Below are 72089 nucleotides of genomic sequence, written 5' to 3'. Positions count from 1 at the left end.
TTCCGGAATGGTCCAGAGGTAAATAATTATATATAGGAAGTGCTATTTCGGCTATCGGGACAAGTTTCGGGGTCACCAGTATTGTATCGAGACCACCGGAAGGGTCCCGGGGGTCCACCGGGTGGGGCCACCTGCCACGGGGGGCCACATGGGCTGTAGGGGTGTGCGCCTTGGCCTACATGGGCCAAGGGCACCATCCCCAAGAGGCCCATGCGCCAAGAGATAAGGAAAGGAAGAGTCCTAAAAGGGGAAGGCACCTCCTAGGTGCCTTGGGAAGGAGGGATTCCTCCCTTGGCCGCCGCCCCCCTAGGAGATTTCATCTCCTAGGGCCGCCCCCCTAGGCTCCCTATATAGTGGGGGAAGGAGGGCCTCTCAACCCACGCCTTTGGTGCCTCCCTCTCCCTCTCCAACACATCCTCCTCCTCCGTAGAGCTTGGCGAAGCCCTGCCGGAGTACTGCAGCTCCATCACCACCACGCCGTCGTGCTGCTGCTGGAGCCATCTTCCTCAACCTCTCCTTCCCCTTGCTGGATCAAGAAGGAGGAGATGTCATGCTGACCGTACGTGTGTTGAACGCGGAGGTGCCATCCGTTCGGCGCTAGGATCTCCGGTGATTTGGATCACATCGAGTATGCCTTCCTCATCCCCGTTCTTTGAACGCTTGCACGCGTGATCTACAAAGGTATGTAGATGCAATCCGATCACTCGTTGCTAGATGAACTCATAGATGGATCTTGGTGAAACCGTAGGAAAATTTTTGTTTTCTGCAACGTTCCCCAACAGTGGCATCACGAGCTAGGTCTATGCGTAGTTCTCTTGCACGAGTAGAACACAAATTTGTTGTGGGCGTTGATGTTGTCAACTTTCTTGCCGCTACTAGTCTTATCTTGCTTCAACGGTATTGTGGGATGAAGCGGCCCGGACCAACCTTACACGTACGCTTACGTGAGACCGGTTCCACCGACTAACATGCACAAGTTGCATAAGGTGGCTGGCGGGTGTCTGTCTCTCCCACTTTAGTTGGAGCAGATTCGATGAAAAGGGTCCTTATGAAGGGTAAATAGAAGTTGACAAATCACGTTGTGGCTTTCACGTAGGTAAGAAAACGTTCTTGCTAGAACCCTATATCAGCCACGTAAAACTTGCAACAACAATTAGAGGACGTCTAACTTGTTTTTGCAGCAAGTGCTTTGTGATATGATATGGCCAAAGTTGTGATGAATGATGAATGATATATATGTGATGTATGAGATGTTCATGCTATTGTAATAGGAATCACGACTTGCATGTCAATGAGTATGACAACCGGCAGGAGCCATAGGAGTTGTCTTTATTTTTTGTATGACCTGCGTGTCATTGAGAAACGCCATGTAAATTACTTTACTTTATTGCTAAACGCGTTAGCCATAGTAGTAGAAGTAATAGTTGGCGAGCAACTTCATGGAGACACGATGATGGAGATCATGATGATGGAGATCATGGTGTCATGCCGGTGACAAGATGATCATGGAGCCCCAAGATGGAGATCAAAGGAGCTATGTGATATTGGCCATATCATGTCACTATTATTATTTGATTGCATGTGATGTTTATCATGTTTTTGCATCTTGTTTACTTAGAACGACGGTAGTAAATAAGATGATCCCTCATAATAATTTCAAGAAAGTGTTCCCCCTAACTGTGCACCATTGCGACATTTCGTTGTTTCGAAGCACCACGTGATGATCGGGTGTGATAGATTCTAACGTTCACATACAATGGGTGTAAGACAGATTTACACATGCAAACACTTAGGTTGACTTGATGAGCCTAGCATGTACAGACATGGCCTCGTAACACAGAAGACCGAAAGGTCGAGCATGAGTCGTATAGAAGATACGATCAACATGAAGATGTTCACCGATGTTGACTAGTCCATCTCACGTGATGATCGGACACGGCCTAGTTAACTCGGATCATGTTATACTTAGATTACAGGAGGGATGTCTATCTAAGTGGGAGTTCATTGATTAGATGAACTTAATTATCATGAACTTAGTCTAAAATATTTATAATATGTCTTGTAGATCAAATGGCCAACGTAGTCCTCAACTTCAACGCGTTCCTAGAGAAAACCAAGCTGAAAGACGATGGCAGCAACTACACGGACTGGGTCTGGAACCTGAGGATCATCCTCATAGCTGCCTAGAAAGATTATGTCCTACAAGCACCGCTGGGTGACGCACCTGTTCTCCCTGCAGAATAAGACATTATGAACGCTTGGCAGGCACGTACCAATGACTACTCCCTCGTTTAGTGCGGCATGCTTTACAGCTTAGAGCCGGGGCTCCAAAAGCGTTTTGAGAGACACAGAGCATATGAGATGTTCGAAGAGCTGAAAATGGTTTTCCAAGCTCATGCCCGGGTCGAGAGATATGAAGTCTCCGACAAATTCTTCAGCTGTAAGATGGAGGAAAATAGTTCTGTCAGTGAGCACATACTCACAATGTCTAGGTTACATAACCGCTTGACTCAGCTGGGAGTTAATCTCCCGGATGATGCGGTCATTGACAGAATCCTTCAGTCGCTTCCACCGAGCTACAAGAGCTTTGTGATGAACTTCAATATGCAGGGGATGGAAAAGACCATTCCTGAAGTATTTGCAATGCTGAAATCAGCAGAGGTAGAAGTCAAAAAGGAACATCAAGTGTTGATGGTGAATAAAACCACTAAGTTCAAGAAAGGCAAGGGTAAGAAAACCTTCAAGAAGGACGGCAAGGGAGTTGCCGCGCCCGGCAAGCAAGCTGCCGGGAAGAAGCCAAATAATGGACCCAAGCCCGAGACTGAGTGCTTTTATTGCAAGGAAAGTGGTCACTGGAAGCGGAACTGCCCCAAATACTTAGCAGACAAGAAGGCCGGTAAAATGAAAGGTATATGTGATATACATGTAATTGATGTGTACCTTACCAGTACTTGTAGTAGCTCCTGGGTATTTGATACCGGTGCAGTTGCTCACATTTGTAACTCAAAGCAGGAGCTGCGGAATAAGCGGAGACTGGCGAAGGACGAGGTGACGATGCGCGTCGGGAATGGTTCCAAGGTCAATGTGATCACCGTCGGCACGCTACCTCTACATTTACCTACGCGATTAGTTTTGAACCTCAATAATTGTTATTTAGTGCCAAGTTTGAGCATGAACATTGTATCAGGATCTCGTTTAATTCGAGATGGCTACTCATTTAAATCCGAGAATAATGGTTGTTCTATTTATATGAGAGATATGTTTTATGGTCATGCTCCGATGGTGAATGGTTTATTTTTAATGAATCTCGAGCGTAATGCTACACATGTTCATAGTGTGAGTACCAAAAGATGTAAGATTGATAATGATAGTCCCACATACTTGTGGCACTGCCGCCTTGGTCACATAGGTGTCAAACGCATGAAGAAGCTCCATGCTGATGGACTTTTAGAGTCTCTTGATTACGAATCATTTGACACGTGCGAACCATGCCTCATGGGTAAAATGACCAAGACTCCGTTCTCAGGAACAATGGAGCGAGCAACCAACTTATTGGAAATCATACATACTGATGTGTGCAGTCCAATGAGTGTTGAGGCTCGCGATGGCTATCGTTATGTTCTCACCCTCACTGATGACTTGAGTAGATATGGGTATGTCTACTTAATGAAACACAAGTCTGAGACCTTTGAAAAGTTCAAGGAATTTCAGAGTGAGGTTGAGAATCAACGTGACAGGAAAATCAAGTTCCCGCGATCAGATCGTGGAGGAGAATACTGGAGTCATGAGTTTGGCACACACTTAAGAAAATGTGGAATAGTTTCACAGCTCACGCCGCCTGGAACACCTTAGTGTAATGGTGTGTCCGAACATCGTAATCGCACTCTATTAGATATGGTGCGATCTATGATGTCTCTTGCCGATTTACCGCTATCTTTTTGGGGGTATGCTTTAGAGACTGCCACATTCACTTTAAATAGGGCTCCGTTGAAATCCGTTGAGACGACACCGTATGAATTATGGTTTGGGAAGAAACCTAAGCTGTTGTTTCTGAAAGTTTGGGGATGCGATGCTTATGTCAAGAAACTTCAACTTGAAAAGCTCGAACCCAAGTCGGAAAAATGCGTCTTCATAGGATACCCTAAAGAAACTATTGGGTATACCTTCTACCTCAGATCCGAAGGCAAGACCTTTGTTGCCAAGAATGGATCCTTTCTAGAGGAGTTTCTCTCGAAAGAAGTAAGTGGGAGGAAAGTAGAACTTGATGAAGTATTACCTCTTGAACCGGAAAATGGCGCAACTCAAGAAAATGTTCCTGAGGTGCCTGCACCGACTAGAGAGGAAGTTAATGATGATGATCATGAAACTTCAGATCAAGTTGCTACTGAACTTCGTAGGTCCACAAGGACACGTTCCGCACCAGAGTGGTACGGCAACCCTGTCTTGGAAGTCATGTTGTTAGACAACGGTGAACCTTCGAACTATGAAGAAGCGATGGCGGGCCCGGATTCCGACAAATGGCTAGAAGCCATGAAATCCGAGATAGGATCCATGTATGAAAACAAAGTATGGACTTTGACTGACTTGCCTGTTGAGCGGCGAGCCATAGAAAATAAACGGATCTTTAAGAAGAAGACAGACGCGGATGGTAATGTGACCATCTATAAAGCTCGGCTTGTCGCTAAGGGTTATCGACAAGTTCAAGGGGTTGACTACGATGAGACTTTCTCACCGGTAGCGAAGCTAAAGTCCGTCCGAATCATGTTAGCAATTGCCGCATTCTATGATTATGAGATATGGCAAATGGACGTCAAAACGGCATTCCTTAATGGTTTCCTTAAGGAAGAATTGTATATGATGCAGCCAGAAGGTTTTGTCGATCCTAAGAATGCTAACAAGGTGTGCAAGCTCCAACGCTCGATTTATGGGCTGGTGCAAGCATCTCGGAGTTGGAACATTCGCTTTGATGAGATGATCAAAGCGTTTGGGTTTATGCAGACTTATGGAGAAGCCTGCGTTTACAAGAAAGTGAGTGGGAGCTCTGTAGCATTTCTCATATTATATGTAGATGACATACTTTTGATGGGAAATGATATAGAGCTTTTGGACAGCATTAAGGCCTACTTGAATAAGAGTTTTTCAATGAAGGACCTTGGAGAAGCTGCTTATATATTAGGCATCAAGATCTACAGAGATAGATCAAGACGCCTCATAGGTCTTTCACAAAGCACATACCTTGATAAGATATTGAAGAAGTTCAATATGGATCAGTCTAAGAAGGGGTTCTTGCCTGTGTTGCAAGGTGTGAAATTGAGCTCAGCTCAATGTCCGACCACGGCAGAAGATGTAGAAGAGATGAGTGTCATCCCATATGCCTCAGCCATAGGTTCTATTATGTATGCCATGCTGTGTACCAGACCTGATGTAAACCTTGCCGTAAGTTTGGTAGGAACGTACCAAAGTAATCCCAGGAAGGAACACTGGACAGCGGTCAAGAATATCCTGAAGTACCTGAAAAGGACTAAGGAAATGTTTCTCGTTTATGGAGGTGACGAAGAGCTCGTCGTAAAAGGTTACGTCGATGCTAGCTTCGACACAGATCTGGATGACTCTAAGTCACAAACCGGATACGTGTATATTTTGAATGGTGGGGCAGTAAGCTGGTGCAGTTGCAAGCAGAGCGTCGTGGCGGGATCTACATGTGAAGTGGAGTACATGGCAGCCTCGGAGGCAGCGCATGAAGCAATTTGGGTGAAGGAGTTCATCACCGACCTAGGAGTCATACCCAATGCGTCGGGGCCGATCAAGCTCTTCTGTGACAACACTGGAGCTATTGCTCTTGCCAAGGAGCCCAGGTTTCACAAGAAGACAAGGCACATCAAGCGTCGCTTCAACTCCATTCGTGAAAATGTTCAAGATGGAGACATAGATATTTGTAAAGTACATACGGACCTGAATGTAGCAGATCCGTTGACTAAACCTCTCCCTAGAGCAAAACATGATCAACACCAGAATTCCATGGGTGTTCGATTCATCACAATGTAACTAGATTATTGACTCTAGTGCAAGAGGGAGACTGTTGGAAATATGCCCTAGAGGCAATAATAAAAGCATTATTATTATATTTCCTTGTTCATGATAATTGTCTTTATTCATGCTATAATTGTGTTATCCGGAAATCGTAATACATGTGTGAATAATAGACACCAACATGTCCCTAGTGAGCCTCTAGTTGACTAGCTCGTTGATCAACAGATAGTCATGGTTTCCTGACTATGGACATTGGATGTCATTGATAATGAGATCACATCATTAGGAGAATGATGTGATGGACAAGACCCAATCCTAAACATAGCATAAGATCGTATAGTTCGTTTGCTAGAGTTTTTCCAATGTCAAGTATCTTTTCCTTAGACCATGAGATCGTGTAACTCCCGGATACCGTAGGAGTGCTTTGGGTGTACCAAACGTCACAACGTAACTGGGTGACTATAAAGGTATACTACGGGTATCTCTGAAAGTGTCTGTTGGGTTGACACGGATCAAGACTGGGATTTGTCACTCCGTATGACGGAGAGGTATCACTGGGCCCACTCGGTAATGCATACTCATTATGAGCTCAAAGTGACCAAGTGTCTGGTCACGGGATCATGCATTACGGTACGAGTAAAGTGACTTGCCGGTAACGATATTGAACGAGGTATTGGGATACCGACGATCGAATCTCGGGCAAGTAGCATACCGATTGACAAAGGGAATTGTATACGGGGTTGCTTGAATCCTCGACATCGTGGTTCATCCGATGAGATCATCGAGGAGCATGTGGGAGCCAACATGGGTATCCAGATCCCGCTGTTGGTTATTGACCGGAGAGCAATCTCGGTCATGTCTACATGTCTCCCGAACCCGTAGGGTCTACACACTTAAGGTTCGGTGACGCTAGGGTTGTAGGGATATGTATATGCAGTAACCCGAATGTTGTTCGGAGTCCCGGATGAGATCCCGGACGTCACGAGGAGTTCCGGAATGGTCCGGAGGTAAAGAATTATATATAGGAAGTGCTATTTCGGCTGTCGGGACAAGTTTCGGGGTCACCGGTATTGTACCGGGACCACCGGAAGGGTCCCGGGGGTCCACTGGGTGGGGCCACCTGCCCCGGGGGGCCACATGGGCTGTAGGGGTGTGCGCCTTGGCCTACATGGGCCAAGGGCACCAGCCCCAAGAGGCCCATGCGCCAAGAGATAAGGAAAGGAAGAGTCCTAAAAGGGGAAGGCACCTCCTAGGTGCCTTGGGGAGGAGGGATTCCTCCCTTGGCCGCCGCCCCCCTAGGAGATTGCATCTCCTAGGGCCGGCACCCCCCCTAGGCTCCCTATATATAGTGGGGGAAGGAGGGCCTCTCAACCCACGCCTTTGGTGCCTCCCTCTCCCTCTCCAACACATCCTCCTCCTCCATAGAGCTTGGCGAAGCCTTGCCGGAGTACTGCAGCTCCATCACCACCACGCCGTCGTGCTGCTGCTGGAGCCATCTTCCTCAACCTCTCCTTCCCCTTGCTGGATCAAGAAGGAGGAGACTTCATGCTGACCATACGTGTGTTGAACGCGGAGGTGCCGTCCGTTCGGCGCTAGGATCTCCGGTGATTTGGATCACGTCGAGTACGCCTTCCTCATCCCCGTTCTTTGAACGCTTGCGCGCGTGATCTACAAAGGTATGTAGATGCAATCCGATCACTCGTTGCTAGATGAACTCATAGATGGATCTTGGTGAAACCGTAGGAAAATTTTTGTTTTCTGCAACGTTCCCCAACACTTATACCCAAAATTGACAATCCAGAGAAGGTAACTCCGTTTCACCCAATAGGTCTTTGCACCGTTGTCTATAAGGTAATATCTAAAATGTTGGCAGCAAGACTGAAACTGTTATTGCCTAATATAATTAGTGAGATGCAGAGTGCCTTTGTCCCCGACCGGATTATCACTTATTAAACTGATGCGCTAGCCAAGTTTCTCAAAAGTTCAAACTAATGAAGAGAGGTGGGCAATATATTTCAACATTCCTCCTCACGTCTAGGCCATGGACGTACAAGAAGACCTTAGACGTGGGATTGAGATTACATTGCAACTATTTTTATATTAAATAGTGTGTTGACTAGGATTTGATCCCGAGACCTTGTGACTCTGATACCATATTGAATTCATGCTCCAGCCAGTTGCTCCCAAAGTCCGATCTATGGGAGAGGATCGGACATTATACTCCAACATCACTGATAATGTAATTGTTGCATATGAGTGTTTACACACAATGAAGAAAAGAAAGACAGGAAAAGTGGGCACATGCGCGATAAAACTGGATATGCATAAGGCGTATGATAGATTTCAATGAGTCTTTTTGAAAGCAATCCTAGGGAAGCTTGGTTTTGATCAGAGATGGATTAGCTGGTCATAGCATGCACCACTTCCGTTGAATACAAAGTGAGGTTTAATTCTAATGAAACTTTACCATTCTCCCTAACAAGAGGTCTTAGGTAGGGGGGTCCCCTGTATCCCTATCTATTTCTGCTATGTGCGGAAGGCCTATCTGTGCCCCATGAGGAGGCGGCTGGTAATTTAAAGGGTGTTCAGGTCTGTCGTGACTCTCCCAGAATTTCTCATTTATTGTTCGCTAATGATTCACTTATATTGATGAAAGCAGATCAGTTAAATGCCCAGACATTGAGAACGATCTTGGATGAGTATTGTTCGGCCTCCGAACAATTGGTAAGCAAGGCCAAATGTTCTATCTTTTTAGTCCCAATACTGATGTGGAGGTTAAAGCTGAGATATGTCAAATACTGCATATTATGACGGAATCACTGTCGGATAAATATTTGGGGCTTCCCTCTATGATTGGTGTTGACCGGTTTAATTGCTTCAAACACTTAATAGAGAGGATCCAGAAATTGGTGAATGGATGGAAAGAGATAACCCTCTCCTTTGGAGGTAAGGAGGCCTTACTGAAAGAGGTGGCCCAAGCCATTCCTACATACGCGATGAGTGTGTTTAAATTCCCAAAGAAAATTTGTAAGGGGATCACTGATGCAATGTCACAATATTGGTGGGGTGACGAGGATGACCAACACAGGATGCATTGGTTTGTATGGTGGAAAATGTGTGTGCCAAAGGAGCAAGGTGGTATGGGTTTCCGTGACGTTCACAGTTTTAATTTTGGCGATGTTGGCAAAACAGTGTTGTAGGTTGATTGAGAACAATGAGTCATTGTGTGCCAGAGTGTTGAGAGCTAGATATTACCCCAATGGGGATATTCTTAACCGTGAATTAAAAAGGGTCATCGTATGTATGGCAGAGTATATGGACAGGGATCCAAACCTTCAAGAAGGGCTGCATGTGGAGAGTAGGAGATGGTGCAAAACTAGTTATTTAGAGTGATTGTTGGATCCCAAGCAGTGCATCAAAGAAAGTGGTGACAGTAAGGGGTAATCAAGTATTGTTAAGAGTGAATGATCTTATAGACCCTGTTACGAGGGAGTGGAATAAACAACTAACTGGGACACCTTTTGGCATATTGATGCAGAGCGTATTCTGTAGATTCCGCAATCAGGTAATGGAGGATTTACATTGCATGTCATCTTACGAAAAGTGGAATTTTCTCAGTACGTTCGGCATACTATAAAGAATGGGAGGATACATACAATGATAGCACTAGTATGAGTCACCATGGTGCTTCTCGGTTGCACCCGGTATGGAGGAAAATTTGGAGTCTAAAACTGCCGGAAAATATTAAGATCTTTCTATGGAGATGTCTACATAATGTTATTCCCTATTTTTTCGTTCTTGCAAACCGTCACATTGGTAGTATTTCTCAATGCCCAATTTGCAAAGCGGGAGCAGAAGATATCAAGCATGCGTTGTTTAACTGCGTGAGAGCAAAGGCAGTTTGGGATGCACTTGGGATTGAGAGGATTGTACCGGATGCTTCACTTGTTGATCGCTCGGGTTCCGCTGTGCTGGAATTTCTTTTGTGTGTTCAATCGATGCAACACAATTATGAGGACTCGATAGAGCTTCTAAAGTTGATAGCTACACGAGCTGGTTTGTGTGGTGGCAGCGTAGACAACAAGTTAGAGGGGAGAAAGTGCAGACGCCATTGCCATCAATGTTGGCCATCCATGCATTGGCTCTTAACTTTACACGAGCGGCGATGAAACAAACTACTACACCTAGACAGAACACATGGCCCATTGTTTTGGCAGCGCAACAAGTTCTAAATGTTGATTCTTCTTTTATTGAGGATCTGCATTCGGGGTCATGTGGGGCGATAGTTAGAGACCACAGAGGTAATTTCATTGCTGCTTCTACTATGGCAACATTACTTGAAGGGTTAAAGTTACTTCAAAGCATGGGGTGCAATAATGTCTTGGTGAGGATGGATAATTCTGTTGTGGTCGATGCTATACGTCTGAATGATGGACATTTTATGGTGGCGGCTTCAGTTTTAGATAATTGTAGAGAGTTATTATGAGAGTTCGGGAAGGTTACTATTGAGCACTGTAATAGAGAATCAATTGTAGTTGCTCACGAGCTAGCGCAGTGGGGGCGTGCAAACACCCCTTCCTTATGGGTGGATGCTAGAAATATGCCCTAGAGGCAATAATAAAGTTGTTATTTATATTTCCTTATACCATGATAAATGTTTATTATTGTATTAACCGGAAACTTAGTACATGTGTGAATACATAGACAAACAAAGTGTCCCTAGTATGCCTCTACTTGACTAGCTCGTTAATCAAAGATGGTTAAGTTTCCTAGCCATAGACATGTGTTGTCATTTGATGAACGAGATCACATCATTATAGAATGATGTGATGGACAAGACCCATCCGTTATCTTAGCACTATGATCGTTTAGTTTATTGCTATTGCTTTCTTCATGACTTATACACGTTCCTATGACTATGAGACTATGCAACTCCCGAATACCGGAGGAACACTTAGTGTGCTATCAAACATCACAACGTAACTAGGTGATTATAAAGATGCTCTCCAATGGTGTTTGTTGAGTTGGCATAGATCAAGATTATGATTTGTCACTCCGATTGTCGGAGAGGTATCTCTGGGCCTGCTCGGTAATGCACATCACTATCAGCCTTGCAAGCAATGTGATTAATGAGTTAGTTGCGGGATGATGCGTTACGAAACGAGTAAAGAGACTTGCCGGTAACGAGATTGAACTAGGTATGATGATACCGACGATCGAATCTCGGGTAAGTAACATACCGATGACAAAGGGAACAACGTATGTTGTTATGCGGTTTAACCAATAAAGATCTTCATAGAATATGTAGGAGCCAATATGAGCATCCAGGTTCCGCTATTGGTTATTGACCGAAGATGTGTCTCGGTCATGTCTAAATAGTTCTTGAACCCATAGGGTCCGCACGCTTAACGTTCGATGACGATTTGTATTATGAGTTATGTGATTTGATGACCGAAGTTTGTTCAGAGTCCCGGATGAGATCACGGACATGACGAGGAGTCTCGAAATGGCCGAGACGTAAATATCGATATATTGGAAGGCAATATTCGGACATCGGAAAGGTTCTGAGTGGTTCGGGTATTTTTCGAAGTACCAGAGAGTTACGGGAATTCACCGAGGGAAGTATTGTGCCTTCATGGGCCTTAGTGGAAAGGGGAGAAGGGCCACAAGGGGAGGCCACGCGCCCCCTCATGGGCTGGTCCGAATTGGACTAGGGAGGGGGTGACACCCCCATGTAAACAGAAAAAGGATAGAAGGTGTACCCAAGCATAATATGATTGGATCATGTTTATTGCAATATGGTTATTCATTTAAGTCAAAGAATAATTGTTATTTTGTTTACATGAATAATACCTTCTGAGGTCATACACCCACGGTGAATGGTTTACCGAATCTCGATCATAGTGATACACACATTTATGATATTGATGCCAAAAGATGCAAAGTTGATAATGATAGTGCAAAATACTAGTGGCACTGCCATTTAGGTCATATTGGCGTAAAGCGCATGAAGAAAGACCATGCTGATGGGCTTTTGGAATCACTTGATTATGAATCACTTGATGCTTGTGAACCATGCCTCATGGGCAAGATGACTAAGACTCCGTTCTCTGGAACAATGGAGCGAGCAACAGACTTATTAGAAATAATACATACTGATGTATGCGATCCAATAAGTGTTGAGGCTCGCAGCGGGTATTGTTATTTTCTAACCTTCACAGATGATTTGAGCAGATATGAGTACATCTACTTAATGAAACACAAGTCTGAAATCTTTGAAAAGTTCAAAGAATTTCAGAGTGAAGTGGAGAATCATCGTAACAAGAAAATAAAGTTTATGTGATCTGACCACAGAGACGAAATATTTAAGTTATGAGTTTGGCCTTCAGTTGAAACAATGTCGAATAGTTTCGCAACTCACGCCACCTGGAACACCATGAAGGAAATATGCCCTAGAGGCAATAATAAAGTTATTATTTATTCCTTATATCATGATAAATGTTAATTATTCATGCTAGAATTGTATTAGCCGGAAACTTAGTACATGTGTGAATACATAGACAAACAGAGTGTCACTAGTATACCTCTACTTGACTAGCTCATTGAATCAAAGATGGTTAAGTTTCCTAGCCATAGACATGAGTTGTCTATCACATCATTAGAGAATGATGTGATTGACTTGACCCATTCCGTTAGCTTAGCACGATGATCGTTTAGTTTGTTGCTACTGCTTTCTTCATGACTTATACATGTTCCTTTGACTATGAGATCATGCAACTCCCGAATACCGGGGGAACACTTTGTGTGCTACCAAACATCACAACATAACTGGGTGATTATAAAGGTGCTCTACAGGTGTCTCCGATGGTACTTGTTGAGTTGGCATAGACCGAGATTAGGATTTGTCACTCCGATTATTGAAGAGGTATCTCTGGGCCCTCTCGGTAATGCACATCACTATAAGCCTTGCCAGCAATGTGACTAATGAGTTAGTTGCGGGATAATGCATTACAGAACGAGTAAAGAGACTTGCCAGTAACGAGATTGAACTAGGTATTGAGATACCGATGATCGAATCTCGGGAAAGTAACATACTGATGACAAAGGGAACAACGTATACTGTTATGCGGTTTGACCGATAAAGATCTTCGTAGAATATGTAGGAGCCAATACGAGCATCCAGGTTCCGCTATTGGTTATTGACCGGAGATGAGTCTCGGTCATGTCTACATAGTTATCGAACCCGTAGGGTCCGCACGCTTAACGTTTGGTGACGATCGGTATTATGAGTTTATGTGTTTTGATGTACGGAAGGTTGTTCGGAGTCCTGGATGAGATCAGGGACATGACGAGGAGTCTCAAAATGTTCGAGACGTAAAGATCGATATATTGGAAGGCTATATTCAGACATCGGAAAGGTTCTGAGTGGTTCGGGTATTTATCGGAGTACCAGAGAGTTACGGGAATTCGCCGGGGAGTATATGGGCCTTATTGGGCTTTAGGGGAAAGAGAGAGGGGCTGCCTAGGGTAGGCTGCATGCCACCAAGGCCTAGTCCGAATTGGACTAGGGGGAGGGGCGGCGCCCCCTCCTTCCTTCTCTCCTACTCCTACTACATGGAAGGGGGGGGGAATCCTACTCCCGGTGGGAGTAGGACTCCCCAGGGCGCGCCATAGTAGAGGGCCGGCCCTCCCCCTCCTCCACTCCTTTATATACGGGGGAGGGGGCACCCCATGGACACACAAGTTGATCATTGCTCTCTTAGCCGTGTGCGGTGCCCCCCTCCACCATAATCTACCCCAGTCATATCATAGCGGTGCTTAGGCGAAGCCCTGTTCCGGTAGCATCGTCATCACTGTCATCATGCCGTCATGTTGACGAAGCTCTCCCTCGGCACTCTACTGGATCATGAGTTCGTGGGACGTCACCGACCCGAACGTGTGCAGATCGCAGAGGTGTCGTACTTTCGGTACTAGGATCGTTCGATCGTGAAGACGTACGACTACATCAACTACGTTGTCATAACGCTTCCGCTTACGGTCTACGAGGGTACGTGGACAACACTCTTCCCCTCTCGGTGCTATGCATCACCATGATCTTGCGTGTGCGTAGGAATTTTTTGAAATTACTGCGTTCCCCAACAGTGGTATCAGAGCTAGGTTTATGTGTAGATGTTATATGCATGAGTAGAACACAAAGGAGTTGTGGGCGTGGGTATATACATATTGCTTGCCGTCACTAGTTAATTCTTGATTTAGCGGCATTGTTGGATGAAACGGCCCAGACCGACATTACGTGTACGCTTACGCGAGACTGGTTCTACCGACATGCTTCGCACATAGGTGGCCAGTGGGTATCTGTTTCTCCAACTTTAGTTGAATCATATTCAATGAACAGGGTTCTTTCTGAAGATCAAAAAGCAATCACTATACCGCGTTGTGGTTTTTTGAGGCGTAGGTAAGAACGGTTCTTGCTCAGCCCGTAGCAGCCACGTAAAACTTGCAACAACAAAGTAGAGGACGTCTAACTTGTTTTTGCATGGCATGTTGTGATGTGATATGGTCAAGACATGATGCTAAATTTTATTGTATGAGATGATCATGTTTTGTAATATAGTTATCGGCAACTGGCAGGAGCCATATGGTTATCGCTTTATTGTATGAAATGCAATCGCCATGTAATTACTTTACTTTATCACTAAGCGGTAGCGATAGTCGTAGAGGCAATAGTTGGCGAGACGACAATGATGCTTCAATGGAGATCAAGGTGTCAAGCCGGTGATGATGGTGATCATGATGGTGCTTTGGAGATGGAGATCAAAGGCACAAGATGATGATGGCCATATCATATCACTTATATTGATTGCATGTGATGTTTATCCTTTATGCATCTTATTTTGCTTAGTTCGACGGTAGTGTTATAAGATGATCTCTCACTAAATTTCAAGGTACAAGTGTTCTCCCTAAGTTTGCACCGTTGCGAAAGTTCGTCGTGCTGAGACACCACGTGATGATCGGGTGTGATAAGCTCTATGTTCACATACAATGGGTGCAAGCCAATTTTGCACACGCAGAATACTCGGGTTAAACTTGATGAGCCTAGCGTCTGCAGATATGGCCTCGGAACACTGGAGACCGAAAGGTCGAGCGTGAATCATATAGTAGATATGATCAACATAGTGATGTTCACCATTGAAAACTACTCCATCTCACGTGATGATCGGACATGGTTTAGTTGATATGGATCACGTGATCACTTAGATGACTAGAGGGATGTCTATCTAAGTGGGAGTTCTTAAGTAATATGATTAATTGAACTTTAATTTATCATGAACTTAGTCCTGATAGTATTTGCATATCTATGTTGTAGATCAATTGCTCGCGTATAGCTTCCCCGTTTTGTTTATGATATGTTCCTAGAGAAAACTATAATGAAAGGTGATAGTAGCAATGATGTGGATTGGATCCGTGATTTGAGGATTATCCTCATTGCTGCACAGAAGAATTATGTCCTTGATGCACCGCTAGATGATGGACCTATTGCAGGAGCAGATACAGACGTTATGAACGTTTGGCAAAGCTCGGTATGATGACTACTTGATAGTTTAGTGCACCATGCTTTACGGCTTAGAACCGGGACTTCAAAAACGTTTTGAACGCCACGAAACATATAAGATGTCCCAAGAGTTGAAACTAGTATTTCAGACTCATGCCCGTGTCAAGAGGTATGAGACCTCTGAGAGTACTTTGCCTACAAGATGGAGGAGAATACCTCAACCAATGAGCATGTGCTCAGATTGTCTGGGTACTACAATTGCTTGAATCAAGTGGGAGTTAATCTTCCAGATAAGATAGTATTTTACAAAGTTCTCTAGTCACTATCAGCAAGTTACTAGAACTTCGTGATGTACTATAATATGCAAGGGATGACGAAAGTAATTCTCGAGCTCTTCGCAATGCTGAAATCAGCGAAGGTAGAAATCAAGAAAGAGCATCAAGTGTTGATGGTTGACAAGACCACTAGTTTCAAGAAAAGGGCAAAGGGATAGAAAGGGAACTTCAATAAGAATGACAAGGAAGTTGTTACTCCCGTGAAGAAGCCCAAAGCTAGACCCAAGCCTGGAACTGAGTGCTTCTACTGCAAAGGAAATGATCACTGGAAGTGGAACTACCCTAGATACTTGGCGGATAAGAAGGATGGCAAAGTCAACAAAATTATATTTGATATACATGTTATTGATGTGTACTTTACTAGTGTTTATAGCAATCCCTCAGTATTTGATACTGATTCAGTTGCTAAGAGTAGTAACTTGAAACGAGAGTTGCATAATAAACAGAGACTAGATAAGGGCGATGTGATGATGTGTGTTGGAAGTGATTCCAAGGTTGATAAGATCACCATCACACACTCCCTTTACCTTCGGGATTAGTGTTGAACCTAAAATAAATGTTATTTGGTGTTTGCATTGAGCATGAATATGATTGGATCATGTTTATTGCAATATGGTTATTCATTTAAATCAAAGAATAATTGTTGTTCTATTTACATGAACAAAACCTTCTATGGTCGTACACTCAATATAAATGGTTTATTGAATCTCGATTGTAGTGATACACATATTCATAATATTGAAGCCAAAAGATGCAAAGTTAATAATGATAGTACAACTTATTTGTGGCACTGTCGTTTAGGTCATATTGGTGTAAAGTGCATGAAGAAACTCCATACTGATGGGCTTTTTGAATCACTTGATTATGAATCATTTGATGCTTGCGAACCATGCCTCGTGGGCAAGATGACTAAAATTCCGTTCTCTGGAACAATGGAGCAAGCAACTAACTTATTGGAAATAATACATACTGATGTATGCAATCCAATGAGTGTTGAGGCTCGCGGCGGGTATCGTTATTTTCTGATCTTCATAGATGATTTGAGCAGATATGGGTATATCTACTTAATGAAACATAAGTCTGAAACATTTGAAAAGTTCAAAATTTCAGAGTGAAGTAGAAAATCATCGTAACAAGAAAATAAAGTTTCTGCAATCTGATTGTGGAGGAGAATATTTGAGTTACGAGTTTGGTCTTCATTTGAAACAATGCAGAATAGTTTCGCAACTCACGCCACCTGGAACACCACAGCATAATGGTGTGTCCGAACAATGTAATCGTACTTTATTGGATATGGTGCGATCTATGATGTCTCTTACCGATTTACCACTATTGTTTTGGGGTTATGCATTAGAGACAACTGCATTCACGTTAAATAGGGCACCGTGTAATCCGTTGAGACGACACAACATGAACTATGGTTTGGCTAGAAACCTAAGCTGTCGTTTCTTAAAGTTTGGGGTTGTGATGCTTATGTGAAAAGGTTTCAGCCTGATAAGCACAAACCTAAATCGGAAAAGTGCGTCTTCATAGGATACCCAAAAGAAACTGTTGGGTAAACCTTCTATCATAGATCCGAAAGGCAATATCTTTGTTGATAAGAGTGGATCCTTTCTAGAGAAGAAGTTTCTCTTGAAAGAAGTGAGTGGGAGGAATGTAGAACTTGATGAGGTAATTGTACCTTCTCCCGAATTGGAAATTAGTTCATCACAGAAATCAGTTCTAGTGATCTCTACACCAATTAGTGAGGAAGCTAATGATGATGATCATGAAACTTAAGATCAAGTTACTACCAAACCTCGTAGGACAACCAGAGTATGGTCCAAACTAGAGTAGTACAGTAATCCTTTCTGGAAGTCATGTTACTAGACCATGACAAACCTACGAACTATGAGGAAGCGATGATGAGCTCAAATTCCGCGAAATGGCTTGAGGCCATGAAATCTGAGATGGGATCCATATATGAGAACAAAGTATGGACTTTGATTGACTTGCCCGATGACCGGTGAGTCATTAAGAATAAATGGATCTTCAAGAGGAAGACGGATGCTGATAGTAGTGTTACTATCTACAAAGCTCGAATTGTCGCAAAATGTTTTCGACAAGTTCAAGGTGTTGACTACGATGAGATTTTCTCACTCGTATCGATGCTTAAAAGTCTATCTGAATCATGTTAGCAGTTGCCGCATTTCATGAAATCTGGCAAATGGATGTCAAAACAGCATTCCTTAATGGATTTCTTAAAGAAGAGTTGTATATGATTCAACCAGAAGGTTTTGTCAATCCTAAAAGTGCTAACAAAGTGAGCAAGCTCCAGCGATCCATCTATGGACTGGTGCAAGCATCTCGGAGTTGGAATATATGCTTTGATAAAGTGATCAAAGCATATGGTTTTATATAGACTTGCGGTGAAGCCTGTATTTACAAGAAAGTGAGTGGGAGCACTACAACATTTCTGATAAGTATATGCGAATGACATATTGTTGATCGGAAATAATGTAGAATTTTCTGGAAAGCATAAAGGAGTTTTGGAAAGAGTTTTTTCAAAGAAAGACCTCGATGAAGCTGCTTACACATTGAGCATCAAGATCTATAGAGATATATCAAGACGCTTGATAAGTTTTTCAATGAGTACATACCTTGACAAGATTTTGAAGTAGTTCAAAATGGAACAGTCAAAGAAGGAGTTCTTTCCTGTGTTGCAAGGTGTTTAGTTGAGTAAAGACTCAAAACCTGACCACAACAGAAAATAGAAAGAGAATGAAAATTCATTCCCTATGCCTCAGTCATAGGTTCTATAAAGTATGATATGCTGTCTACCAGTCCTATTGTATACCTTAGCATGATTCTAGCAAGGGAGTACAATAGTGATCTAGGATTAGATCATTGGACAATGGTCAAAATTATCCTTAGAAGACTAAGGAAATATTTCTCAGTTATGGAGGTGATAAAAGAGTTCGTCGTAAAGATTTACATCGATGCAAGCTTTTTACGTCGATCTAGATGACTCTAAGTCTCGATCTGGATACATATTGAAAGAGGGAGCAATTAGCTAGAGTAGCTCCGTGCAGAGCATTGTAGACATAGAAATTTGCGAAATACATACGGATCTGAATGTTGCAGACCCGTAGACTAAACTTCTCTCACAAGCAAAACATGATCACTCTTTGGGTGTTAATCACATAGCGATGTGAATTAGATCATTGACTCTAGTAAACCCTTTGGGTATTAGTCACATGGAGATGTGAACTAATCACATAAAGATGTGAACTAGATTATTGACTCTAGTGCAAGTGGGAGACTAAAGGAAATATGCCCTAGAGGCAATAATAAAGTTATTATTTATTTCCTTATATCATGATAATGTTTATTATTCATGCTAGAATTGTATTAACCAGAAACTTAGTACATGTGTGAATACATAGACAAACAGAGTGTCACCAGTATGCCTCTACTTGACTAGCTCGTTGAATCAAAGATGGTTAAGTTTCCTAGCCATAGACATGAGTTGTCATTTGATTAACGGGATCACATCATTAGAGAATGATGTGATTGACTTGACCCATTCCGTTAGCTTAGCACGATGATCGTTTAGTTTGTTGCTACTGCTTTCTTCATGACTTATACATGTTCCTCTGACTATGAGATCATGCAACCCCCGAATACCGGAGGAACACTTTGTGTGCTACCAAATATCACAATGTAACTGGGTGATTATATAGCTGATCTACAGGTGTCTCCGATGGTACTTGTTGAGTTGGCATAGATCGAGATTAGGATTTGTCACTCTGATTGTCGGAGAGGTATCTCTGGGCCCTCTCGATAATGCACATCACTATAAGCCTTGCAAGCAATGTGACTAATGAGTTAGTTGTGGGATAATGCATTACGGAACGAGTAAAGAGACTTTCCAGTAACGAGATTGAACTAGGTATTGAGATATCAACGATCGAATCTCGGGCAAGTAACATACCGATGACAAAGGGAACAACGTATACCGTTATGCAGTTTGATCGATAAAGATCTTCGTAGAATATGTAGGAACCAATATGAGCATCCAGGTTCCGCTATTGGTTATTGACCGGAGATGAGTCTCGATCATGTCTACATAGTTCTCAAACCCATAGGGTCCGCACGCTTAATGTTCGGTGACGATCGGTATTATGAGTTTATGTGTTTTGATGTACCGAAGGTTGTTCGGAGTCTCGGATGAGATCAGGGACATGACGAGGAGTCTCGAAATGTTTGAGACATAAAGATCGATATATTGGAAGGCTATATTCGGACATCGGAAAGGTTCTGAGTGCTTCGGGTATTTATCGGAGTACCGGAGAGTTACGAGAATTTGCTGGGAAGTATATGGGCCTTATTGGGCTTTAGGGGAAAGAGGGAGGGGCTGCCTAGGGCAGGCTGCGCGCCCCCAAGGCCTAGTCCAAATTGGACTAGGGGGAGGGGCGGCGCCCCCTCCTTCCTTCTCTTCCCTTTTCCCTTTCCTTCTCTCCTACTCCTACTACATGGAAGGGGGGAATCCTACTCCCGGTGGGAGTACGACTCCCCAGGGCGCGCCATAGTAGAGGGCCGGCCCTCCCCTCCTCCACTCCTTTATATACGGGGGAGGGGGGCACCCCATGGACACACAAGTTGATCATTGATCTCTTAGCCGTGTGCGGTGCCCCCCTCCACCATAATCTACCTCCCTCATATCGTAGCGGTGCTTAGGCGAAGCCTTGTTCCGGTAGCATCATCATCACCATCATCACGCTGTTGTGCTGACGAAGCTCTCCCTCGACACTCGGCTGGATCGTGAGTTCGTGGGACATCACCGAGCCGAACGTGTGCAGATCGCGGAGGTGTCATACTTTCGGTACTAGGATCGGTTGATCATGAAGACGTACGACTACATCAACTGTGTTGTCATAACGCTTCCGCTTATGGTCTACGAGGGTACGTGGACAACACTCTTCCCCTCTCATTGCTATGCATCACCATGGTCTTGCGTGTGCATAGGAAAATTTTGAAATTACTACGTTCCCCAACACACCACACCATAATGGTGTGTCCGAATGTCGTAACCATACTTTATTAGATATGGTGTGATCTATGATGTATCTTACCGATTTACCACTATCATTTTGGGGTTATGCCTTAGAGACAGCTGCATTCACGTTAAGTAGGGCACCGTCTAAAAATCCGTTGAGATGACACCGTATGAACCGTGGTTTAGCAAGAAACCTAAGCTGTCGTTTCTTAAAGTTTGGGGTTGCCATGCTTATGTGAAATTTTTTAAGCCTGCTAAGCTCAAACCCAAATCGGAGAAGTGCATCTTCATAGGATACCCTAAAGAAACTATTGGGTACACTTTCTATCACAGATCCGAAGGCAAGATCTTTGTTGCTAAGAGTGTATCCTTTCTAGAGAAGGAGTTTCTCTCGAAAGAAGTGAGTGGGAGGAAAGTAGAACTTGATGCGGTAATTGTACCTTCTCCCGAATTGGAAAGTAGTTCATTATAGAAATCAGTTCTAGTGATGCCTACACCAATTAGTGAGGAAGTTAATGATGATGATCATGAAACTTCAGATCAAGTCACTACCGAACCTCGTAGGTTAACCAGAGTACGTTCCGCACCAGAGTGGTATGGTAATCCTGTTCTGGAAGTCATATTACTAGATCATGACGAACTTATGAACTATGAGGAAGGATGGTGAGCCCAGATTCCGCAAAATGGCTTAAGGCCATGAAGTCTGAGATGGGATCCATGTATGAGAACAAAGTATGGACATTGATTGACTTGCCCGATGATCGGTGAGCCATTCAGAATAAATGGATCTTCAAGAGGAAGACGAACGCTGATAGTAGTGTTACTATCTACAAAGCTTGAATTGTCGCAAAAGGTTTTCGACAAGTTCAAGGTGTTGACTACAATGAGATTTTATCACTCGTATCAATGTTTAAAAGTCCGTCCGAATCATGTTAGCAGTTTCCATATTTTATGAAATCTAGCAAATGGATATCAAAACTACATTCCTTAATAGATTTATTATTATTAAATAAGAGTTTTATATGATGCAACCAAAAGGTTGTGTCAATCTTTGTCAGGACCCGGATTCCAAGTCACATCAATCTAGCCGGTAACACCTCATATCACATTGCGGCCTCATGCACGGTATCCCCACGGGTGTCGCCTTACCATGGCCCAGGACCGTTTGCGCCTTTTGGCTCATGTATATGATAGTGTTGCTAGCATCCATATGACAGAGAACCCGGGCCGACATGGCTAGTCGTGAACCCAAAGCGGCACAGACCTATGGAGACAGGCGTACATGAATCACATCGATCATGTCAGTCAACGGCTTGTGAATCTGGGCTGTAGCACTGGGCTAACAGGACTCCGGGTAACCCGGGCTGTAGCAGGCTAGGCAGGACTCCGGAAGTCACCGCATGACATTTCCCCGAAGGGACAGACATAGGAACGAAGTGAAACACAAGCCGGCCAGTCAAGTGTCCTGAGCAGTAGTGCTGGGCTAGTAGGACTCCAGTGAACCGGGCTGTAGCGGACTACTATGGCTCAAGGAGCACTAGACTACATTTCCCCATAAGAGAGGCTGCCAAGGATAAACAACTAGATTGTCGGATCCCACACATACCAAGCATTTCAATCATACACATAATATGCTGGATATGTGCAAATACAACATGGCATCACAACAAAACTCTACAACTCAAGTACTTTATTTAAAGGCTCCAGAGAGCCATACATAACATGTTCATACAGGTAGGGGTCACATGACCCGACACTCAAGTCATACAAGCATACAAGCACATGCGGAAGCAAATAGTCTGAGTACAGACACTAGAAAGAAAGAAGGCTTGTCGAAGCCTGTCTATCTACATAGGGCCCTCCATGGCCAGGATCACCACCTGGGTGGCAAGTTACTCATCGACGTCGAGGTCTACATAAAACCCATCGGAGGGGGCGGTGTTGTCGTCTGAAAACAGTAATTAAAGCAACATGAGTACAAAGGTACTCAGCAAGTCTTACAACAGAACCTACTATACATGCTCATTCTCAAGAAGGTGGTGGAGTTATTGCAGCAAGCCAGCTTTGACTCTTGGCTAAGCTATCCTACGAGACACCACTAGTAAAATAGTTTTCGCACACGAGTCCACTAATCACCAACACAATACTCCACCGGGGATCCTCCCTCGTCATCCTACGAGAGGGCCATCCTCGGTACTCACACTTATCTTGAGTCTTTTAGTAGTAACCATTAACTTGTCTATGAACTGTATAGGCAACCAAGTAGTCCTTTACCGCGGACGCGGCTATTCGAATAGATGATGTTAACCCTGCAGGGGTGTACTTCTTCATACACGCTCTCACCACTTACCGTCGTTTACACGACATGTACTCGGCAACCTTCAAGCGGAAGCCCAACGAGGGTGTCGGCCACGGCCTACCTAAACACTCAAGTCTCTAGTCCAGGTTTATCGCCTATCCAGGTTCCATCCGCAGGGAGTCCGGCCGAGGTTTCCACATACGGCCCCGAACGATGTGAACAGGGTCCCGAGACGCCAAACGGGCGCCCGACATACCCGGCCATGGTGTATCTACCGCATCATAGCCCACCCCTAGGGTCAGCGCTACGCACGGCCGCCAACACATAACCTACAAACACCAGAAACTAATTGCAAATCCTGGACAGAGTACTAGGGTGATTAAGAAGCCGAGAGGGTCAATTAAGGATCCCAATGCATGGTAGTAGCTGATTCTTAAATCACACATACAGATCTCAGTTCTTAGGGACGGCCTCAATGAAACAACCCACCATGTACTCCTACATGGCCTCTCATCGATACCTTTACCAAAACATGTTCAACACATCTCTCACATTACCGACATAATCATTTCATTCTAGCCCATCGCCCAGACGAACCAGACCTGACACAACTCTAAGCATAGCAGGCATAGCAAGGTAGGAAACACATACATGGCTCAATCAACTCCTACACATGCTAGTGGGTTTCATCTATTTACTGTGGCAATGACAGGTCATGCAGAGGATAAGGGTTCAACTACCGTAGCACATAGCAGTTTGAAACGTTGTTGTCTTAATGCAGTAAATGAGAGCAGAGGCGAGAACATGGGATTGTATCGATATGATCAATGGGGCTGCTTGCCTGATGGAGTGGTAGTAGGGTACTGCCCTTCAGCTGGATACTCAGAAATATCCTCGCAGGCAGAACCTACCATGAAAGACACCACAAAATATAATCAACACATGGCAATATGCAACAATATGATGCATGCTATGACATGGCAAAATGAGGTGTCCTGCCTAGTGCAATGTGAAACAAGTTGAAATGGGTCCATTTGAATCAAAGATTCAAATGGAAGCTTAAGTTCTTATGCATTATAAGTGTATTAGCTTGTTTCACCTAAACATCAAGGTTAAAGTGTTTTGTCATGCATGAAACCATTACAGATGGAAAGATTGAATTTTTCTGATTATTTTTCATATATAATTTGTTTGATTTGGAGCTATGGTTGATTTTCTATGATTTTTAGAAGTTTTGGCTATTTTCTAGAATTTCCTATATAAGAATAAATCCAGAAAATAATTAACTGCGTCAGCACTGCATCACTGTGATGTCAGCGGTCAAAGGTGCCAGCCCAGGTCAAACCTGACTGGTGGGCCCCATCTGTCAGTGTCTCAGCTAACTAACAGAGTTAGTTAGTGTTTAGTTAGCACTAAACTAGGTTAGTTAGGCCCTGGGCCCACATGTCAGTGAGAGGGTGTTAGTTAACGAGGTCATTAACCTCTAACAGAGTGATTAGCACTAATTAAAAACTAATCTAATTTAGTTAGGAGCCGGCCCCACATGTCAGTGACTCAGGCGGGGTCAAATGGGGGTCAAACAGGGTTAATCTCGCCGGCGTTTAGCCGCCGGCGAGGCCAAACGCGGCGGTGCAGGTGAGGGTTTCATCTACAGGGCACCGTTCGAGGCGCCGTTGGGTTCTACGGGCAGCTGGGAACGAGCCACGACGGGTGGTGCTAGTGTTGGGCTCGGGGTCGCCGAAGATGACGCCGACGACGAGTTTGGCGGCGGCCGGAGCTCGGGTGAGCTCGGACTCGTTGCTAGGGGGCACGGAGAGGCACGTGGGTTAGTGCGTTGAGCTCCTGGGGGTGCGGTAGGGCTAGTGGACAGGGTGGCGCGGCCGTTGGGTGGCCGGAGCCTCATCGGCGACGAGCTCCACGGCGGCGCGTGCGGGTGAGCTACGTGCAGTCGCTACGGGGCTCGAGAGAGGGAACAGAGAGGGTGGGGAGGTTCAGTGGCTCACGCGGTTGCAGGGGAGCGAACAACGAGCTCGGGGAAGAGCCGGAGCGAGCAGGGCGGCCAGGGGATCTCCGGCAACGGCGGATCGGAACGAGCTCGGTGCAGTGTCTCCGGGGCGAGCGAGCGCTCGGGGATGGGTTGAGGCGAAGCAGTGGACGATGGCGAAGCTTTTTGGCACGGCGAGGCGACGAGTGGACGGCGGTGGCCACAGCTTTCACGATGGTGCGGGCACGGCTGCGTCGGCCATGGCGTCGGGGGAGCGAGGGAGAGAGCAGGGGGGAGTGTGAGGTGTCCAGGGGTCGGGGGCGCGACGTGGAGGTTGTCCAGCCCATCCATCGGTGAAGCGGCAAGCAGGAGGTGGCGCTCGGCGGTGCACGCGCTCGGGCACGCGCCTGTGTCCCTCCTCTGCCTACTGACAGAGGTAGGCGATGACTGGCATGGGCCAGCGCAGTGCTGGGCCGGCCAGTGGGCTGGGTGGGCTGCGCCAGGTAAGTTCCTTTCCCTCTCACTTTTTCTGTTTTTATATATTTTCTATTATTTCTGTAACTTTAGAGCTTTATTAAAAATGCCAGGGCATTTCCAAAAATCATAAAATTAAACATGGCTACTGCTTAGAATATATCCAACAGTAAACATTTTAGTTTATGATTATTTCAGCATTTAAAATATTTTATAGCATTTAAATGCCCAAATGCAAATACTATATGAATTAATCCAATGACCTTAAGATGTCCTAGAAAAATGTGCACCATTTTTGTCAAAGGTTTTAACCCAAAACAAAAAGAGTGGGCTTTTTAGAAGGGAATTTTAGGTTCATTGTAAAGTTTTTTAGTAAACCCTAGTTTTTCTAGGGGGGGGGGGCTGGGGGTTCTGTCATCCCCATTTCATCTTTCTGGGAAACTTAAACATGATGCAATCACTCTAATGCATGAACTTGCTAGGGTGTGAAAACTCACCCCCACTCAAAAGAATCTCGTCCCAAGATTTAGGATCCATTGGGAAGAAAGTGGGGTACTCGAGTCGAAGACAATCCTCCCTTTCCCAAGTGGCTTCTTTCTCGGAATGGTTTGACCATTGAACCTTGAGAAACTTGATGTTATGGCGTCGAGTGGTACGCTCGGCTTGATCAAGGATACGAACGGGATATTCCCGATACGAGAGATTATCTTGTAGATCAAGTGTTTCGTGGTCCACTCCACGGATAGGATCCGCGAAGCAATGCCTGAGTTGAGAAACATGGAAGACATCGTGAACTCTGGAAAGATGCGGATGTAGTTCCAATTGGTAGGCAACTTCTCCTCGTTTGGCAAGAATGTGAAAGGGTCCAATGTAACGAGGAGCCAATTTGCCTTTGATACCGAAACGATGGGTTCCCTTTAACGGAGTAACCCAGAGGTAAGCCTTCTCGCCGACTTCATAAGTCATGAGCTTATGTTTACGATCATATTGGCTCTTTTGACGAGATTGGGCTGTTTTCAATTTCTCACGAATAACGCGAACCTGCTCTTCTGCTTCCTGAATCATATCCGGGCCAAAGAGTTGTCTTTCCCCGGTTTTTGACCAGTTAAGAGGCGTTCGACATTTTCGTCCATAGAGAACTTCGAAAGGAGCTTTGCCCAAGCTAGCTTTATAACTATTGTTATAAGCAAACTCCGCAAATGGAAGGCATTTCTCCCAATCCATTCCGAATAAGATGACAGAAGCTCGGAGCATATCTTCCAGAATTTGATTTACTCGCTCCACTTGACCACTTGATTGGGGGTGGAAGGCGGTGCTAAAAGAGAGACGAGTTCCCATAGCATTTTGGAAACTTTCCCAAAATCGAGAGGTGAAGAGACTCCCACGGTCTGAGTTAATTTCCAATGGGACACCATGAAGAGACACTATTCGGGAGATGTATAAATCAGCTAGCTGGCTAGCGGTGATACTCTCACGAACAGGTAGAAAGTGGGCCACCTTGGAAAGACGATCGATTACGACAAAGATAGCATTATTCCCTCTCTTGGTCCTGGGAAACCTAGTAATGAAATCCATACTGATTTTATCCCATTTCCACTCAGGAATAGCCAAAGGTTGAAGGGTGCCAGCAGGCCATTGATGCTCTGCTTTAACACGACGACAGACGTCGCAACTAGCAATGTATTGAGCAATTTCTCTCTTCATCCTAGTCCACCAAAACCTCTGGCGTAGGTCTTGATACATTTTAGTACTACCGGGATGAATGGTGAGAGGGGATTCATGAGCTTCCTTAAGAATCAACTGACGTAGATGTTGTTTCTTGGGAACCAACAAGCGGTTCTCGAAGAAGACAACACCTTGCTCATCCATGGAAAAACATTTAGCAACTCCGCTAGCGATGTTTTCCTTGATCCGAGATATCCCCTTGTCATACTGCTGGGCGGTTATGATCTGATCCATAAGGTTAGGCTTCGCCACCAGGGTGGATAGGAATCCTCGAGGAACTATGTGAAGGTTAAGCTTACGAAATTCCTCGTGGAGAAGTGGTTGACTTTGTTGTAACATCAGGTTGTTACAATAAGATTTACGACTTAGCGCATCAGCCATGACATTGGCTTTGCCCGGGGTGTAAGTTATTCCTAAGTCGTAATCCGAGATCAACTCGACCCAACGTCTTTGCCTAATATTCAAATCCGGTTGGGTGAAGATATATTTCAAACTTTGGTGATCGGTGAAGATCTCGCAACATTACCGAGAAGGTAATGTCGCCAAGTTTTAAGTGCATGGACTACAGCTACAAGCTCTAGATCATGTGTGGGATAATTTTCCTCATGTGGGTGTAATTGCCGTGAGGCATAGGTAATTACCTGACGATCTTGCATGAGTATGCAACCTAGTCCTTGTCGTGAGGCGTCGCAATAGATAATGAAGTCCTTGGAGAAATCTGGTGGTACCAGTACGGGAGCAGATGTCAGGCATCTTTTCAGTTCCTAAAAGCTGAACTCGCACTATGGGGTCCACTCGAACTTTTTATCTTTATTGAGGAGTTCAGTTAGGGGTTTAGCAACCTTGGAGAAATTCTCGATGAAGCGACGGCAATAACTCGCTAAGCCAAAGAAGCTCCGAACTTGCTTGACCGTTTCAGGTGGAGTCCAATCAAGGACGGCTTGAACTCGCTCGGGATTGACAGCAATACCCTTACCAGAGATTACATGGACTAGATAGGTCACTTCTGGCAACCAAAATTCACACTTGGAGAATTTGGCATAAAGGCGATGCTCTCGAAGTTTCGTCAATACCAGCCTTAGATGTTCGGCATGTTCCTCCTCACCTTGGAGTAGATGAGTATATCATCGAGGTATACTACGATGAATTTATCCAAATACTCCATGAAGACTGAGTTCATTAACCGAGAGAAAGTGGCTGGGGCATTGGTTAAACCGAAGGACATGACAGTGTACTCGTATTGGCCATAACGAGTAACAAAGGCCGTTTTGGGAATGTCCCCGTTTCTGATTTTGATTTGATGGTAGCCCAACCTCAAATCCATCTTGGAAAAGACTGAGGATCCAGCGAGCTGGTCATACAGATCGTTGATCCTGGGAAGCGGATACTTGTTCTTGATAGTGACCAAGTTGACAGGTCGGTAATCTACAACCATCCGATCCGTTCCATCCTTCTTCTTGACGAAGAGGACGGGGCAAGCCCAAGGGGAGGAACTAGGATGGATGAAACCCTTTTTCAAGGACTCATCGAGTTGGTTCTTAAGCTCGGCTAGTTCTAAGGGTGCCATCTTATAGGGTCTTCTAGAAATTGGAACGGTTCCTGGAACAAGGTCTATCACAAACTCGACATCCCTGTCAGGTGGAACACCTGGCAGTTCTTCTGGAAAGACATCCGGAAAGTCCCAGACTACCGGAATATCTTCAAGGTCTGGAAGGGGGTTGGCATTTAGGGAGTAAAGCTGGCGCTTGGCCACTCGAGTTAAGACATTGACTGTCTTGCCCGATGGGTGAGTAAGTTGAACGGTTCTAGTGGCACAATCAATCTTAGCATAATGAGCTGACATCCAGTCCATACCCAAGATGATGTTTATGTCCGAGGACTTGAGAGCTATTAAGGATGCAAGGAAGACAAGTCTATCGACAAGAATTTCATTCCCATGGCTTACTCTAGAGGTTTGCCATCTAGAGCCAGGGGTTTGAATTTCCATGGTAGTGGGCATGTCACAGAATGTCGTGTTATGCAATCGAGCATAGCTCTCAGATATGAATGAATGAGATGCTCCAGTATCAAAAATAACAGATGCCGGATGGCAATTAACAAGGAGCGTACCAAGGACGACGTTAGGATCCTCATGAGCCTCCTCAGTTGAGACATAGTTGACATGGCCACGTGCAGTGGTGGCTGGCTTGGTGTAGAATGTCTTTCCCGCTGGCTTACCATGGCCAACGGACTTTCCAGACTGATTGGGGTTGTTGTTCTGAGGACACTCCCGACTGTAGTGACCCGGCTCTCCACACTTGAAACATGTCACAACATTGGGGCATGGAGCAGCATTAGCAGCGGGGCCACCATAGGGCTTAGACGGTGCAAACTGCTGGTTGGGGCGAGGCGCCTCAAAGGATGGTCTCGGAATGAACCTGGGTGGCAGTGCCGTGCTTGGAGTCCACACCCTGCGCTTCTGAGATCCAGAGCCAGATGAAGAACTAAAATCACGAGAGTGCTTGCGTGAAGCGTCATAGTCAGACTGTCCTGTCTCAGCACTGATGGCTTTATTGACCAACTTCTGAAAGGAGGTGCACTCGTGCAGACGAAGATCGCGGCGAAGCTCGGGGCTAAGTCCCTTGCGGAACCTTGCCTGCTTCTTAGCGTCGGTGGATACCTCTTCAGGAGCATATCGTGCCATATTCCCAAATTCACGACTATATGCATCCACAGTCAGTCTTCCTTGGGTGAAATTGCAGAACTCTTCTTGCGATCCATGAGACCTTCCGGGATGTGATGCTCACGGAAAGCCTCACTAAATTCAGCCCAAGTAGTGATTTGGCCGACCGGGCGCATAGCCTCAAAGTTTTCCCACCAAAGGCTAGCAGGGCCTTCGAGGTGATAGGCAGCATAGGTAACCTTATCAGCTTCGGCTACGTTGGCAGAACGTAGCTTGTGTGTGATGCTGCGGAGCCAGTCATCCGCATCGAGGGGCTTGACGGAATGATTAAACTTTGGTGGGTACAACTTGATGAAGTCATTGATTGACACCAAGTCGTTTCGCTGATGGCGTGCAGTGTTCTGCTCAATCCGCTCCAGCAAGCGGTTAGTCTCACGCTTGTTTCTTTCCGCCTCCAGCATAACTTCGGCCAGAGAAGGCGGGTGAGGCAGATTTTCACCCCTAGCTGCACTGGCTTCTCCCTGCTCCGGGGCAGCAGGGTTGCTGCGGGTGTTGACCATCCTAGGAAAAACAAGACAACGGTTTAGATAAGGATGGCACAAACTTGGCAAGGAAGTGCAGAATGTAATGGATAACATGGAATGCTAAGATGTTCATTGCACGACATGGTAATATAGAAACTGCCATATATATACCATTGGTCATACACACCATACTTAGTTTAGTACAAGCCCAGGCTAGAGTACAACTACGGTGAAAGACATTACATCTCATCGGAGGCATTCCAAGCTCCTATACATTATTTTTCTACACCTCCGGAGCATGATACACACCAAGTCGTATCCCACGGTCACGCAGGACTGTGGAGATTACAACTATTACAGTACTAGTGAAACTACTACTAGCTCAGACGGCTCCGTAGTAATCCTCATAAAAGTCACCACCAAAGCCTGGAAGTGGAACATGATCATCTGGGAACAGACGGTCCTGTGGAGCCTGCGGACCATAGGGACTCGGATGTAGCCTCGGTCCCATAGGCGGTGGCAGACGGGGACCACGAGGAGGGGTGATGCCTCCTACATCACGCCACTCCATACAATCTGGCAATCCACCGCACAGGGTACAGGTCCCTCATGTCCATGTATCCTGCCTGCACCGCAGGTGCAAACCGAGTCAAAGTGGCCCAATGATCAGAACGAGTGTGGAAAAGCTCCATACGCAAGGCCCGATTTTCGCAGTCCTTATCCTCGAGCATCTCGGCAGTGGTGCGGAGTAGTGACTCCTCATGTGCAGATTCATAGTACAAAGCCTGATAGTACCCCTGTGCTCCAGGAGTGAGGCTGGCATGTAGCGGAAGTTGGTGTTCTGAAGCAAGGCAATCCTGGTTCGAATGATAGTCATCATTGAATAGGCTGCATCCTGCACAGACATCTCAATAGTGACCCCAAGTCCATAGGAACAGTGAAGGGGCTCAGTGGCTCCAGGATAAGAGGGATATATCCTGACGGTACAAAGGTACTGGCTCTGGTTGAAGTCTCTGAACTGCTCCTCGACGGTATATTCCGGATACCACCGATAGCCTGACTCGACCATCACTCGAACCAACATGGTCGTGTGGCCGGGCACATCGAGGCACCGGGTCAGACGAACCACTTGGTTCTGGGAACGGGTGGCCATCTGAAAGCACAGAATAATGCAAAGGCATTAGAATTTTCTAGGGGAAATCGGACAGCATAACGGCTGTAAATGCTCAGAAAAAGATTTGAGACATCCACAACAGTTTGCAATACCACTCAACAACATCATATCAAGGTTCTGATTCAACTGACAACATACTAAAAGTAGTAGAAACTGTACTGAGGCTTGTAACAACAATCCTATAAGCTACTACGGATTAGTAACACGTGAACCTGATAGAAAGAAGAGAGCCTAGTCCTTAACCCACGTAGAATGAGAAGAGAATGACTCAGATCAGAGGGCATAAGGTAAAGGAGTAAAAGAGCCTTACGTTCCCTCCCACAATCAATTCCCCTACATATAACTAAAGCATTTCTAGACTCGACATCGACCAGTTTGGCTCAACGAACCTACAGGCAGTCCGGCTCTGATGCCAACGCTGTCAGGACCCCGATTCCAAGTCACATCGATCTAGCCGGTAACACCTCATATCACATTGCGGCCTCACGCACGGTATCCCCACGGGTGTCGCCTTACCATGGCCCGGGACCGTTTGCGCCTTTTGGCTCACGTATATGATAGTGTCGCTAGCATCCATATGACAGAGAACCCGGGCCGACATGGCTAGTCGTGAACCCAAAGCGGCACAGACCTATGGAGACAGGCATACATGAATCACATCGAGCATGTCGGTCAACAGCGTGTGAATCCGGGCTGTAGCACTGGGCTAACAGGACTCCGGGTAACCTGGGCTGTAGCAGGCTAGGCAGGACTCCGGATGTCACCGCGTGACATTTCCCCGAAGGGACAGACATAGGAACGAAGTGAAACACATGCCGGCCAGTCAAGTGTCCTGAGCAGTAGTGCTGGGCTAGCAGGACTCGTGAACCGGCTGTAGCGGACTACTATGGCTCGAGGAGCACTAGACTACATTTCCCCATAAGAGAGGCTGCCAAGGATAAACAACTAGATTGTCGGATCCCACACATACCAAGCATTTCAATCATACACACAATATGCTCGATATGTGCAAATACAACATGGCATCACAACAAAACTCTACAACTCAAGTACTTTATTTAAAGGCTCCAGAGAGCCATACATAACATGTTCATATAGGTAGGGGTCACATGACCCGACGCTCAAGTCATAAAAGCATACAAGCACATGCGGAAGCAAATAGTCTGAGTACAGACACTAGAAAGAAAGAAGGCTTGTCGAAGCCTGTCTATCTACATAGGGCCCTCCATGGCCAGGATCACCACCTGGGTGGCAAGTTACTCATCGACGTCGAGGTCTACATAAAACCCATCGGAGGGGGCGGTGTTGTCGTCTGAAAACAGTAATTAAAGCAACATGAGTACAAAGGTACTCAGCAAGTCTTACAACAGAACCTACTATACATGCTCATTCTCAAGAAGGTGGTGGAGTTATTGCAGCAAGCCAGCTTTGACTCCTGGCTAAGCTATCCTACGAGACACCACTAGTAAAATAGTTTTTGCACACGAGTCCACTAATCACCAACACAATACTCCACCGGGGATCCTCCCTCGTCATCCTACGAGAGGGCCATCCTCAGTACTCACACTTATCTTGAGTCTTTTAGTAGTAACCATTAACTTGTCTATGAACTGTATAGGCAACCAAGTAGTCCTTTACCGCGGACGCGACTATTCGAATAGATGATGTTAACCCTGCAGGGGTGTACTTCTTCATACACGCTCTCACCATTTACCATCGTTTACACGGCATGTACTCGGCAACCTTCAAGCGGAAGCCCAACGAGGGTGTCGGCCACGGCCTACCTAAACACTCAAGTCTCTAGTCCAGGTTTATCGCCTATCCAGGTTCCATCCGCAGGGAGTCCGGCCGAGGTTTCCACATACGGCCCCGAACGATGTGAACAGGGTCCCGAGACGCCAAACGGGCGCCCGGCATACCCGGCCATGGTGTATCTACCGCATCATAGCCCACCCCTAGGGTCAGCGCTACGCACGGCCGCCAACACATAACCTACAAACACCAGAAACTAATTGCAAATCCTGGACAGAGTACTAGGGTGATTAAGAAGCCGAGAGGGTCAATTAAGGATCCCAATGCATGGTAGTAGCTGATTCTTAAATCACACATACAGATCTCAGTTCTTAGGGACGGCCTCAATGAAACAACCCACCATGTACTCCTACATGGCCTCTCATCGATACCTTTACCAAATCATGTTCAACACATCTCTCACATTACCGACATAATCATTTCACTCTAGCCCATCACCCAGATGAACCAGACCTGACACAACTCTAAGCATAGCAGGCATAGCAAGGTAGGAAACACATACATGGCTCAATCAACTCCTACACATGCTAGTGGGTTTCATCTAGTTACTGTGGCAATGACAGGTCATGCAGAGGATAAGGGTTCAACTACCGTAGCACACAGCAGTTTGAAACGTTGTTGTCTTAATGCAGTAAATGAGAGCAGAGGCGAGAACATGGGATTGTATCGATATGATCAATGGGGCTGCTTGCCTGATGGAGTGGTAGTAGGGTACTGCCCTTCAGCTGGATACTCGGAAATATCCTCGGAGGCAGAACCTACCACGAAGACACCACAGAACACAATCATCACATGGCAATATGCAACAATATGATGCATGCTATGACATGGCAAAATGAGGTGTCCTGCCTAATGCAATGTGAAACAAGTTGAAATGGGTCCATTTGAATCAAAGATTCAAATGGAAGCTTAAGTTCTTATGCATTATAAGTGTATTAGCTTGTTTCACCTAAACATCAAGGTTAAAGTGTTTTGTCATGCATGAAACCATTACAGATGGAAAGATTGAATTTTTCTGATCATTTTTCATATATAATTTGTTTGATTTGGAGCTATGGTTGATTTTCTATGATTTTTAGAAGTTTTGGCTATTTTCTGGAATTTCCTATATAAGAATAAATCCAGAAAATAAATAACTGCGTCAGCACTGTGTCACTGTGACGTCAGCGGGTCAAAGGCGCCAGCCTAGGTCAAACCTGACTGGGTGGGCCCCATCTGTCAGTGTCTCAGCTAACTAACAGAGTTAGTTAGTGTTTAGTTAGCACTAAACTAGGTTAGTTAGGCCCTGGGCCCACATGTCAGTGAGAGAGAGTTAGTTAACGGGATCATTAACCTCTAACAGAGTGATTAGCACTAATTAAAAACTAATCTAATTTAGTTAGGAGCCGGCCCCACATGTCATTGACTCAGGCGGGGTCAAACTGGGGTTAACCCGGGTCAAAACTCGCCGGAGTTGACCCGGGGCTCATCGCCGGCAAGGCCAGGGACGGCGGAGGGGTGCGGGTTTCCTCCTCGGCGACCATTTGGCCGGTGGAGGGCATCTACGTGACGCGGGCACTCGTCCGCGTCGAGTGGGGTAGGTGGTTGGGCCTGGGGTGGCCGGAGTTGTCGCTGACGTCGAGTTTGGCGGCGGCCGGAGCTCGGGTGAGCTCGGACTCATCGCTAGGGGGCACGGAGAGGCGCGTGGATTAGTGTGTTGGGTTCCTGGGGGTGCGGTAGGGCTAGTGGTCAAGGTGGCGCGACCATTGGGTGGCCGGAGCCTCGTCGGCGACAAGCTCCACGGCGGCGCGTGCGGGTGAGCTACGTGCAGTCACTACGGGGCTCAAGAGAGGGAACGGAGAGGGTGGGGAGGTAGCTAGTCTCACGGCGGTTGCGACAGAGCTGACGGCGAGGTCGGGGACGAGCCAGAGCGAGCAGGGCGGCGAGGGGGATCTCCGGCGATGGCGGATCGGAACGAGCTCGGTGCAGTGTCTCCGGGGTGAGCGAGCGCTCGGGGATGGGTCGAGGCGAAGCAGTGGACGATGGCGGAGCTTTTTGGCACGGCGAGGCGACGAGTGGACGGCGGTGGCCGCAGCTTTCACGACGGCGCGGGCGCAGCTGCGTCGGCCATGGCGTCAGGGGAGCGAGGGAGAGAGCAGGAGGGGAGTGTGAGGTGTCCAGGGGGTCGGGGGCGCGACGTGGAGGTCGTCCAGCCCGTCCAGCGGCGAAGCGACAAGCAGGAGGTGGCGCTCGGCGGTGCGCGCGTGTCGGGCACGCGCCCGTGTCCCTCCTCTGCCTACTGGCAGAGGTAGGCGATGACTGGCACGGGCCAGCACAGTGCTGGGCCGGCCAGTGGGCTGGGTGGGCTGCGCCAGGTAAGTTCCTTTCCCTCTCTCTTTTTCTGTTTTTATATATTTTCTATTATTTCTGTAACTTTAGGGCTTTATTAAAAATGCCAGGGCATTTCCAAAAATCATAAAATTCATCATGGCTACTGCTTAGAATATATCCAAGAGTAAACATTTTATTTTATGATTATTTGAGCATTTAAAATATTTTGTAGCATTTAAATGCCCAAATGCAAATACTATATGAATTAATCCAATGACCTTAAGATGTCCTAGAAAAATGTGCACCATTTTTGTCAAAGGTTTTAACCCAAAACAAAAAGAGTGGGCTTTTTAGAAGGGCATTTCAGGTTCATTGAAAAGTTTTTTAGTAAACCCTAGTTGTTCCAGGGGGGGCTGGGGGTTCTATCATCCCCATTTCATGTTTCTGGGAAAATTAAACATGATGCAATCACTCTAATGCATGAACTTGCTAGGGCGTGACAATCCTAAAGATGCTAACAAAGTGAGCAAGCTCCAGCGATCTATCTATGGACTGGTGCAAGCATCTCGGAGTTGGAATATACGCTTTGATGAATTGATCAAAGCATATAGTTTTATATAGACTTGCGGTGAAGCCTGTATTTACAAGAAAGTGAGTGGGAGCACTACAACCTTTTTGATAGGTATATGTGAATGACATATTGCTGATTGGAAATGATGTAGAATTTTCTGGAAAGCATAAAGGAGTGTTTGAAAGGAGTTTTTCAAAGAAAGACCTCGGTAAAGCTTCTTACATATTGAGCATCAAGATCTATAGATATAGATCAAGACGCTTGATACGTTTTTTCAATGTGTACATACCTTGACAAGATTTTGAAGGAGTTCAAAACGGATCAGTCAAAGAAGGAGTTCTTACCTGTGTTGCAAGGTGTGAAGTTGAGTAAAGACTCAACACCCGACCACGGCAGAAAATAGAAAGAGAATGAAAAGTCATTCCCTATGCCTCAGTCATAGGTTCTATAAAGTATGCGATGCTGTGTACCATACCTATTGTATACCTTAGCATGATTTTGGCAAGGGAGTACAATAGTGATCTAGGAGTAGATCTCTGGACAATGGTCATGTAGCGACCATACCTCAAATAGTCTGATTTCTATGCATCAGTGTCATCCCTCGATCGGTAGTGCTAACACGCACAGTACTTGAGGATTTATAACAGAGTAGCAATCACACACTTATTACATCGAATGTCTCAAAAGAGAACTTATTGCAATAAATATGGCTTAAGGCCATCTAATACGATAACAACGGAAGGCTTGGAAGATAAAGTGAGTCCATCAACTCCAACATCATCGTTGAATGAAAGACAACGACCTATGGCTTCTTACTCATCTCCTGAAAAGTCTACAACATGACACATTGCAGCCCGAAACGGGTCAGCACATGGAATATGCTGGCAATGTAACACAAGAGAGTAATGAACAGAATAATGCTATCACTACATGCATATATGGCTGGTGGAGGCTGTATGGTTAATATGTTTTGCGGAAAGCCATTTTTTCTCTACCACAACGGAATAAATTTTATTTAAATATCATGGTGGTTGTTAAACATTGAGAAGGTTCACCTAACTCAATCCCAATAAAGCATCATCATTAAACCCAATCAAATTATATTAAGAGTGATGAGATCCACATGATAATCCAAGAACTAGATACTCAAGATGTCCATAACTGGGGACACGGCTAACCATGATTAGTTTGTACACTCTGCAGAGGTTTGCGCACTTTCCCCCACAAGACTCGATCTCCTCTGTTGTATTTCTCGCAATGCATGGTGTTTGAGAAATGGATGACCGAGACACAGTCTTTCCGAAGAGGTCACCTTAACCGATAGATAGGCCTGTACACCTACAATCCCCTACATCTGCTAGCCCATCATGGAAAGGTTTCCCACAACTTACTCAACTATGCCAGAGCCCATAATGGCATGTGGCTGCACACGGAAGTTTCTAGCATGAATAATCTTATGATCCCTTTGAGCCTGGGTGGCAGTCCATAGGAGAATCACACGGTACCCCGGGATTTCCAAAAATACAGGCAACACTGGGTTCCCCAGGTGCCTCAGTCCACCCAGATGTGTATTAAAGTTGCCACCTTAAGTTAACCATCAATTAACAATACTCACATCTGTCATGAATACACTCAAACCCAAATCACGTCTACGAGCATAGCATAGCAATATAAGCAACGTAGAAGTAACTCCGAAAGGTTTGGTAATAAACAGGACAGTAGGTACTACCTCGTCTACTTCCCAAAACCCACATATTAATCAGATCCTAATCATGCAATTGTTTGAGGATTGATCTAATGCAATAAAACTGGGTAGTAAAGAGGTATGATCAAAGTGTTACTTGCCTTGCTGATGATCCTTGATACCTAGAGACTCGTAGTAGCATGCTTCGCACTCCGGGTACTCTATCGCAAACAAACAAGCATACAATAAGCAATCAAACAAAGATGCATGGGTAAAACTCAAATAAGAAGATCTAACCAGAAAGTTCATCTTAAGAACTCCGGTTTGCAAAAAGAATCTAATCAAACGAAGCAACAAAACTCAAACTGCGAAAGAAACAAGCTTGGATTACTAATCTAGACTAAAGTCAAATTTTACAGTAGCAAAAACTTGTTTAAGTTGATTAAACAAAAAGAGAGCTTCAAGACAAAACTCTAGGCGCTTGAATCGCGTGATTTCGACAAACGAGCGAAAAGATAAACTAAAACGAAAATTGGATCACAAATCGCGATAAAAAATAATCACGAAAATCCAAGAAAAAGAAAAACTGACGAACAGGCCAACGAACGAACGTTTGCTGTCTGTGGCTAAATGGGAAAATCATTCATTAAAACAAACGAACGAACAGGCGTTCGCTAAATAACTAAACCGGGAAAAAATAAAAAAAATTAAAACCGATCTATAAAATAAAAATAAACCGTGGGTTCTTTAAAAAAACGTATGGTTTTCCGAAGAAACCGACGGCGGTGGTTGCTACCTCCGGCGAGGCGACGGCGTATCCGACGGGCGGCAGGGCGACGACGAGACTCCGGCGGGGCGACGGCTGTAGCGGCGGTCGGAATAGTCTGATCTCTGTGCATCAGTGTCATCCCTGGATCAGTAATGCTAACACACACATTACTTGAGGATTTATAACAGAGTAGAAATCACACACTTATTACATCGAATGTCTCAAAAGAGAACTTATTACAATAAATAAGGCTTAATGCCATCTAATACGATAACAACGGAAGGCTTGTAAGATAAAGTGAGTCCATCAACTCCAACGGCATCACTGAGTGAAAGACAACGACCTATGGCTTCTTACTCGTTGTCTGAAAAGTCTGCAACGTGATACGTTGTAGCCCAAAATGGGTCAGCACATGGAATATGCTGGCAATGTAACACAAGATAGTAATGAACAGAATAATGCTATCACTACATGCATATTAAAGTTGCCACCTTAAGTTAACTATCAATTAACAATACTCACATCTGTCATGAATACACTCAAACCCAAACCACGTCTACGAGCATAGCATAGCAATATAAGCAACGTAGAAGTAACTCCCAAAGGTTTGTTAATAAACAGGATAGTAGGTACCACCTCATATACTTCCCAAAACCCAGATATTAATTAGATCCTAATCATGCAATTGTTTGAGGATTGATCTAATGCAATAAAACCGGGTAGTAAAGAGGTATGATCAAAGTGTTACTTGCCTTGCTGATGATCTATGAAACCTAGAGACTCGTAGTAGCACGCTTCGCACTCCGGGTACTCTATCGCAAACAAACAAGCATACAATAAGCAATCAAACAAAGATGCACGGCTAAAACTCAAATAAGGAGATCTAACCAGAAAGTTCATCTTAAGAACTCCGGTTTGCAAAAAGAATCTAATCAAACGAAGCAACAAAACTCAAACTGCGAAAGAAAAAAGCTTCAATTACTAATCTGGACTAAAGACAAATTTTATAGTAGCAAAAAATTGTTTAAGTTGATTAAACAGAAAGAGAGCTTCGAGACGAAACTCTAGGCGCTTGAATCGTCTGATTCCGACAAACGAGCGAAAAGATAAACTAAAACGAAAATCGGACCAGAAATCACGATAAAAAATAATCGTGAAAATCCGAGAAAAAGAAAAACTAACAAACAGGCTAATGAACGAACATTCGTTGTCTGCGGCTAAATGGTGAAAATCGTTCGTTAAAACAAACGAACGATCATGCATTCGTCAAATAACTAAACCGGGGAAAAATAAAAAAAATAAAACCGATCTATAAAAAACAAACCGTGGGTTCTTTAAAAAAACCGTACGGTTTTCCGAAGAAAACCTGCGGCAGTTGCTACCTTCGGCGAGGCTCCGGCGAGGCGACAGCGGGTCCGACGGGCGGCGGGGCGACGGCGGGACTCGGGCGGGGCGGCGAGGCGGCGACGGCGGTTTAGGGTTAGGGTTAGGCACGGGTGGGCTGGGGTGGGCTGGGGGTCACAGGCGGCGACTTATAAGAGGGGGCCGGCTGGGGAGTCCTGGCCGGTTACGGCCCGGAGTTGGTTCGTTTTTTAATAATTTCGTGCAGAAAAACAAAGAAAAAAAAATACTAAACGGACTCCAAAAATCCTGAAATAAATTTTCCCCGTCCTCTAAAAATCTACCGGACAAGGTGAACATTTATTTTGGACTCTAATGAAATTTTGAAAAACGCATATTTTTCATAATTCAAATAAAATAGCGATAAAACTCTGAATAAAATTCATATTTGATTTTAGTATGAAATGTCCAATATTTCTTTATTTTGAGGAAGTCATTTTATCCTCTCTCTTTTATTTTTATAAAAGAAATATTCAAAGAGAAAATAATTAAAATCAAATGATCCTCTTTTCAAAATTTGAGAAAACTCAAATATGAAAATAACGAAATCCCCAACTCTCTCCGTAGGTCCTTGAGTTGCGTAGAATTTCTAGGATCAAACCAAAATGCATTAAAATATGATATGCAAAGATGAACTAATGCATAACATTCCAAATTGAAAAATTTGGGATGTTACAAACCTACCCCCCCTTAAGATGAATCTCGCCCTCGAGATTCGGGTTGGCTAGAAAATAGGTGAGGGTGATCCTTACGTAGGTCTTCCTCTCGTTCCCAGGTGGCTTCATCCTCGGTATGGTGGCTCCACTGAACCTTGCAAAACTTGATAACGTTGCTGCGTGTGACTCGGCTGGCAAAATCAAGAATCTTGACTGGTTTCTCCTCGTAGGTCAAGTCGCTATCCAACTGAATCACTTCCAGTGGCACTATATCTCTCAGAGGAATATCAGCCATCTCTGCATGGCACTTCTTCAACTGAGAAACGTGGAACACATCGTGAAGTCCTGACAGTCCTTCGGGCAATTCCAACTTGTAAGCAACTTCTCCCATACGTTCCAAAACTTTGTATGGTCTCACAAAACGTGGTGCTAACTTTCCCTTAAATCCAAAACGCTTCACTCCTCGAAGTGGTGATACACGAAGATACACTCTGTCTCCAACTTTGTAAACTATCTCCTTGCATTTAGAATCCGCATAGCTCTTCTGCCTGGACTGGGCTACTTTGAGTCTATCACGAATCAACTTAACCTTCTCTTCAGACTCTTTAATCAAATCTGGTCCAAACAACTATCGGTCTCCAACTTCATCCCACAACAATGGTGTCCTGCACCTCCTTTCGCACAATGCTTCGAAAGGGGCCATCTTCAAACTGGCTTGATAGTTGTTGTTGTAAGAGAACTCTGCATAAGATAAATTGTCGTCCCAACTAGATCCATAATCTAGCACACTAGCTCTCAAAATGTCCTCCAAAATCTGATTGACTCTCTCAGTCTGTCCATCTGTCTGCGGGTGAAAATTTGTACTGAACTCTAGCCTAGTTCCCAAAGTTTCATGCAACTGATTCCAAAACTTTGAGGTAAACTGGGTTCCTCTATCTGATACAATGGTCCTCAGAACTCCATGCAAACATACGATCCTGGTCATGTATATCTTTGCCAACTTAGCACTGGTGTAAGTGGTCTTCACTGGGATGAAATGAGCTACTTTCGTCAAATGATTGACTACAACCCATATCGAGTCATGGCCTGAACGAGTCCTGGGCAATCCCGTGATAAAATCCATGCCTAGCTTGTCCCACTTCCATTCGGGTATCAACAATGGTTGTAGCAATCCTGCTGGCTTCTGATCACAAACTGCTACATACTCCACAATATCCTTCTTCATTCCGGTCCACCAGAAATTATCCTTCAAATCCAGGTACATTTTAGTATTTCCTGGGTGAATCGAATATGGCGAATCGCGGGCCTCCTGCAAAATCAGCTTCCTGATCTCCTGATCATTTGGCACATATACGCGGTCCTCGAACCATAAGGTATCGTGCTCATCCTCACGAAATCCTTTAGCCTTTCCTTTGCTCATCCTTTCCTTTATCTCAACAATCTCCTTGTCTATCTTCTGAGCTTCCCTGATCTTATCCATCAAAGTAGACTGAATCTCCAATGCTGCTACATAGCCTCTCGGAACTATCTCCAAACATAGCTCGCGAAGATCCTCTGCTAACTCCTTGGGTAACTCTCCGGTCATGAGTGTATTGACATGACTCTTGTGGCTCAACGCATCGGCTACTACGTTAGCCTTTCCGGGATGATAATGCAACTTCATATCATAATTCTTAATGAGTTCCAACCATATCCTCTGCCTGAGATTCAACTCCTTCCGCGTGAAGATATACTTCAAACTCTTGTGATCTGTGTATACCTCACAATGGTTTCCGATGAGAAAATGTCCCCAAGTCTTCAATGCATGCACTACGGCTGCTAACTCCAAATCATGCGTAGCATAATTTAACTCATGGGGTTTAAGCTGTCGTGAGGCATATGGAACAACTCTTCCCTCCTGCATAAGTATGGCTCCAAGTCCTCGATGATAAGCGTCGCAATATACTTCATAATCCTTGCGTTGATCTGGCAGAATCAACACTGGTGATGTAACCAAGCGTTTCTTCAACTCCTGAAAACTGGCCTCACATTCCTCAGTCCATTTGAACTTGGTGTCCTTCTTTAACAACTCCGTCATAGGCTTTGCAATCTTCGAGAAATTCTCAATGAACCTCCGGTAGTATCCTGTGAGTCCAAGAAAACTCCGGATCTCTCCAACTGACGTGGGTGCCTCCCAATTTGTCATAGTGACAACTTTGGTGGGGTCTACCGCTATTCCTTCTCGGATATAACATGTCCAAGGAATCCAACTTCCTTCAACCAAAACTCACACTTGCTGAACTTGGCGTATAGCTGATGTTCTCCGAGCTTCCCAAGTACTAAACGCAAATGCTCTTTATGCTCCTCTTCATTCTTCGAGTAGACCAGAATATCATCAATGAACACCACAACGAACTTATCCAAAAACTCCATAAACACCTTGTTCATCATGTTCATAAAATAGGCAGGTGCATTAGTCAGGCCAATACATAACAGTATACTCATATAGCCCGTACCTCGTGGTAAAAGCTGTCTTAGGTATATCCTGCTCTCGAATCTTCAGTTGGTGGTACCCTGATCACAGATCAATCTTGGAAAACACCTTAGCTCCTTGCAGCTGATCAAACAAATCATTTGATCATCGGTAGTGGGTACTTGTTCTTGATCGTCACCTCATTCAATCCTCGATAATCAACAACCATCCTCAACGATCCATCCTTCTTCTCCACTAGAAGTACTGGTGATCCCCAAGGTGACGAGCTTGGGCGAATATATCCTTTATCTAGTAACTCCTTAATCCGCTTCTTAATTTCCTTTAAATCTTGTGCGGGCATCCGGTACGGTCTCTTAGATATTGGCCCTGTGCCTGGCAAAAGCTCAATAAAAAACTCGATGTCTCTATTCGGTGGCATGCCTCGCAACTCTTCTGGAAATACATCCGGGAAATCCTTTACCATGAGTACTTCCTCCTGTACAACTCATGGTAAGGAATTTACTTGAGTCCTATTCGGCACATGCCGGGATACATACTTGATCCTTCTTCCTTCTGGGTGGTAAGCAAAATCGACTTACTGGCGCAATCGATGTTTCCTCCATACATTGATAGCCAATCCATACCCAGAATCACATCCAAACCTTGCGACTCCAAAATTATCAGATCTGAGGGGAAAACATGCCTACCTATGGTCAGTGGCATCTGAAAACTTCCTTGGCTTGCCATATACTCTACTCCTGGGGAGCTCACTAGCATAGGTGTACTAAGAACTTTGGTGGGCAGCTTATACTTATCCACAAATCCCCTTGATATGTATGAATGTGATGCACCAGTATAAAAAAGAACGATTGCAGTAAATGACTTAACCAAAAACTTACCTATTACTGCATCTGGCTGGGCTTCAACCTCCTCCATGTTAACGTGGTTCACTCGTCCCCTGTTGAAAGGGTTGGGCTTCTTCCCAGAACTTACATTGTCGTTTCCATTCTTAGCTTTAGGACATTCATTGGCATAATGTCCAGTCTTCTTGCACTTGTAGCAAGTAACGTGGCTTAAATATTTCTTGGCGGGTGTTGCTGGGTTGGAACGGTTCTGGCCATTTCTTCCTCCATTACCATTCTCATTCTTGGGGCCACTATGGTTGTGCGAACTTCCTCCAGTGTGATTGTGACCTCCATGGTTATGCTGAAGGGGTCCTCCCGAGTTCAGGGTAAAACGGGGTCTCTGCTGAGCTCCAGAATTATACTTCCCTTGTCCATACTTCCTCTTGCGGTTGTCAATCTGCTGCTGCTTCCCTTCAATCATGAGAGCTCTATCTACAAACTGTTGGTAGTTATTAAAGGTTGCTACCATCAACTGCATGCTCAGCTCATCATTCAGTCCTTCCAAAAACTTCTCCTGCTTAGCTGCATCTGTAGCGATGTCATCTGGGGCATAACGTGCTAGCTTACTAAGGTAATCCACATACTGGCCAACGGTGTGTCCTCCTTGGCGTAAGTTGCGGAACTCACGCTTCTTCATGGCCATAGCTCCTGCTGATACATGGGCTGTGTGAAAAGCCTGCTGAAACTGGTCCCATGTAACAGTGTCGATTGGATAGGTGACAGTGTAATTCTCCCACCATGTTGTTGCGGGTCCATCAAGCTGATGTGAGGCAAAAACGCACTCTTTCCATATCTGTGCATCCTGTAGTGGCCAACTCCCTTCCAATCTTGCGGAGCCAATCATCTGCAACTATCGGCTCGGTGCTACTGGAGAACACCGGCGCATTCAGCCTTAGAAAACGGGCTAAGTGATCAACATGTGGTAGTGGTGGTGGGTTGTTGTTGTTCCCCTGATTCTGATTCTAGACTAGTATCCGCATCAGTGCATTCTGCTGCTGGATCAACTGAGTGAGCTCCGATGGGAAAGCATGCAAATCCATTGTCGCGTCTCGGAGGCATCTGATGGGTTTAGAAAAGATGAGAAAACAGAGTAGAATGAGGTCTAGGGGGGAAACACTACCCATATGCACATGAGACAAACACAATCATATCACTCAATCAATCAAGCATGGGCATACAATCGATCTAGAACTATGCTCGGACTATACTATATACATGGTGGAATACTACTACTGGTTTTGGTGGTCGACTAGAAAAATTGATCGGTAGAAGACTCCATAATATCCGCTCTAGCTTCGTCAACAATGTCATCATCGCTATCGTCGGGGTCCGAGTCGGTGTCATCGATGATGATGTAGTTCTCCAGGCAAGTGGAATCATGATCTTCTCCTCCTGGCGTAGGGTCTCCCATGAAGACTCCTAGCTTCCTTGTCAGGTCGTCATTCTTATCCACTAGTACGATGATTTCCTCCTCATAATCTTCGCGAGTTTCCTTGAGTTCTTCTTCAAGCTCGAGGATCCTTGTCATTGCCTTCTTCAGATCTATCATGCCTGCGCACATCTGGTTCTCCTAGCGATGTATGTGCTGGTTTAACTCCTGGACGAAAGCGGCAATTGATCTATCCTTCCTGGTGTTGACCATCTCCCATTTCTCATCTCGACGCCCACAAATCTGGCAGATAGTATCCTTGATATCCTTGTGGTAAACTTCTCCAATGCGTCCCATGGTGATGTGGGCTGCCATACTCTTTCCTAGACTCTAGGTCGGTGCATCAAAGGAAAACTCTATGGGCTCAGTGACTGGCATAAATGTCCTTCCTGGAACTTGAACTTGAATCATCCAGCGCTCCTCTTCTGGTAAAGTGGCGTTGTAAGTCCCGGCGAAGCTTGGTATTCCAATGTTCAGGTACCTAGTGACTTCCTTCAAGTGGCATCCAAAAGGTGTGTCTTCATCCGGTCGTGCAAATTTGTTCCTTGCGTCCGCCATCCTAAAGAGTAGAAAATGGAGAGGAGTCAGAAATGAGAAGAGATTAGTGATCTAGCGCTTTAGCTTAGTGGTCGTGTCCTACAGTCAGCGTGTGCTCTGATACCATCTTGTAGCGACCAGACCTCAAACAGTCTGATCTCTGTGCATCAGTGTCAGCCCTGGATCGGTAATGCTGACACGCACAATACTTGAGGATTTATAACAGAGTAGCAATCACACACTTATTACATTGAATGTCTCAAAAGAGAACTTATTACAATAAATATGGCTTAAGGCCATCTAATACGATAACAGCGGAAGGCTTGGAAGATAAAGTGAGTCCATCAACTCCAACGGCATCAATAAGTGAAACACAACGACCTATGGCTTCTTACTCGTCATCTGAAAAGTCTGCAACATGATACATTGCAGCCCGAAATGGGTCAGCACATGGAATATGCTGGCAATGTAACACAAGAGAGTAACAAACAGAATAATGCTATCACTACATGCATATATGGCTGGTGGAGGCTGTATGGTTTATATGTTTTGCGGAAAGCCAATTTTTCCCTACCACAACAGAATAAATTTTATTTAACTATCATGGTGGTTGTTAAACATTGAGAAGGTTCACCCAACTCAATCCCAATTAAGCATCATCATTAAACCCAATCAAATTATATTAAGAGTGATGAGATCCACATGATAACCCAAGAACTAGATACTCAAGATGTCCATAATCGGGGACACGGCTAACCATGATTAGTTTGTACACTCAGCAGAGGTTTGCGCACTTTTCCCCACAAGACTCATTCTCCTCCGTTGTATTTCTCGCACTGCATGATGTTTGAGAAACGGATGACCGAAACACAGTCTTTCCAAAGAGGTCACCTTAACCGATAGATAGGCCTGTACACGTACAATCCCCTACATCTGCTAGCCCATCATGGAAAGGTTTCCCACAACTTACTCAACTATGCCAGAGACCATAATGGCATGTGGCTGCACACGGAAGTTTCTAGCATGAATAATCTTATGATGCCTTTGAGCCTGGGTGGCAGTCCATAGGAGAATCACACGGTACCCCGGGATTTCCAAAAATACAGGCAACACTGGGTTCCCCAGGTGCCTCAGTCCATCCAGATGTGTATTAAAGTAGTCACCTTAAGTTAACCATTTATTAACAATACTCACATCTATCATGAATACACTCAAACCCAAACCATGTCTACAAGCATAGCATAGCAATATAAGCAACGTAGAAGTAACTCCGAAAGGTTTGGTAATAAACATGACAGTAGGTACTACCTCATCTACTTCCCAAAACCCACATATTAATCAGATCCTAATCATGCAATTGTTTGAGGATTGATCTAATGAAATAAAACTGGGTAGTAAAGAGGTATGATCAAAGTGTTACTTGTCTTGCTGATGATCCGTGAAACCTAGAGACTCGTAGTAGCACGCTTCGTACTCCGGGTACTCTATCGCAAACAAACAAGCATACAATAAGCAATCAAATGAAGATGCACGAGTAAAACTCAAATAAGAAGATCTAACCACAAAGTTCATCTTAAGAACAACGGTTTGCAAAAAGAATCTAATCAAACGAAGCAACAAAACTCAAACTAGGAAAGAAACAAGCTTCGATTACTAATCTGGACTGAAGTCAAATTTTACAGTAGCAACAACTTTTTTAAGTTGATTAAACAGAAAGAGAGCTTCGAGACGAAACTCTAGGCGCTTGAATCACCTGATTCATACAAACGAGCGAAAAGATAAACTAAAACGAAAATCGGATCAGAAATCGCGATCGAATATAATCGCGAAAATCCGAGAAAAAGAAAAACTGACGAACAGGCTAACGAACGAACGTTCGCTGTCTGCGGCTAAACGGTGAAAATCGTTTGTTAAAACGAACGAACGAACATGCGTTCGCTAAATAACTAAACCGGGGAAAAAATAATAAAAAAACCGATCTATAAAAAATAAATAAACCGCGGGTTATTTTTTTTTATAAAAAAACTGTATGGTTTTCCGAAGAAAACTGGCGGCGGCGGTTGCTACCTTTGGCGAGGCGACGATGGGTCCGACGGGCGGCGGGGCGACGACAGGACTCCGGCGGGGCGGCGAGGGGCGGTGGCGTCGTCGGTGAAGTCCGCGGCGGCGGCGGCGGTTTAGGGTTTGGGTTAGGCGCGGTTGGGCTGGGGATCGCGGGCGGCGGCTTATAAGAGGGGGCCGGCTGGGGAGTCCTGGCCGGTTACGGCCCGGAGTCGGTTCGTTTTTTTAAATAATTCCGTGCAGAAAAACGAAGAAAAGAAATACTAAACAGACTTCAAAAGTCCTGAAATAAATTTTCCCCGTCCTCTAAAAATCTACGGGGCAAGGTGAACATTTATTTGAGACTCTAATGCAATTTTGAAAAACACATATTTTTCCTAATTCTAATAAAATAGCGATAAAACTCCGAATAAAATTCATATTTGATTTTAATATTAAATATCCAATATTTCTTTATTTCGAGGAAGTCATTTTATCCCCTCTCTTTTATTTTTATAAAAGAAATATTCGAAGAGAAAATAATTAAAATCAAACGATCCGTTTTTCAAAATTTGAGAAAACTCAAATCTAAAAATAACGAAATCCCCAACTCTCTCCGTAGGTCCTTGAGTTGCGTAGAATTTCTAGGATCAAACCGAAATGCATTAAAATATGATATGCAAAGATGACCTAATGCATAACATTCCAAATTGAAAAATTTGGGATGTTACAGGTCAAAATTATCCTTAGAAGACTAAGGAGATATTTCTCGGTTATGGAGGTGATAAAGAGTTCGTCGTAAGAGTTACGCCAATGCAAGATTTTATACCGATCTGGATGACTCTAAGTATCGATCTAGATACATATTGAAAGTGTGAGCGATTAGCTAGAGTAGCTCCGTGCAGAGCATTGTAGACATAGAAAATTTGCAAAATTCATACGGCTCTGAATTTGGCAGACCCGTTGACTAAACTTCTCTTAGAAGAAAAACATGATCACTCTTTGGGTGTTAATCACATATAGATGTGAACTAGATTATTGACTCTAGTAAACCCTTTGGGTATTAGTCACATGGAGACGTGAACTAATCACATAAAGATGTGAACTATTGGTGTGAAATCACATGAGGATGTGAACTAGATTATTGACTCTAGTGCAAGTGGGAGACTGAAGGAAATATGCCTTAGAGGCAATAATAAAGTTGTTATTTATATTTCCTTATATCATGATAAATGTTTATTATTCATGCTAGAATTGTATTAACCGGAAACTTAGTACATGTGTGAATACATAGACAAACAAAGTGTCCCTAGTATGCCTCTACTTGACTAGCTCGTTAATCAAAGATGGTTAAGTTTCCTAGCCATAGACATGTGTTGTCATTTGATGAACGGGATCACATCATTATAGAATGATGTGATGGACAAGACCCATTCGTTAGCTTAGCACTATGATCATTTAGTTTATTGCTATTGCTTTCTTCATGACTTATACATGTTCCTATGACTATGAGATTATGCAACTCCAGAATACCGCAGGAACACTTAGTGTGCTATCAAACGTCACAACGTAACTGGGTGATTATAAAGATGCTCTATAGGTGTCTCCAATGGTGTTTGTTGAGTTGGCATAGATCAAGATTAGGATTTGTCACTTCGACTCTCGGAGAGGTATCTCTGGGCCCTCTCGGTAATGCACATCACTATAAGCCTTGCAAGAAATGTGACTAATGAGTTAGTTGCGGGATGATGCATTACGGAACGAGTAAAGAGACTTTCCGGTAACGAGATTAAACTAGGTATGATGATACCGACGGTCGAATCTCGGGCAAGTAACATACCATCGACAAAGGGAACAACGTATGTTGTTATGCGGTTTGGCCAATAAAGATCTTCATAGTATATGTAGGATCCAATATGAGCATCCAGGTTCCGCTATTGGTTATTGACCGGAGATGTGTCTCGGTCATGTCTACATAGTTCTCGAACCCGTAGGGTCCGCACGCTTAACGTTTGATGACGATTTGTATTATGAGTTATGTGATTTGATGACCGAAGTTTGTTCGGAGTCCCGGATGAGATCACGGACATGACGAGGAGTCTCAAAATGGTCGAGATGTAAATATCGATATATTGGAAGGCTATATTCTGACATCGGAAAGGTTCTGAGTGGTTCGGGTATTTTTCGGAGTACCGGAGAGTTACAGGAATTCGCCGTGGGAAGTATTGGGCCTTCATGGGCCTTACCGCCTTAGTGGAAAGGAGAGAAGGGCCACAAGGGGAGGGGGCAGTGCCCCCCTCTTTCCTTCTCCGTCCCCTCTCCTTCCTTCTTCTCGTACTTGGACTAGGAAAGGGGGAAACCTACTCCTACTAGGAGTAGGAATCCCTCCTTTGGGCACGCCCCTTGTGTCCGGCCCTCCTCCTCCTCCCCTCCTTTATATAAGGGGAGGGGGGCACCCCATAGACACACAAGTTGATCTCTTAGCCGTGTGTGGTGCCCCCCTCCACAGTTTTCCACCTCGGTCATATTGTCGTAGTGCTTAGGCGAAGCCCTGCGTCGGTAACTTCATCATCACCGTCATCACCGTCAACACACCGAGCTGAACGTGTGCAGATCACGGAGGTGCCGCGCGTTCGGTACTTGATCGGTTGGATCGCGAAGACGTTCAACTACATCAACAACGTTACTTAACGCTTCCGCTTTCGGTCTATGAGGGTACATGGACACTGTGACGCCCCGAGACCGATGCGCCAGGTGTCTTCCAGTTATTCGCTGTTGTTGCCGTGTCATTCGCTCACATGTTGCATCTTGCCATGTCATCATGTGCATTGCATCATCATCTTTTCAAAACTTTCATTCGTCCGGGTCTCCCAGTTCCTTCCGTTGTTCGTTCTAAGCCCAGACACACTTGCCCGCGCCCGCGGCATGTCTGAAATATTATTTTATAAGTGGCCGGAAAATGTTCTCGGAATGGGATGAAAGTTGGCATGCGGTGTTGTTATGTTGCCGGTAGACCGCCTGCCAAATTTCATCGCATTCGGAGTCCATTTGACGCCCCAACGGATAACTATAGCAGCAATATAGCCGGTCATATGTCGGACGTTTTCGGTCTTCGGAAACAGTTGCCGAGCTGCACTCCTTCCCTCTCATCTCGGCCCAACCTCCTCTTCACAGCCCACCAAACCCCCCTCCGACCAGAGTCATCGGATCGCGATCGGAGGGTCCGAAAACCCCCCTAAATCCCCCTAACCTAGTCCTTGTGTCTATATATAGACAACCCCCTGCCATTTTGGGCATCCCTAACCTACCCCTAGCCTCCCCTGACCTCCAGCCGCCGCATCCTCCTCGAAATCGCGCTGCCAGCCACCTCCAGCCATTGCCTCCTCGTTTTCCGGTGAGCCCCAGCCCCCTCGTGCCACGTGGCAAGCTCTTAGTGGCCAGCCGCAACCGCGCCGCCGCCCTCGCCCAACCACTGCTTGCCACGCGCCCCTCCTGCCTCCACCTCCCGCAGGGCCCGGCGAAGCCCATCGCAGACCCGCCGTGGGCCGATCTGGGCCCGAGGCTGTCCGTCGCGAGTCCGCGCGCACACGAGCCCCGCAACTCCTTGCAACCTTCCGCCGGCGTCCCCAATCCCCAGCGCTGGACTTCGCCGGCGCCGTCTCGGTCGTCTCTCGTCACTTCATCGCCGGCGAGCACCGACCCAGGTCGCCGCGCCTATTGCCTCCTCGCTCCTTTGCTTCGATCTCTCTCACTCGCCCGAGCCTCTTACCTCTCTCTGCCCGTGGGCAGGCACCGCCGCTGGAGTGCCTCACCTCGCCACCCCATCGCCGGCCGGCCTCATCATCGCTGGAAACGGGCCGGCCGTCCCCGGATCCGGTTACCCCAGCGCCCCACCTGCCGGATCCGTCCCGTCCCCCACGTCCGCCGGTGTCCTACCTCGCTGGAGTCGCAGCGCCGCCCCTGCCTCGCTCGATCCAGGCGGGATCGAGGAGTAGAATGAGCCCAGCCAGCGCGTTGGCCTCTAGGGCCCATCCCCACCTGCCTGGGCCTCCCCACCAACTGGCCTGCTATGGCCCATGGTGAGGCCACCCCGCCAACGCCCTCTGTTTTCCTGCTGTTGGGCCAGCAGATTCGGCCCAGGGTAGTATTTTTCTTTTCAGATCTGTGATTTTAGCATTATCCAGTGAACGTCTGTTTTTCAGAAAAGCCCTCAAACTTCATGCATATAGTAACTCACAAACCGTGCATCGCATGTAAATAATTTATATATGTAAAATGACTAGAATTTCATCTAGTTTCATAATATCCAACTTTCATGCATGTTTAAAACATTTAAAATGATGTTTGATTATTTTGCTCAAATGCCATGTTAAAATGATTTATTTCATAACTAAATAACCGTAGCTCCAAATTTATTAAACTTTATATGTGAATGGGGTAGAAAAATGCATAGATTAACATGGTAGCATTACTTTGCATGTTTAACAACTCTAAAATTTGGTTTAGGGCAGAACAGTACCAAATTCATAATATGTGCCTGAGGATTTTTCCGGACTTGTTGTTTGTTATTTCCGGCCTCATTTAAACTTGCCTAGATAGGTAGTTTTCATATGCTTCACCTCTTGCCATGTTTAATAACATTTAATATTGTTGGGTACATAACCAAGAGAGAACTAAATAAGTCATGTGTTGTTTCGTCAATATGCAACTCGTTGCATATTGAGCTCCACTTAATTTGTAGTATTGTTTGTGCACTTTGCCATGCCATGCCTCATTAACCGGACATGCATCATACTTGGTTGTGCATCATGCCATGTTCATGTGATGGTTGTTTACCATGTTGTTTGCTTCTTTCCGGGTTACTTCTCTCGTTAGCTTCGGTTCCATTCCGGAGTTGTGAGGATCCATTCAACTACGTCCGTTTGTCTTCTTCATGCACTCGTTCTTCTTCCTTGCGGGATCTTAGGCAAGATGACCATACCCTTGAAATCACTTCTATCTTCGCTTGCTAGTTGTTCTCCCTATCGCTATGTCACGCTACCTACCACTTGTTTATCAAGCCTCCCAAATTGCCATGATAGCCTCTAACCTTTTTCAACCATCCTAGCAACCCGTTGTTTGGCTATGTTACCGCTTTGCTTAGCCCCTCTTATTGCATTGTTAGTTGCAGGTGAAGATGAAGTTTGTTCCATGTTGGAACATGGTTATGTTGGGATATCACAATGTCTATTATTTTAATTAATGCATCTATATACTTGGTAAAGGGTGGAAGGCTCGGCCTTATGCCTGGTGTTTTGTTCCACTCTTGCCGCCCTATTTTCCGTCATACCGGTGTTATGTTCCTTGATTTTGTGTTCCTTACGTGGTTGGGTGTTATGGGAACCCCTTGACAGTTCGCTTTGAATAAAACTCCTCCAGCAAGGCCCAACCTTGATTTTACATTTGCCTATCAACCTATTACCCTTCCCTTGGGTCGGCCAACCCAAGGGTCATCTTTATTTTAACCCCCCGGGCCAATGCTTCTCTAAGTATTGGTCCGAACCGAGTAGACTGCGTGGCCACCTTGGGGAAACTTGAGGTTTGGTTTTACTCGTAGGATGTCTCATCCAGTGTTGCCCTGAGAATGAGATATGTGCAGCTCCTATCGGGATTGTCGGCACATCGGGTGTCACATCCCTACTTCTGGTCTGCTCTGGGTTAGCTAGTCTTGTGTTGCATCATGTTTAAATTTCTCTTAAACCTGAAATGGGAATCAATAAACCCCAGCACCCCCCTGAAAATACCAGGTTCAACTGAAAAACATTTCAATGAATCCAAAATGCCCTTCACAAAAGTTCATCATTTTTGAATTGGTCTAGAACCTCTCCCAAAAATGGTGCACATTTTCTAGGCCATTCTGGATTTTTGAATTAAATTATATAGTATTTGCATTTGGGCATTTAATTGCTAATAATATTTTAAATGCTCAAATAATCACAAACTGAAATGGTTGCTGTTGGAAATATTCCAAACAGTGACATGGAGCAGTTACATGATTTTTGGAGATACCCTGTCATTTTTAATAAAGCCAAACACAATTACAGAAAATAGAAAACATAAAAGGAATGATAGAGAGAGGAGAAAACCTTACCTGGCGCTTACCTCCTGGCAGCCCACCTGGCCCAACTCCAGCTGGCCCAGCCCACTACAGTCGCCACCGTCTTCAACCTCCTGCCAGTAGGCAGGAGGGCGTGTGCCCGACGCGCGCCAGCACGCGCGCGCCACCTCCTGCTTCCTGCCGCCTTCCCGACGTCGCCCTGGAGATGTCACGCACCTCTCTGCCTCTCTCTCGCCCTCTGGTTCTCTCCCCCTCGCTCCTCTGCTTTCCCTCCCCATGGCCGAGCATGCCCACCGCCACCGACGCTGTTCGCCGCGGCCAGAGCCACTGCCCTGCCTCTTCATCGTGTCTAGAAGAACCGCCCCGTCGCCCTACTCCTCCTCGCCGAGCCGCGCGGGTCGGGAAGCCCTGCTTCTTCCTAAACGCCGCCATCTTCTTCCGCGGGATCCGGTGATCGCCGTCGTCGCTCCGTCGTCTGCATGCCTTCCCCGAGCCCAACGAGTACTTCAATCGACGCGTTGTGAGCCTCCGGTCACTTTCCCCCTAACACCGCGTCCTTTTACACACCATATCCGTCGTGTTCATCGAGGCCGAAGCTCACCTCCACCCGAGCTCGTCGCCGGCGTCAATCCGGTGTCCCTTTGGTCATGCTAGCATGCCCAACAGCCTCGTTAGCACGTGCAGATGCCGTAGATGCCAAGCAACGCACGCCTTGCTCACCGTAGCGACGAATCCGTCGAGCCCATGCTCCGGCCGCCGTTGACCTTGACGCCGTAGTCGCCTCCGGCCATCCCATGGTTTCCTGCGTGTTCCATTGGATGCGCGAGAGCCTGGGCTTCGCACCGGTGGTCCCGGACGCTAATTTGGTCGCCGGAGGGCAAAATCCGAGCCCCTCCGCCATCTCGGCCTCGCCGGCAACTCAACGCCGGCAGGGTTTGACCCCTGTTTGACCTCCCCTGTGTCCTGACATGTGGGCCCAAGCCCCTGATTAGTTAACTCTAGATTAATTAGAACTAACTAATTTAGACAACTAAACAAGTCACTGACATGTGGGCCCCGCCTTGCTAACAGCCTAGTTAGGGTTAGTTTAACACTAACTAACTCAGTTAGTGGACTGAGTCACTGACCAGTGGGTCCCACTGGTCAGGTTTGACCTGGCTAGCCACAGTTGACCTGATGACATCACTCTTACATCATGCTGATGCAGTAAAGCCTTTTCTGGATTTTAAATAAATCTAAATGATTTATTTATTTTCAAAAAATGCCTAAAACTTCTAAAAATCATAGAAAATAATCTATAACTCAGAATGAAATAATGTATATATGAAAGATTATCAGAAAAATTCAAGGAATCTGTTTATGGCATTTTCATGCATGTTTGAACAATGTTTGCCCTCTATTTTGGTCAAAACAAACAAATGGCATTTAACTAATCATATATGGAGTTTGAATTTGAATCTTGTATTCAAACCAACTTCATTTAATTGTGTTGCTAGTTGCATTAGCTCAATCAACAACATATTGCCATGTCATTATCATGCATCATGTTGTGCATTGCATTGATTGTGTTCCTTCTCTGTTGCTGATGGTTGTCCCCTCTCGATAGATGTTGTACCGACGCTGTGATCATTGACACTGATGAAGACCCAATGATATCTTCAGAAGTGTCAGGCAAGCAAAACCCCCTTGTTCATTTCGACACAATCCCACTCTCTCGCTCCTGCTCTCTTTTACCGCATTAAGACAACAACGATTCAACTGTTACATGCCGCGGTAGTTGAACCCCTTTCCTCTGCATGACCTGTCATTGCCACAGTAAATAGATGAAACCCACTAGCATGAGTAGGAGTTGTTTGAGGCCTGATGTGCCTACTCATTCATGCTTGTTTGTCATGCCTGCTATTGCATAGAGTTGTGTCAGGTCTGATTCATCGGGAATGAATCGGAGGTGTGTGAACATGTCCTACTGTGTGTGAGCTAAGTGTGTGAACACGATTTGGTAAAGGTAGCGGTGAGAGGCCATGTAGGAGTACATGGTGGGTTGTCTCATTGAAACCGTCCTCAGGAACTGAGTTCTGTGTCTGTGATCCATGAACATCTACTACCACTCATTGGGATCCTTAATTGACCCTCTCGGCTTCTTGATCACCCTAGTACTCTGTCCAGGAGTTGCAACTAGTTTCTGGTGTTTGTAGGTTATGTGTTGGCGGCCGTGCGTAGCGCTGACCCTAGGGGTGGGCTATGATGTGGTAGATACACCGTGGCATGGTGTACCGGGCGCCCGTTTGGTGTCTCGGGAACCCTGTTCACATCGTTCGGGGCCGTATGTGGAAACCTCGGCCGGACTCCCTGTGGATGGAACCTGGATAGGCGATAAACCTGGACTAGAGACTTGAGTGTTTAGGTAGGCCGTGGCCGACACCCTCGTTGGGCTTCCGCTTGAAGGTTGTCGAGTACATGTCGTGTAAACGACGGTAAGTGGTGGGAGCGTGTGTGAAGAAGTACACCCTTGCAGGGTTATCATTATCTATTCGAATAGCCGGATTCCTCGGATATGGAAACTTGGACCCCTTGCATAGTTCATAGATAACTTGAAGTGGATACTCTAAAACTCTCAAGATAAGTGTGAGTGCTATGGATGGCCTTCTCGTAGGGAGACGGGAGCGGATCCATAGTGGTGTATTGAATGGTGAATATGTGGACTCATGTGCGCCACCTCAAAAGAGTTGCTTGCAGTAGTAGTTCAGGTTAGCCACTGAGTCAAAGCTGGCTTGCTGCAGTTAAACTCCACCACCCCCTTTAATGATACCGATGCATATGTAGATAGTTCTGATGTAAGTCTTGCTGGGTACTTTTGTACTCATGTTTGCCTATTTTATGTTTTGTAGAGAGACGTCAGTCTCGCTAGTAGTTCCGTGTGGACTTCGACGTTTAGCTTGATACCTTAGCTACGATCTTGTGTGCTCGGCAGGATCTGGTAGATAGTCAGGCTTCTTAGCCTTTCTCATTTACAGATGTCTGTACTCAGACATGTTAAGCTTCCGCTTGTGCTTTGATTTGTATGTTATGATTGTTGGGTCATGAGACCCATGTTTGTAATATCTCGCTCCTCGGAGCCTAATGAATAAATACTTGAGTCGTAGAGTTATGTTTTGATGCCATGTTGTATTTACACATATCGAGCATATATCGTGTATGATTGAAATGCTTGGTATGTGTGGGATCCGACAATCTAGTTGTTTATCCTTGGCAGCCTCTCTTATGGGGAAATGTAGTCTAGGGCTTCCATGAGCCATAGTAGTCCACTATAGCCCGGTTCACCAGAGTCCTGCTAGCCCAGCACTACTGCTCAGGACACTTGACTGGCCGACATGTGTTTAACTTCGTTCCTGTGTCTGTCCCTTCGGGGAAATGTCACGCGGTGACATCCGGAGTCCTGCCTAGCCTACTATAGCCTGGGTTCCCAGAGTCCTGTTAGTCCAGTGCTACAGCCCGGATTCACACGCTGCTGATCGACATGCTCGATGTGATTCATGTATGCATGTCCCCATATGTTGGTGCCGCTTTGGGTTCACGACTAGCCATGTCGGCCCGGGTTCTCTGTCATATGGATGCCTGCGACATTATCGAGCCAAAAGGCGCAAACGGTCCTGGGCCAGGTAAGGCGACACCCATGGGAATACCGTGCATGAGGCCGCAAAGTGATATGAAGTGTTACACGCTAGATCGGTGTGACTTAGGATCGGGGTCCTGACATCGGGCGGCTTTGCTGGTCTTGTTTTACCTTTGTCGAAATGTCTTGTAATCGGGATTCCAAGTCTAATCGGGTCTTCCTGGGAGAAGGAATATCCTTCGTTGACCATGAGAGCTTGTGATGGGCTAAGTTGGAACACCCCTGCAGGGTATAAACTTTCGAGAGCCGTGCCCGCGGTTATGTGGCAGATGGGAATTTGTTAATATCAGGTTGAAGAGAACTTGACACTTAACTTAATTAAAATGAATCAACCGCGTGTGTAGCCGTGATGGTCTCTTCTCGGCGGAGTCCGGGAAGTGAACATGGTTCTTGTGTTATGCTTGAACGTAAGTAGTTTCAGGATCACTTCTTGATCACTTCTAGTTCATGACCGTTGCGTTGCTTCTCTTCTCGCTCTTATTTGCATATGTTAGCCACCATATATGCTTAGTGCTTGCTGCAGCTCCACCTCACTACCTCCTCCTACCCATAAGCTTAAATAGTCTTGATCTCGCGGGTGTGAGATTGCTGAGTCCTCGTGACTCACAGATACTTCCAAACAGTTGCAGGTGCCGATGATACCAGTGCAGGTGACGCAATCGTGCTCAAGTGGGAGCTCGATGAAGATCTTGTCCATTGTGTTGTTTCGTTTCCTGTTGTTCAGTAGTGGAGCCCAGTTGGGACGATCGGGGATCTAGCATTTGGGGTTGTTTCTTTTATTTTGGTTCCGTAGTCGGACCTTGATTGTACTATGGATGATGTATGTTTAACTTGTATTTGTGTGAAGTGGCGATTGTAAGCCAACTCTTTATCCCTTCCTTATTCAGTACATGGGGTTGTGTGAAGATTACCCCATTTGCGACTAAACCACAATGCGGTTATGCCTCTAAGTCGTGCCTCGACATGTGGGAGATATAGCCGCATCGTGGGTGTTATAGACACACTCTCCCCGCTCGTTGCTATGCTTCTCCTAGATAGATCTTGCGTGATCGTAGGCAAATTTTTGAAATACTATGTTCCCCAACAGTGGCATCCGAGCCAGGTCTATGCATAGATGCTATATGCATGAGTAGAACACAAAGAGTTGTGGGCGATAATAGTCATACCGCTTACCAGCATGTCATACTTTGATTCGGCGGTATTATTGGATGAAGTGGCCCAGACCGACATTACATGACCGCGTTCATTAGACTGGTTCTACCGCCGTGCTTTTACACACATGTGGCTAGTGGGTGTCTGTTTCTCCAGCTTTAGTTGAATCGAGTTTGACTACGCCCGGTCATTGTTGAAGGTTAAAACAGCACACTTGACGAAAAATCGTTGTGGTTTTGATGCGTAGGTAAGAACAGTTCTTGTCAGAAGCCCATAGCAGCCACGTAAAACTTGCAGCAACAAAGTAGAGGACGTCTAACTTGTTTTTGCAGGGTATGTTGTGATGTGATATGGTCAAGACGTGATGAGATATAAATTATTGTATGAGCTGATCATGTTTTGTTAAATTTATTGGCAACTGGCAGGAACCTTATGGTTGTCTCTTTATTGCATAAGATGGAAGCGCCATATAATTGCTTTACTTTATCGCTATGCGATAGCAATAGTTGCGAAAGCAATAGTTGGCAAGACAACCATGTGACGACACATTGATAAAGATCAAGATGATGGAGATCATGGTGTCATGCCGGTGACAATACAGATGATGATGGTACTTTGGAGATGGAGATCAAAGGCACAAGATGATGATCGCCATATCATGTCACATATTTTTATTGCATGTGATGTTTATCTTTTATGCATCTTATTTTGCTTAGTACGACGGTAGCATTATGAGATGACCCCTTACTAAAATTTCAAGGTATAAGTGTTCTCCCAGAGTATGCACCGTTGCGACAGTTCTTCGTGTTGAGACACCACGTGATGATCGGGTGTGATAAGCTCTACGTTCACATACTACGGGTGCAAGCCAGTTTTGCACATGCAGAATACTCGGGTTAAACTTGACGAGCCTAGCATATGCAGATATGGCCTCGAACACTGAGGCCGAAAGGTCGAACGTGAATCATGGGGTCACTGGGATCCCTTCTACGGTTGGCGGGCGCGGGCTTGTGGAAAGAGCGGGTCTAACAGGAAGCAGACGGATTGCTTACCTAGGTTCGGGCCGCGAGGATGTGTAAAACCCTAGTCCTACTTTTGTGGATGTATTGAGAGTGTTCTTGTGTTCTTAAGCTTGCTACGGGGTGCAAATGTGCCCAAAAGATCCGAATCCCCCTCCTGGTCGCCTCAGGCCTCCTTTTATAAGAAAAAGGGGTTGCCACAGTGGCACATAGGAGGAGGAAAGGTGTACGGTGAATGAGCCTATCCTTTGGCACCATTGGACAAACGCATTTAATGCGCTGCCGATGTGCCCCTCTCACTTTATCGGGGATGGCAAGGAAGCACGTCCCAGCTGTTGCCGCCACGCCTGGCTTCGACACGTGTCTGAGCTGACGAGGCATTGTGGCGCCACATTGGCTGGCTACTAAGTTGGCGCGGTGGTGGAGCCTTCAGGAAGACTTGCATGCCACCACGCAGGTGCTTGCTGGGTCGGTGTAGAGCCCGCTCGTCACCATGCAGGTGCCTGCCCAACTGGTTGAGCTAGCAGCTGCTTGGGGACGGCGGTGGAGCTTTGGCAGATGTGGGCCTGGCTGTGGCCCTGCTGGTGTCCTCAGCAAGGGTCTTGCCGGGCCCTCGACAAGGGCCTTAATGTGGCGTCGCGGTGGCCCCCGGCAAGGGTCTTGCCGGGGGTCGTCGTCTTCTGGTCCTCATCTGATCTTGCGTGTTCATGATCTTGACAAATATCTGCATGTCACCATGGAGGTGCCTCCCGAGCCTTGGTTTCAATGTAGTTGTTGGCGGTGTTTGGAACTCCTGGGCTCAAGGGCGGCTCGCTCTGGTGGTGTTGGGCAAGTTGCCCCGGCAAGGCACTTGCCGGGGTCGCGAAGGTTGCCTCAGCAAGGATCTTGCCGAGGGAGTCCACCTTGCCCCTTTGTTCTTTAGTGTTTCTGGCCTTGGCGTTGCTTTGTTTGTCCTATGCTTCGGTTTCCCTCCGGCTTCCCTCCCCTGCCCTGCTTAGTGTGGCCGTGGGCGCGGATCTGACTGCCCGTGCACAAGTTAAGGGGTGCAAAAGGACATCCCCTACTTTTGTACACCAACAGGATCCCCTGAGCCCGGGCCACACATAAGCGCGACGCGTTGTTGGGCTAGGCCCAAAACGGTGCGCGGGCAGGTGGGGCAGATTTTTACCGCAATAATTTCCCTTCTGCTGCGCTTCCCCATGACCCACGTTGAACGCGCGACGTGGAGGGTCATGCGTGACATGGGGGTCGTGCGTGGGGCGGTTTCCGCACGCATGCGTCACGTCGTGGTAAAGAGGCGGCCTGCGCCTACCCCGTAAAAAGGAACGACCGCGGGCACGTTGCTCATTTACCCCCTGTGTCTTCTCCAATCTCGGAAACACCGTTCCTTCCTTCTTCCTTCCCAAGCCCCCGCTCTCGCTCGCCGCCGCTGCATTTTCGCTGCCCTCCCCCTCCACCTTTCGCAGCCGCCATGGCACCCAAGACTGGCAAGGGCAAGGGAGCGGCCAAGGACGCCGGAGGGACAGAGCCGCCAGAGAATGAGTCGGCGGCACGGCGGACGCAGCTCGCTTATTTTCCCTCAACGGTCGACGCGGTCCACCTTCGGGACAACTTCAAGCTGCTGTGGGGTGTCAAGACAGGAGGGGGGAGATGGGGCACCCGGCCACGCGTGTCATCCCTGCGGATTGCGCCAAGGCCGCCCTGAATCAGTGCCCATTCTTCGTCGACTACTTTTCTTGCGGCCTCTGCCCCCCTTTCTCCAATTTCTTCAATGGCATCATGCACACCTACGGCTTTCACCTTATGGATTTTACTCCAAATGCCGTGGCATGTATGGATCTTTTTGACCATCTATGTGAGGCCTTTGCTGGAGTGCTCCCTAGCACGACGCTCTTCCGCCACTACTTTTACCCTTGGATCCAAAGGGGAGGTGCCATCTCTAGTTGCGTCACTTGGATCCCAAGGGCCCTGGAGAGGGGGACGTATCTAGAGGGCGCCCAGAACGAGAGGTGGGAGGAGTGGCGGAGCCGGTGGTGCTGGATAGAGTAGGAGGACCCACAGGAGTTCTGCCAGGTTCGCCATACGCCGCCGGTTCACAGAGATGACTGGAGTGACGTCGATGCCCAGGATAAGAAGCTCACGGTCGCCACCACCAGGATCCACCGCCTTGCCACTGCCGGGCTCACCCTAGAGATGATCAGGGCGGATTTCATCCGCCGCCGCATCGCTCCTCTGCACAACAAGGGGAGGCCGGTTTGGCTTTTCAGCAACGCGACCGACATCATGCGGCTCCGCCCTGGCCTGAACCACCACTTCACGGTGTTGGCGCATGCTCACTTTTGCCAACGGCTCTTTCAGCTTGACGTGAGGCGCGACGGCAGAGCCGAGAGGTCCGGCAAGGCCACGAAGGCCAGTAAGGTAGCCATGGGGCCCTTGTTTGGTTTGCCGGCGGGGGTAGTCCCGCTGAGCAACAATTCTCGCCAGTCCGACATCATTGCTATCAGGACCGGTTTTCCAGGATATAAATTCCCCAGTCAATGGTCTTTGTGCTCACCAGCCCTAGGATTACTATTAGCTGATGAGGCACCAACTTGATACAGAAATTCCAAGCAAAATACAAAATATGTAGTACAAGACCATTCTGGCCTGTGAGTACAACACAAGGTTTCTAGTGGCGGAAGCGGTTTGTGGTTCATCAGTGTCTATGTGACTCCATTTCCCACAGGAACAGCTGACCATGATAACTCCTATCTTCGCGAGGCTGCTACCACCATTGCATAGGTTCCGGGGCTGTCATTGCAACGCTCCTCTCCATGCAAGAAATCTGCCAAGTCAATAGCCAGGGACAAGCTAGTGAGTACTTTGAATGTACTCGCAAACATTATGAACATAGGTATAATATAACAAATGATAATCATGCTCTGAAATATTCTATGATCACAACGCCAGTCACAAAATAAAAATCCATGATGCACGCAAGCAGGTTATTCATATACAACATGAATATGCGATACGGGAGTAGAAATAGAATGCACCGATCGGGTGTCTGAGCGACGCCTCGAAAGGATAATAATATAAAGCATGCCTTAGTCGGGCGTCTGAGCGACGTCACATAAAGGGCTTATAAAGGAAATAAGTAGCAAACATGCCACAGTCAGGCGTCTGTGCGACACCACATAAAGGGCTTATAAAGTAAATGAATAACAAGCATGCCACAGTCGGGAGTCTCCGCGACACCACATAAAGGGCTTATAAAGTAAATGAATAACCAGCCTGCCACAGTCAGGCGTCTCCGCGACAGCACATAAAGGGCTTATATGAGAGTAATCACAGTGAACATCCAGGAGGTAGAACCGTCCCAGGGATACTCAATAATTCAAATAATGTAAACGGTTAGTCCATAATAATCATAGTCATCATGAGTCACTAGTCATGATCCATGTTCTGGTTTAGCAGTTTTTCCTCCGAAGAACGACACTTGACCCATCCCAAACCGTAGTCCTTAACCATGGACACGGCCATTCGAATAGATATAATCTCCGCAGAGGGTGTACTCTTTACCCACGGGTAACGGATTCCTTTAGTCCATCGGGACTAACTCCGTCTACAGTCTTTTAATTGAAAACACACCTGACCGCACACACCAGCCTAACTTACCGGTGTCTGGAATCACCCATGACACCCGTTAAGCGAAACTCTAAGTGGGGAGGCTACAACCTCGACTAGCATGGGATCACAAAATTTGTAACGCGTGCAAACTAGGGGAGCTACCCCCTCGGCTCCAACCAGAAACACCCATGCTCCCGAACCAGGTGGCATGCCTACCGGATGCAGCCGGTATCTTCCACCATGGCCTCTCTATACGGTGTGTGCTAGGAAGGGGTTGGCAACTTACTGAACCGTACCCTACCTAGGGCAGGGACAAGTGGTAGTATGAAACAAGTATGGGGGTTACTGGAACAAGACTCGATCTATGGTCGACTCAAGAGGTTAAAGCATTTCCTGCATGATAAGCATAAGAAATGTATTTCACACCAATCAGACAGAATCACCACTCATCATACCTCACCATGCCTTACCGGACATAACCGTCTCGACGAAGAACTAGAGACAAGCTCGTGTCTACCCAAGACAGAGACTTTCTCGGATTCCTTCCGGTAGGCATGAAAGGCATAAGAGGGTGATTACTATCACAAACATATCAAATTCCAACATCACGAAATCATCAATATGCACTCATGAGTATGATCATGTCATCACATAAAATAACGAATACTTCGTGTCAAGGTGGTGTTGTAACCGCGTCAAACAACACACAATAATATTATGCCAGGGTTTAGAATGCTTGCCTTCAAGAGTATGCAAGTGGGGGTGCATTTTTTGAAAGTTGCTTCCTTCTTCAAAATCCTATTTTAAGAAAATTTAAATTAACACATAGTTTCAAAACAGTACAAAAAAGTTGCTTGGAAAATTTTCAAATAAATATGAAAATAAACTAGACAAAATTTGAGAAACAACAGAAAAAGAATCAAATCAATTGGACTTATATTTAAAAGGTTACAGCCAGTCAAAGTTTAGTCAAAATCTGCTTTTAATAAAAATTAGAAAAACAAAACGTTTCGGGGAGCTTACGCTTTCCTCTTAGCAAAGACGTATTCGGTGGAATACGCTTCCACTTAAGCCAGCGCGGGCCGTCGCTGTGTTGCTGATCGTGGGTCCCTTGGGCCCACTGGTCAGGTTTGACCAGTCGCCCGCGCCTTCTTTCTCCTCTGGCCGAGCAGAGGCGGGGCTCCGGCGATCGCCGCTGACGAACGGCGGCTCCACACAGGATTCCAAGGGCAGGGATGGATCCCAGTCCAGGGCGGTCCTCCCAGTGGTCGAGAGGGTCGTGGGGACAAAGGGAGTCGCCGGCGGCGAGCTCCGGGCGGACGGTGGTTTCGAGAGATTTGGGGTCTCGAGCTACGGTGGCTCCCGATTGGGTTTGAGAGGTGGGGTGGCTCCACAAGGTCGAGGGGAAGAGGATGGGGGCACGGGAGGGGTTAGGGGCCTCGGTCTTGGCCGGATTTTACCGGAATGTGGCGGCGGCCGAACCTGCCAGAGATGGGAGAGAGGATGGCCTCTGGCCAACTAGGGAGGAGGGGGGCTTCCTACTACTCGAACAAGGCTGCTGACGAGCTTAGGCGTGATCGGGAGGGCTATTTATAGCCCGGAGAGGTCGGTTCCCGCGGCAGCGGAGAAGAGCGCCGGCGAACCGTCGTTCTGTTGCTAGCAAGGCGACGTGGAGGCGATTGGAGCTGGTCGGCGCATTCCGACGAACTCCCCACTGCTCAAGGGGCGAGCTGGCATGTGCGTATGGCTTGGGCGGTGCTGCCAAGGCCAGGGCCTGCTGCGGCCGTCAGCTAGCCGCCATGGCCGTTCTGGCGGCTGCGCTGCGGGGCTCCAGGAGGTGGCCAGGGCGGCTCTGGGATGAGGGAGGGGTCGGGGCGCGATGGCCGTGAGCGGGCACGGATCAGAACAAACGCGGGGAGGCGGCAACGGGACGTGGCGACTCGGGCGCAAGCACGTGCAACACGCCCATTCTGGCCGCGCCCAGAGCTCGCACGCGAGGTGCTCGGCAAAATGCCAATGCCTGCCAGGGGGCTCTAATCCACATGAGGTTTAGCAAGGTGGTGCTATAGATTAAGGTAGAGCCATGAGACATGCTGTTTAGACAAAGCAAGCAGGTTCAAAATGCAAACTAGGTTTCATGCCGATTCTGTTCATGAACTCAAGGTGTTCGACAGAATGCTATGGTCATCTAGGCATCTCTTGGGGTGGCCAAAAACTCCAGATCAGAGTCTCTTTAGATGATAAAGAGGGTGGCAAGGTTAGTTTGACAAAAACAAAAACTCCCTAGTGCAAGTTTTTGAGAAAACCAAATCTGGACAGAAAATAAAGGCTATTAATGCATGGACCAAAAATATTCCAATGGGTCCAATCTCCTGGACTTAAGGGTTTGGTAGGGTGTACTATAAGCAGGAAAGATCTCATGGGCACTAGAGCAAAACAAAATAGGGTTGCAGTAGAAAATACCAAACTGGGCCAGAGAGCAAAAGAGGATGATTTGCTCAAACTTTTCAAAGAACACCAATGGGTTTTTGCATAAAGTTGAATTATATACTCCTACTAACATCTCCCAACTTTGGTGGGATTTTTAAAGAAATATTTAAATAGATTGCAGTGCAAACCACAAACTGATCCAGATTTGAAAACTTGAGGTAGGTCTCAAAATCGATTAAGAGAGTTTTTTGCATAAAAGTGATTTAGGAACATCACATGTCATCCCCAAATTTCGGTGGAATTTTTAAATAAATTTATCAAAGGGTTGTAGGGCAAATGGAACTCTAAAACTTATGAAAAATCATCTTTAAAGAAATAAAGCTCAGGAAAAAATAATAGTTGTAGAAATAACTCCACTGATAAAAAAGAAATGGTCTTGGGAAGATATACAAGTCCGTCAATATTTCTGAAAGGTTTTCTTTTTTTGGAGGGAAAACTCCACAATTCAGGAGAAAAGAGTGGTTCTAAATTAAAAGAAAATCCAGAAAATAAAAATTTAATTTACCAAGGTAAAATTTTAATTAATAAATCATGGTTAAATTTTTGGGGTGTTACAATTGCCATTATGCCGGACTTCAACGCGCACGGCCTCAACCCGAATTGGGCTGAGCCGAAGGAGGAAAAGGTGCAGGAGTTCTTCGACACCTTGGTGGAGGGGTACGTCCGCGTCGAGTCGCTGCTCGTCCAAGACACCACCCAGGCGGAGTTGGACTACATCGCTGCCAGGGTGGTGGAGGCGGAGCTCGCTAGGGAGGCCGGCAGCGCTGACGGCATGGAGGACGAGGCCGCGACGGTCGCGGAGGAGAAGGAGCTCGCCCAGTGGGCGGAATCCGCTGGGAAGGCCAGCAGCGCCGGCACCGGATCCCCTCTCATTGATGATAACGATGTCGAGCCGTCCGAGGAGGAGGCTGAAGCTCTCGAGCCCCCAGCCACGGGGAGAGGGCGTGTCCTGCGGCGGACCGTCTCCAGAGAGCCGGTCCGGTCCAGCAGGGCCGCACAGCTGCAACAAACTCCAGAGGCGCCCATGCGTCAGACGAGGGCCGCGGCGGCGGGGGAAGGCGGTGAAGGTCGCGGTGGCGAAGAAGAAAGCAGCTGCCCCTTCTCCGTCCAAGCGTCGCCCAACTCCACCTATTTCCCCTCCTCCCGCAGGTGACAACACGGAGGTCTTCTTCGACCTCGGGTCCCTTAGCCTGAGGAGGAAGAGGAAGGCAGCGGAAGAAGAAGCGGAGGATGAGTAAGTGCCCCAACTTTTGTCATCTCCGTCCCTTCGGATCGTGCCACTTTTCTTGATTTGTCTTCATGCTCGCAAGGACAGGGAGACCCTGGGCCAGAGTGTGGCGAAGAGGGTCAAGGCCTCGGCGGGCGGCTAGCCCCTGGCGGGCACCTCGAGCACGCCGTTGGTGGTGGTGGAGAGTAGCCCAGAGAGCAGCCCCCGGCGCAGCCCCCAGCATGCGTTCATCACTTGCTCTCCCTCGACGTGGGCTAGGGCACGGTTTCCCGGTGCTAACCTTGCCATGGATGCAGGAGAAGAACGGCAGCAGGAGGAGCCACTGAGGGCCACTCCCAATGCGCCGCCCCCATCGACCACGCCACCCCGATGGGGGTCCCCGGCAAGGGCACCAAGCACCGAGCCCACACACATGGAGGAGGAGGAGGAGGAGGAGGTGAACCCGGGCGCCGGCGGCTCCGCCCTGGCACCAAATGCCGGTGGGGAGGGAGCCACTTTGTCCCAGCTTGGCGCAGGTAAGTTGTTTGCCTCCCGTTCCCACTCGTTTTCTTCTTTCAAATCTTGATCTTGCCTTCACCTCATTCTCCATCTTGGTATCCAGATCCTTTCTTGGCGGACCGGGAGGACGTGGACACCGTCATCGGTGATGTTGCCAGAGAGGCCGCGGCCGAGGCCGACTAGATCGCCACTGAGGAGGCCGCCAAGGACATTGCCGAGGACGTCGTTGAGGGGTCCGCCGGGGAGCCCGGCAAGGCCGCTGCCGAGGAGGCTGGCAAGGGGCCTGCCGGGGAGGCCAGCAAGGCTGCTGCCGAGGAGGAGGTGGTCGACGACCAGTCTTCCTCCTCCGCCCCCTGGCTCGGGCAAGTATCTGAAGGTGGGTGACTTGTTCGTCCACCTCTCATGGACAGCGAGCACCAGGGTGCCCGCAGAGGGGGAGGTGTTCAATGACGAGGTGCTTGGCAACGTCGGGCTTGAGGTCGTCGACGGACTGAGCATCGGCGGCGACTGTTCTCAGGAAGAGCGGCTCCTCCAGAGCATGAGCGCAAGCTTCCACAAGCTCCAGGCACTTCACCGTGCCCGCCTGGACAAGGCCAAGTCCAGGATGGCAGCGGTGGACAAGGCGGAGGCGGACCTCGAAAAGCGCATTCCGCCAGGCTTCTGAGGAGTTCAAGGCCGCCCAGGACCAGCTGGCCGAGCGCAAGGTGGAGCTCGTCATGAAGCAGGACAACATCGAGAAGGCCCAGGAGACAGCGAGTCGACAAGCCTCCAAGGAGGAGGCCGCTCGGCTCTAGCACCAGGCCGAGCTGAACTCCCAGGAGGAGGACCTTGCTGTCTGCGAGGAGAAGCTCGCCACGACACTCCGCGGCAAGGACGAGGAGGTCCAGGAGATCGTCATGCAGCGGGCCTGGGAACTGGAGCAGAGGCACAAGGAGGTCCTCAATGCTCAGTCCCAGGTCCACGCCGGCAAGGTGAACGAGCAGGAGGCGGAGCGTGACGGGCTGAAGCGGCAAGCCCAGGAGCTAGCGGGCAGAGGGACATGACCAAGGGTGCTTTGGCTGACGCGCAGGCCGCAGTCCTCGAGAAGGCCGAGCTACTCTCCACGGCCAACGAGTCCATCAAGGACCTGAAGCTGAAGCTGGAGGGCCTCGTAGGGTCGCTCTCGGAGGTCAGCGCCCGGGAGGGGTCCCTGACCAAGAGTCCGGAGGAGGAGAAACAACTGCGGAAGAACGCCGCCGCCAGCCACGCAGAGTTCGTGGCGGGCGAGAAGCTCTGCATCAGCCGCCTCGTCAATGTCGCCGGCAGGATCACCATGCAGCTGGCTACCATGGGGATGCCAAACGTGAGGTACGTCCTAGAGCCAAACGTGAGCCCTAACGCCAGGCTGAATCTGTTCTTCGAGGGTGTTCTCGGGGCCCTGGAGCGGTTCCACTCCAACAGGGCGGCCTCTCTTGAAGAAAATATGCCCTAGAGGCAATAATAAAGTTATTATTTATTTCCTTATATCATGATAACTGTTTATTATTCATGCTAGAATTGTATTACCCGGAAACATAATACATGTGTGAATACATAGACAAACAGAGTGTCACTAGTATGCCTCTACTTGACTAGCTCGTTAATCAAAGATGGTTATGTTTCCTAGCCATAGACATGAGTTGTCATTTGATTAACGAGATCACATCATTAGGAGAATGATGTGATTGACTTGACCCATTCCGTTAGCTTAGCACTTGACCGATTAGTATGTTGCTATTGCTTTCTTCATGACTTATACATGTTCCTATGACTATGAGATTATGCAACTCCCGTTTACCGGAGGAACACTTTGTGTGCTACCAAACGTCACAACGTGACTGGGTGATTATAAAGGTGCTCTACAGGTGTCTCCGAAGGTACTTGTTGGGTTGGCGTATTTCGAGATTAGGATTTGTCACTCCGATTGTCGGAGAGGTATCTCTGGGCCCACTCGGTAATGCACATCACTATAAGCCTTGCAAGCATTGCAACTAATGAGTTAGTTGCGGGATGATGTATTACGGAACGAGTAAAGAGACTTGCCGGTAACGAGATTGAACTAGGTATTGAGATACCGACAATCGAATCTCGGGCAAGTAACATACCGATGACAAAGGGAACAACGTATGTTGTTATGCGGTTTGACTGATAAAGATCTTCGTAGAATATGTGGGAACCAATATGAGCATCCAGGTTCCGCTATTGGTTATTGACCGGAGACGTATCTCGGTCATGTCTACATAGTTCTCGAACCCGTAGGGTCCACACGCTTAAAGTTCGATGACGGTTATATTATGAGTTTATGTGTTTTGATGTACCGAAGGTAGTTCGGAGTTCCGGATGTGATCACGGACATGACAAGGAGTCTCGAAATGGTCGAGTCGTAAAGATCAATATATTGGACGACTATGTTCGGACACCGGAATGGTTTCGGGGAGGTTCAGGCATATACTGGAGTACCGGGGGGTTACCAGAACCCCCCGGGGAGACTAATGGGCCTATTGGGCCCTAGTGGAGAAGAGGAGGGGCGGCCAAGGGCAGCCGCGCTCCCCCTTCCCCCAGTCCAAATTGGACAAGGAGGGGGGCGGCGCCCCCCTTTCCTTTCCCCCTCTCTCTCCTTCCCTCTCCTCTCCTACTCCCACATGGAAGGGGGAAGTCCTACTCCCGGTGGGAGTAGGACTCCTCATGGGGCGCGCCTAGGGTGGCCGGCCCCCTCCCCGTCCTCCACTCCTTTATATACGGGGAGGGAGGCACCCCTTGGAGACACAACAATTGATCTCTTGGATCTCTTAGCCGTGTGCGGTGCCCCCTCTACCATAATCCACCTCGATAATATCATTGCGGTGCTTAGGCGAAGCCCTGCATCGGTAGAACATCATCATCATCATCACCACACCGTCGTGCTGACGGAACTCTCCCTCAAAGCTCGGCTAGATCGGAGTTCGAGGGACATCATCAAGTTGAACGTGTGCAGAACTCGGAGGTGCCATGCGTTCGGTACTTGATCGGTCGGATCGTGAAGACGTATGACTCATCAACTGCATTGTGCTAATGCTTCCGCTTTCGGTCTATGAGGGTACATGGACAATACTCTCCCCTCTCGTTGCTATGCATCACCATGATCTTGCGTGTGCGTAGGAAAATTTTGAAATTACTACGTTACCCATCAGTGGCATCCGAGCCAGGTTTACGCGTAGTTTTTATATGCACGAGTAGAACACAAGTGAGTTGTGGGCGATACAAGTCATACTGCTTACCAGCATGTCATACTTTGGTTCGGCGGTATTTTTGGATGAAGCGGCCCAGACCGGTGCGCTTTGCACACAGGTTATGCGAGACTGGTTCTATCGATGTGCTTTGCACACAGGTGGCTGGCGGGTGTCAGTTTCTCCAACTTTAGTTGAACCGAGTGTGGCTACGCCTAGTCCTTGTGAAGGTTAAAACAGCACTAACTTGATGAACTATCATTGTGGTTTTGCTGCGTAGGTAAGAATGGTTCTTGCTCAGCCTGTAGCAGCCACGTAAAACTTGCAACAACAAAGTAGAGGACGTCTAACTTGTTTTTGCAGGGCATGTTGTGATGTGATATGGTCAAGACGTGATGAAATATAAATTGTTGTATGAGATGATCATATTTTGTTAAAGTTATCGGCTACTGGCAGGAGCCTTATGGTTGTCTGTTTATTTGCATAAGATGCAAGTGCTATGTAATTGCTTTACTTTATCGCTATGCGATAGCAATAGTTGCAACAGCAATAGCTGGTGAGACGACCATGTGACGACATGTTGATAAAAGATCAAGATGATGGAGACCATAGTGTCATGCCGGTAACAATGGAGATCATGACAGTACTTTGGAGATGGAAATCAAAAGCACAAGATGATATGTCCATATCATGTCACATATTATGATTGCATGTGATGTTTATCTTTTATACATC

Source organism: Triticum aestivum, chromosome 2A, assembly GCF_018294505.1.
Source record: "Triticum aestivum cultivar Chinese Spring chromosome 2A, IWGSC CS RefSeq v2.1, whole genome shotgun sequence".
Classification (NCBI taxonomy): domain Eukaryota; kingdom Viridiplantae; phylum Streptophyta; class Magnoliopsida; order Poales; family Poaceae; genus Triticum; species Triticum aestivum.
Note: the sequence above shows the minus strand (reverse complement) of the source record.